Here is a 72,089-nt window from a genome sequence, read left to right as displayed (position 1 = left end):
TACTGAGGTCTCATTTCAATGAACCTAACCCTCTCACAAAATCATCCTCACCAACCTTCAGTCTAGATACTCTTACACACTGACCTTGAACCACATTTCTAAATACATTTGGGATGCATACTTGAACAAAGCAATAAAGAATGCTTATAGCATTCCTTTCTTTGCAAACTAGTGGTAATAGTGCAGTCAGACTTCTTAATGACTCTCACATCTAAATAATCCACTGCAGACACAGAATGAATGTGTGTCTTTTGGCTTTTCCCAGTTAGGGGCCGCCACAGTGGAACTCCGGTCTGCTAATGATTGACAGTTGATTTTTACGTGCTGAGTTGCCCTGATGCACAACCTTCAACGAAGGTACGCCCATTCACACATGTCTCCATGCAGAAGACATTCTAGCTGAAATCGAACAGGACAGCTTCTTACTGTGAGGCGACAACGCTATCACAGCACCACCACTGCAGACACAGAATAAGTAACAGAAAATTAAAAAAAAACTGGTAGTTCTTTGCAGGAAACCTGCAAAGTATTTTAACTGTGTTGATGCACCTGCCCACAACATAAATATGTCATCGAAAAAACGTTGCTAAAACTTAACATATTCAACAAAATCAAATGAAGGAAAAGCAATGGTTTGCTGCCATTGAGCCATAACCATACTGGCATAGCTATGGGTACAAGATGTGCCCATAGCTAAGCCAGATCTCTGCAGGTGGTAGGTCTCATCAAAAATAAAAGCATTGTTCTTGAGAACAATTTCAGTAAAAAAAGCTAATAAATCAATCACTCGACTATCATACCTTCCATCCTCCTGCAAATAGATCTTGATATATTCAACCCCATCATAACTGGGGATCACGGTAAACAACAATACCACATCCAAGGTAACCAATAACCAATTACCCAAGGGAGTTCCCTGTTTAACAAACGTATAAATATCCAGAAAAAATGTTCAGTATCCCTAAGGACAACTGGATTCTCATCCAGGATAGGCTCCTATGAATCTACGTAGTTATAAAGATATTGTTATATGACCAGCCAATAAAGGCGGCATGGTCATTGTTATGGATTTTAGATATTATTTCTCTGCCATGAAACAGATGTTGTTGGACACCACCACATATATTGTTATTGATATTCATGAGATAGGGTGCTTGATTGAGAGCATTTGTAATATTGTTAGTGAGTGTATGATGACTGGGCTCATCACTCTAGAATTATTCAAGTTTTTTTGACTGTTGATTACCCCCTCATGCCTTGTTTACAGGTTCTTCCAAAGATACATAAAGCTCCATTGAAACCACCTTTCAGACCTATTGTGTCTCAAGGTGGTTGGCTGACAGAGCTGTTCTCTATCTATGTCGAGATAATGTTGAGGCCTGTCCTTGATGAGAATCCAGCTATCCTTAGGGATACTAAACATTTTGTTGATCACATATTTATGTTGTGGGCAGGTATGTCAATACAGTTGGAACACTTTGTAGGTTTCCTGCAGAGTACTACCATTTTTTTTAAGTTTCTGTTACTTATCCTGTGTCTCCAGTAAATTATTTAGATGTGAGAGTCTTTAAGAAGGCTGACTCTACTATTACTGCTAGTTTGCATCGTTCATGTATGCACTCCAAACATGCATTTAGAAATGTGGTTTGACATCTGTGTATGAGAGTATCTAGGTTGAATGTTGGTGAGGATGATTTTGTGAGAGGCTTAGATTCATTCAAATGAGACCTCAGTAGAAGAGGTTATACTTCATCAGAGACTAAGGGTGGTGTTCAGTTTAGCATTGCCTCGAAAGGTGGTAGATCTAAATTTACATAATTTCTATAATTTTTCCTAAAGCATGTTCAGAACTCTTACAAGGCACTTCTGTTAATGGTTGAGGTGTCATGATACCCCTCTGTTATAGTAGTAATAGTCGAGCCATTTCCAACATATTTAGGAAACACTGGCCAATTCTACTTGTTGACGTGGGTATTAAGTGCTAGTTTTCATTATAGGAACAGACGTTCTTTGAAAAGACTTTTGTGTTATCACATTAGGAGTGTTAACAAGGGACCTTCTGATTAGTCTATGATACTAAATCCTGTGACCGCTGTGGTCTATGGAGGTACATTGATTCATCCAATGAATTTTTCCATCCAGATAATGTGTTTAGGTTTACATTTAAAGTGGATGCAAATTATTTGTCTAAGGACCCTAATAATGCCCTTGCAAAACATGTTAGTTATAAAGGGGCTTCATATGAATTTAGGTTTATGGCTATTCAACGCTTGTCCCACGGTGATCAAATGTGTGTTTTTAGTAATATAACAGAAACTCAAGAGTTGAAATGGATTATTACTCTTAAAGCAGATCAAGTCTCTGGTTTAAATGAGCGGGTACCACTAAAACCTGTTTTAACAGCACAAAGATTAGTTAGATGATTTTATTTTGTTTCATTTATGCTATAATCTAGTTTTTGTTTGTGTCTGCCTGATATAATTCACTGTGATGATTATGTGGGGTTCTTTCATTTTTTTTTTTTTGGCAAAAACTGGATACAATGCAATCATGGTTCTCTTTCTCCCATTGGTGGTTGCATTGTTCTTCATTTGTGATTGGCTAGGGACTTTTACATATTTTTTATGTTTTATGTGTGTGTGTGTGTGTGTGTATATATATATATATATATATATATATATATATATATATATATATATATATATATTATTTTTAACTTTGTATTCATGGTCTGAAGAAGTGTTTCAAAATGTAAAAGCACTTACCCTATAATAAGCAAGCATTTTATTTCATTTTGATTACTGTGGTGTTGTTCATTAGCCCTGTTTCAGTACCCATGAACTTCGCTTCGAGTTTACTTGTTTTTATCCCAGGTCCTGTTCATCCATGGTTGGTCCATTTTTTGTGTTTTTCTCATTTTTAAATTGATAATTGTTTATAAGATCTTAACAGCAGTTTTTCTCTAAAATTTGCAGTATGGTAATTACATTATGTGATTATTAAGCTAGAATGCATAATTACAATTCATCATAGTAAAATCAACACAGCTTTTTCTTATGTCTGAGCAATGATATTTGTTTTTTATTAACACAAAAATACCTTCCCATCATGTATGGATGTTGCTAAGGTATGAAATAGTAAATTATCATAATTGTTTATGTATTGCCAAACAAACATTTGTTTAAAGTATACAGTACTGTAACATGCCATGTATCTAATTAGCTCTTTTTTGTGTCTTCCCCCCACACCTTCTCTCTCTCTCTCTTTTTTTTATTTTTTGGTAGAGGGTTATAATTTATTGATAATCTGCTGTTTGCATAACTTGATGAGGAAAATTAATCATCAACAGCACAGGGAGGAACAACAACCACTGAGTCTTGGCCTGCCATACTGCCACAGATAGCAGCTCAGACACCCAGTACTTCAGGGTCACAGCCTCTCAGTATTGCCTCTACAACCCCTGACCTACCTTCACCAAGTGTGCCAAGTGCAGTGATAGCCTTTGGGAGTAGCGCTAGTGGAGGTGTGCAGTGATAGCCTTTGGGAGTAGCGCTAGTGGAGGTGTGCAGTGATAGCCTTTGGGAGTAGCGCTAGTGGAGGTGTGCAGTGATAGCCTTTGGGAGTAGCGCTAGTGGAGGTGTGCAGTGATAGCCTTTGGGAGTAGCGCTAGTGGAGGTGCCAATTCTGCCCCACAGCAGGAGCTGACGGGCCTGGTGAAGGATATGATGGAGAGGGGCTATGTTGTATATATTGGCAAGGTTAAAAAGGCCCTGCGCTGAATTGCAAAGACAATGCCACATTTGAAACTGATCTAGGGAACTGCTATTGCAGGAAACAGTGATGACAGTTCTGATGGTGAGGACTAGATTTTCACTGTTCTCATGCTGGACATAGGTGTACCTTCAATGTCCCTTACCTTTCACCAGTCATGGTGTCCCCCAACCATTTGTTTCCAACTCTATCCCTGACTGTTTTTTATGTCCTTTATGTCTGTGGATGCTTCCTTACCTACCCCACCTTTCCCAACATTCCACGCCCTCAAAAAGAAATGGGCAACAGTCCCACAAAAATATTACACTCCATTCATAGCTTTCCACTTTACCTATGTGTCATCCTTTCATATCTGATTAGGTCCATTTGGCCATACAACATTATTCCATTGTTGCCACCCCATCACTGGTGTGGTAACTCTGCAAAGTCATGAAATTGTGTACATTGAGATGAAAATGGGAATATCTGTGGTACTCTTCCATGACTATCTTGCAAATTCCTGTATTCTTTTCCCTGTGTGCTACCCTCTACTTGCCAACCCATTTTCACCTATAGTTCTACCCACCTCTTTTACACACATTTAATCAAGTCAAAATTCAGATTCACACACACCAAGCACATAGCTAGAAATGGCCCATGAAAAAGCCTTCACTTTATGTATTCAGCATTTGTATAGAGTTTGTCATAGCGCAGTTAACACAGTTTAACATCTTATTGCAAAAGCTGAAAATTTCAGTTTAATCTGCAGTGGTCTGGTTACTGTCATGCAAATGTACTTAAATCTGCTGTGCTATGGGGATACAGAGTAAAGCCATACTAAAGGTAGTACTGTGGAACAGTTAATGTAACATTTATTATGCTGCCTGATGCATTAAACCAGGAGTTCCTATGTTTCATGTTGAGATAATTACTCTGTTGCTTGCCTGCTGTTTTGGTATAGTGTCATAGGTTCAATTACAGCTGTATGTCAGTTTATTACTTCATGACATTTCATACACCTATCATATATTTACTTGCAAACATCTGTATTTCTCTACATATAACACATCTCCTTAACATAACATTAGAATAGTGCAGCACTACATCATTTTCAAAAACATTGCAGCCCCAACAGATAGACTTAGTAAGCCAACCTTATCCTGTTTAGGTATTCATAGGTATCGTATCTACAGTAATCAGTTTATTGTACAGAGCAGGGCAGATTAATGATGATTTAAGAAGTAAGACTAAAACAGCATACAGATATTCCAACATGTACTCCAAATATGCTGTATTTTGCTATTCCTCTCTGCATCTGTGTGTAACTCTTTCTGTTCACCCCTCTTTCTTGCATAATTATTCTTTGTGCTTCAATAGTGTTATTTTAATGCTGAGAAATAGTAATTCCTTTATGCAAAATGAACTATTGCTCAAATGTGTAGAAAGATTTTTTTTAATATTTTATGGTTTCTATTCCAGCCATTAGCTACAGTAAGTGTTAATGAATGTTTTTGCTTCAGTAATTTAGATGTATCTTTTGGCTACATATTGTTGTGAGCCACCATTATCCTTCGTCAGTGATATTTACTTTGCTCCTGCCTCCATGTCACCCTGACAATGTATCTTTTCCCTTCTATATCATTATTTTTCCACATCTGCATTTGCACAATGTATGACTCTGGGTAACAAATGCAGCTAACACTAAATGGAAGTATATGGCTTATGGCAACATTTTTGGATTTCATTGCTTTTGTCTGCATTACTCTGTTTCACTTTGTACTGCCATGCTAAGCTATCTTTATTTAGTTTACTGTAAGTTTAAACAAGACAAAGAATTGAATTTATGGGTTTTAGTGATCAACAGGGCAATAAAGATGATTACATACATTTATGTTTGCTGAAATCCGCTGTCAGCTATTAACTTTCACAAATATGAATTTCTGCATATTCTGCTATGAAAAAACTCAGGAGGTTTGATATCATTATATCATCTTGCAGGTGGTCAAATCCACCTGCATGATGTCCTACATCCCAAATAATGGAATGTTAACACCAACATTCCTAACTGTCCTACTTTGCCCCCCTTTTGGACTCATTGTAAAGCTTGTTCCTGGGTCCAGAGTGGTAGGGAGTTTCGATGTTTAGTATTTGTGTCAGGTATGCCTAAATTTTGCATTTTGACTTTCTCAGAGGTGTGTCGACCATATTCCTACTCGACTGCCTGTGATTTGACATAATGATAGTAAACCAACTCAGGGCTAAATTACTTATTGGCATGCTAAAATGTTCAGATACATATATATAGCAACATGTGTCATTATGTTATCTCTGACTAGTGTTTCTGTACATATTAGCTACCCCTTTACTTAACACATCATTATCCTGCTGCTACACTAATTTGCCTGCTATCTATTGTGAATGCTCTCTTTTAAAGATCTTTGTGCAGAAATCAGCAAAGAGAAACAAAGGGTACTGCTAAGTACTATCGTAAGTTCAACACTTCAAGATATGATTACACATAACATTACAATATAAATCAAGTGGAAAAAGATCGTAGAAACAAAACCACTAATCCAATAAAACGATCATGTCAGCACACAGGTTGCAAGTCCATAAAACATTTATTGTATAAATTCCACAAGCGCTTTCACCCTAACTCAATTGTAGGGCTTTTTCAAGTGTAAAAACAGTGTAACTGTTCAATCAGCCATCTTTAAATAACTTAATTTAAAAAAAGGCGCCAAAACCAGTCCGACCTAAATTTAAAGTAACCACGCACATTTTTACAACTGTCAAGTTTAAAAACACAAATAAATTCACTTTGTTTACCAAACATTAATAAACTTGATAAAACTTTGAATCAAAGTAGTATAAAATAACACAAAATAAAATAACACAAAACAACAGTTCTATCTAAAAAAGAAGAAGAAAAAAAGGATGTCAAAAATTTAAAATACTTATTATGTTAAACAATACAATCAAAATGTTACTTTAATAATTGTTTCAGTGGTTGTTTTAAGTAATTATTTTGACAATTAATTTTAAATTTAGGTCAGACTGGTTTTGGCGCCTTAAGTTATTTAAAGATGGCTGATTGAACAGTTACACTGTTTTTACACTTGAAAAAGCCCTACAATTGAGTTAGGGTGAAAGCGCTTGTGGAATTTATACAATAAATGTTTTATGGACTTGCAACCTGTGTGCTGACACGATTGTTTTATTGGATTAAACATAACATTATGCCATCAGCAGTGCAAATCAGCTTGGCAGTGCTCTGCTTAAAGATTATATGAAAATAAAGAGGTGATCTAAGAATTATAGTTTTCTATTGCACATTTCTATATCAGTATTACTGTTGCACAAAGATGATCATGACTTTTGAATGATGTTAACTCACTTAATTAACTTGTGTAAAGTAATATGTCTACTCCACAGTGTTTACACTTGCACCATGTTACCAGCATGGTTACCTATTCTCACCAAATTCATCACTGTCATATGTAAGACTTGCATGTTTGTTTTGGCAATGCACTTAGTGTAAGTATGACACAATTCAAGTGTGCAATCATCCAGACATGAAGTCACTGCAAAGTTTGATTGATAATCCACTGGTGTGAAAAAGTCTGTCATCTCATTATGTGGAACATGTTAATGTCCCTCACAATAACACAATGTAAAGTACAGACAGTATATACATCACATTATAGAAGTAGATCATTACATATGACAATGATAGTGATGTTACATTGTCCTGTGCACACATATGAAATTGTTGCATGTGGTAGTATGCACAGTACTATCTCTTCCACTCACTGATTTTACAAATATTCTAATATCCAGTTTCATACAGGTATTGTGTATCTTCTCCTGTGGCACTTGCAAGTAGCACGTTGTTCTCTAGACTGCATAACTTATATTGGTAGGAGGTTCAATATCCAACATGGAAGGTGTGTGTGTGTGTGTGTGTGTGTGTGTGTGTGTGTGTGTGTGTGTGTGTGTGTGTGTGTGTGTGTGTGTGTGTGTGTGTGTGAATGTGTGTATCACTTGGTAGTGTATCCACGTCCACTGAGCATAATACACTTAAATGCTCTCACAGCTTCCTTATCCATATTTTTACAGTAACATCCTCTCTGAAACACACTGATGAGGTCATACTGAAAAAAGTGCAGTCTGTCCCCTAAAAGTTGAACTTCTCCTTTGGCACTTGCTCTCTAGATTGCATAACCTGAATAGGTACGAGGTTCAGTACCCACCATAGAAGACTCGTATCTGAAACTGTGTGTACCATTTGATGGTGCATCAACTTCTATAAGAATAATACAATTAACTGTTCTCACAGCTCCCTTATCCCTGTTTTTTACATTAACAACCTCATTGTAACACTCTGATAAGGTCGTCCTGACAAAAGTGCAATCTCCCCACTAAGAATCTGATTTCTGCTGTGGTGCTTCTGACTAGTCAATGTATTTTTTTAGATTGTTTAAAATAGATAGGTAGTAGGTTTGATATCTGTCAGGGAAAACCTAAATATATGTGTGTGTGTGTGTGTGTGTGTGTGTGTGTGTGTGTGTGTGTGTGTGTGTGTGTGTGTGTGTGTGTGTGTGTGTGTAATGTCTGTTGCTCTCTTCATTTCCCCCTGCAGAGGATACATTTAAATGTGTATGCAGCTCCCTTATAACAATTTTAAGGACATATTCTGCATAAAACCCACTGATGAGGCCATCCTGACAAAATTACAATTAGAGTACAGTGTTCTCTATATTGTGCAACTAGACATGCAGGAGGTGCTCAATACCCAACATTGTAAAATTGTATGCATGTGTGCGTACGTTTGTTTGCTGTTAGGTGAGCATGCACTTATTCAACCTATAATCCGTATACATTTTCAAACCCAAAGATGACTACATCATTCACTAAGCCCACCTTTCTCATCTACAACTTCATTGCCACATAAACGTGTAGTTATGCATACTGTTTGTAATGTAATGACTACAATTTACCTTGCATTACATAAAGGAAACTTTGCTTCTTTTTGTAATAATGTCCACAAATTTGTGCATTAATGCTTAAAATAACAGTGTTATGGGTTGAATGTTAGTAATTTAATGTTTTTAGAGGAAATGTAATGAAAACATTTATTAAGTGTGGAGAGGGAGGACATTTCTATTCTTCAAATGGTAGATTTTATGTGTGCCATCAATAAGAGCACATCATTACAACATTATGTTGTCTTATTACACCCCTGGTTTAACACCTGATGAGGTCATTGCTTTGCAAGTGAACTAAAGTTATTTGAATGCTAGACATCTCCTGTAGTACCTGCATCTCTGATACTATTCTCTCTATAATGTGTAAATATATAGGCAGGATGTTCAACTACAGCAGTGCTTAACTTCTGCAAGTGTGACTGCCAATGGGGTCATGTTTGTTTTGCACACATATGTAGTGGCAACTTTTACAAGCTCTGATTCGCTGTTTGACTGCTGTTACCAGCTATATCTCCTTGACAACACACTGTTGATGTCATCCCTCCATAGATGTTATATATCTCCATTGTATTCATTATTCTCCTGTACTATTGGCTTTTGATAATGTGATGTATAGATGTTCAAGGCAGTTCAACAGTTGGAGGTTATTACTATCATATATCATTGGTCACCTCACAACCAACTGTATGTATTCTAATAATTATGGGATATAATTACAGTGGCACTCTGTGACACTAACACATACTAGTATAACTAGAGAAAATAAAATGTTTCCACATAATGATTACATACTGCTGACATACCTATGGCATGTCACATTTGGAGTGCACCTTCTCCTGTGTCATGTGATTTTGATACTGTGCTTTGTACATGGTGTAACTACTTATGTAGGATGAGGTGTGTCCTTCACCTTCATACTGTTTATACTCTTCTACAAAGACATATGTAATATGTAGCTGCACAGTATTATTTTGCACTTTGAACACTTTTTAGCACAAACATTCAGCTTATGAGCAGAGGTGATGTCATCCCTTTAAATGTGCAATATCTCAGTTGTATATCAACATGGTCATGTACTGCTTGCTATTCAGGTAATTATGTTTTGCTTGTGATGTTGTGCAGTTATTTGAAACCTTTCCACTACTGCCCTGACTATGTTGTGTTAGTGTTATTGTGGCTGCACATGTCACTAACACTGCTGTCAAGCACATTGGCTTTGTACATTTATAGATGTTTGCACCTCTTACTAAAAGATATGACAATTTTTCACATAGCAATGCTTTCATTTAGAGAAATTATGACATTTGCTTCCATGTTCCTTACATAACATATGTGGGAAGTAGTATCCTCTAGTATGGGGGAATGACACAACATGCTGTCTGTTGTTAATGTACTAAAGCAATCACAAGAACACATATCCTTTGCAGAAAGAGCATGAGGTAATGCCTGCACATAACAAGATATGTCACACTTGTAGTGCCATCTCTACTGTGGAGCATTCATCCTGTAAAATGTCATGTGTTTTCTGCTGTCAGATGGTCTTGTGTTCAACATCCACATTCATTGCCTGTCAACATTGTTGCAACCTTATGCTGCAATGCATGACTGTGATAATGTGTCCATTTGCATTCTGATAGAACTCCACAATTCATTTCATCTCAGGGATTGTTTACCACATATACAGATGATGTAATAATTTAGCATGGGTGTATTGTCATGATGGTTTTAAGACTTCCACTTGTGATGCATGTGGTTCATCCTGATGTCATGGGCCAGTACAGTTGCATCACTTGTTAAGTTCCTTACAGGAGCAACATTACCGATGTTACATAAACACCATTGTATCTAGTTATTGTTATCCATTTTTATGTTGGACAATGATATATCATCACAGGTTGTGACTGCATGACATTGAAATGTGTATTCAGGGCATGTTGTGCTGTGAGTGCTCCTGTGGCACATGTATTGAGTACTGCCATTTGTAGCATACCTACAGAGATAGACCAGTGTTCACTTCTTTGACTGTGTGTGTGTGTGTGTGTGTGTGTGTGTGTGTGTGTGTGTGTGTGTGTGTGTGTGTGTATGTCCTACATAATGGGACCAGCTTTCTTGTATTATAATGCTCACTATTGTGTGGACATTAACATGTGTAGCTGCTTTCCGGCATTCTGACTAAATCTGATTGTTCACATTATATCCATACCTCCTATGTTGACACACACATTCAATTCAGTTATTTGGGATAGCCTCCATTGCTATCTGATGTGGCACATGCAGTCAGTACAGTAGTCTGGATAGCATCTTCTATAAAAGCCAGGGGTTTGAATCTGGTAGTATCTGTCTTTTAGACAAATGTATCAGACTTCAATGGTTTACACACAGTCACAGGTCTGGGTTTTGCATGCAATTTCATACCAGGAATGTTGTTAGTACACCTTATATGGCATGATAGTGCTGTATATCCTTCAGGGGATGTTCTTCCCTACTTGACCAATATGCATATGTCTGTGGCACCGATGATCGTTATGCATCTCTCTAATATCTAATCATGTGTTCTTGAAGGACATAATGCAAATGTTTCTTATGTCATTCCTTGCTCATATGCATTAACTATTCACAAGATAAGTATAGTATGCATTGCATGTCATTTTTCAAACGTATTTAATACTGCAATTGTTTCTGTCACAATATACAGCTTAATGGCTGATTTGTGATTTTACAAATGCATCTTACTGCATGAAATGCCAGAAGACCAGCAAGAAATGTAAATGGTCATCTGTTACAACACTTTCTATTGTGTTTCTGCTGTTGAATTGCTGTTCTGTTACTGTTCCCTGTAATTGTATGTGAGCATGCCCAGTATTGGTATGTCAGACATGTTTGCAACTTGCCAAAGGCAAAACTGGACTTCTGACATGTCATCTGCCCAATATACACATTGGTCACTTATGTATTTTTTTTAATACATTGACATGTATCATTTACATAACCATACAATGCTTGCCTGTCTATTACATGGCCATAGGTGAAGAAACCCTTTCCTACTGGTGCCACTGTCATTTCTTTGCAGAAACAAGTTCATTTCTGAGTTGCTTAACATTACAGCTGCAAAACCCATTTTTGTATACATGGTGAGATGGATAATGCATTGGTCCTGTCAGCTTTCATACATCAATTCCCTGTACATACATTCTTATATGTTATGACTGCATTTTATGCATTCATACCAGTATGCATCTTTTGTTCTTGCAAACTCTTATCTCAAGTCAACAATGTAATTAATATGTAGATCACATCTTCACTACACTTTGTTTCATTGCACCTTTATGTCCCTATCCACATTCCTTTTCAGCATGTCCATTATTATTTATGTGTGTACCTTTAGGATTGACATTCACACTAATCATCATTACATCAGTCTTGCTGGTTTTATGTCTGAAATACTTGTTATGCACTTTCTTTACATTTGCCTGTAAGATATGAGTACACATTAAATAGTTCCCCTCTCCAACAGTCATACTTCATTATAACTCCTTACTGTGTCCCAAGTCCCCCATTTTACTTCCCCTTCTTCTGTATTCTGTCCTTGTACTTGCCCATAATTTATGTCTGGGCTAAGAGTGTGCTTGTATCTGAGCACTGCCCATATTGGATCCATTTTGTTTACATTTCTGTGGCCCTGGCACTACTGCTGACCATGGAAAGGTACTTGCATCTGTGAAGGCATGATGAGCAGCATACATATTCAGTTAGTGTTGCTGCTCATCATGCTAACCCTCTTACATCATGTAGGTGCCACACAGCACCTACATAAATACTAATGAATCTCAGGGTGTATCCTTTCATCTGACTCTTTCCCAACAAACCCATGCATGGAATAAAGCTGCCTACTTGCACACTGCCATGTGTGTTAACATTCCATCCTTAATAAATAATTCAGAGCTAAAGGTTTCTTACAGATTGCAAGTGGTGCTAATATCACAGCAGTGATTCATTGCAGTTCATCTTGTGTTACCTTGTGTAGAAAAAGACCCTGATGCAGTAGGAAGGATAGTTAGAAATCCTTCATCAGCACAACAGTGTCCTTTAATAGCATTAGTTATGATCAGCTGCTTCAGTGAATTTAATGGTACATGACTTCTTTGGAAAGAACATTTTAAATGACATCAGTCTACAGTTATAAAAAATATACTGTGACCTTAAGATTTGTTTCTTTGTTTAGTAATTTTGTCATTAAAATCAAATGTGACTTCTTCAGATCAAAGAGATTACCATAACCTGTAGTTAATTAAAGATGATCAGACCACATGCATATGAGTATCTGCTTACATATTCATTAAGTCATTCATTCAAAACATTTAAATTAGCAAACTATAAACATTCCCCCAGATTCTTGAATGCCCCGTGCAAGAAGAAGCTCTTCTTGAAGGCACACTGCTGAACTCTCTACATGGACATGATCTGTGTACGAGCGCAGGGAGCATGTCCGTGCAGTGCATGGACAGTAAACATGGCCCCTGCACTCAGAATGTGCCATACAGCACTTCCTAAGCCATACTGGCATAATATTAGAGCTTAGCTCTAATATTATGCCAGTATTTCAGTGTCTACGGACACGGAAATGTAAATTAGGGCATTTTTGTGTCCGCGGACACTGATATCAAGCACGGCACTAGGAAAGCAATACAAGGGGTGTGTCACAGCCTCTGTGACATACCCCCTGTATTGCTAAAGTGCCGTACAGCACTTCTGCATCCTGTAGAAGCAGGAAATGTGTGCAAATGCACACATAACAGGATACATCCCCCAAATGTACAGAAGCTGAACCACAGCCCCACAAAATAAATAAAGCCCATACAGAACATGTCATGCATCAACATGAAATGCACACAGAATCCTGAAAGACCAGTCATTGCCATTATGTCACAAACACAGTCCCAAGTAGTCACAACACCACAATACACACCCTTATAACCTACAAATATAATAATAATAATATACCCTTGTTTTTAATGCCCTATAGGATGTTTAAGTGTAGCTAAGTGGGTGTGTACATTACAGCTTAAAAATCCCATAGGAGCTAAATTAAAATAGACAGGTAACACATCCAAATCAAGATAGTATAGTTGTGAGAGTTGCAGCTTTACATGCAGGCATTTGTGGTTTGAGTCCCAAGATAGGTAACTTATTTTATCATGTGAAAGTAGTATTAAACTTATTTTACTAAACTTAAATTATGTAGCAATTATTTGTTTGTCACCCAGGGTAGTGTAGAAGTTCCAAAAGTGAGATGTCAGTGTAGAAAAGATGTGAAACCCCCATAGAAACACATGTGCCCCATACAGTATAGTCACACAAGAATATAATGTAATGAAAGCACATAGGGAGATGTCATGGAAGGTAAACATAAAATTATAAATGTGTATGTAAATATTTATTTTATATTATACAATGACTGGCCATTAACATACAAAAATGAGTACGCTAATTGGCCAGCCAAAATAGAGTGTCCATTGAAAATCCAAAAGTATGCAAATGGAAAAAGTCTTTATGCCTGGCCTATTTCCATTTGTATATATCCTGTTTTATATTTATAGTTTGCAGAGATAGCAATGGGGAAATGAAGATCTCTGTTGCTTTTTTTGAACATATCTCGCTGTGTGTTACGAGTTGAAGAGCTCATATAACATGGCAAGATATCATAAATAAATGCAATGGTGATCTTCCTTTCAACAGAGAAAGGAAGATCTCTGTTGCCTTATTAATATATCTCACTATGTTATACGAGTTCATCAACTCGTATAGCATACCGAGATATGTTAAAAAAAAATAGCAACCGAGATCCCCCTATCTCCGTTGCTACCTCTGCACAGCATTGATGTACTGTGTAAGTGTGGGAATACATTCCCTACACATGTGCCATTCAAAAGAAATGGCCCAGGATACCAGAAAACTGCGGAAGGGCAGCATGGTGGTATGATACAATGACATTATTTAAGAAAGGTAAGTATTGTTTTTCTTAAATAACATCATTGTGTAATAGCAATAACCCATGTCTAGGTGTGGGCAATGCTGGATTTACCCATGATTGGCATTGTTTGGTCATGAGGCCATTGCCCGCATGACCAAACCACACCAACTGTGGGTAAATCCAGCATTACCCACACCCAGCTGTGGGTTATTGCTTAAATATAACATTATATGTATGATATGCATAAATGTGCCTTAATCAGTTTGTATCCATCAAACTTTGTTCTGCCTAGCAACAAAATTGTCAGCCCTGACAAGTCTCAAACACAGGACACTGCCCTCAACAATTATAGCAACATACCACTATATCAGCTGAGTTGTGAAAACTTGCAGTGCTTTAACAAACATATCCCCCGGGATTCATGAAGCTTGTGCCAGTTACAGGCGTAGCATAGGTGGTATAATGCCAAATATGGCCACCGAGCGATTCAGGTATGATCCAATTCCATGTGCACTACCAGCATACGCCAGATCTGCGCAGCCCTCGGCTCAGGTATGCTAATCAACCCATGTGCAGTACTGCACTATGCAAATGAAGGTACATAGTGATTCATTAAGTGGTGCAGGCCTAGCGTAAGCCCACAGAAATGTAAACCAAAAAAAAAAAAAAACGGTTTACCTTTTTCCAAACAGAACATCGGAGCTATGAAAGCAGACTAGACTCATGTATTACAAAGTTAACATATGCCAATGGCTAAATATACAGCCAATGGCATAAGAAAAGATGCAGAACACCTAAAAAACAACATTTAATGTCATGTCCACAGTAATGCAAAGTAGAACTGCAGGGCATGTGTGTGCAAACGGGAACACAAGGATAATATATACAAATGTCATAAAATCGCAATATAATACAAATTATGATTTCACCATAATACTCAATGGTATGCATGGTACACCACAACCAAGCTGCAAGGGTTGCTAAGGGTCTGCGACAGTGTTCGGCGCAGTAACTATGAATTAGAAGTCAATGCTATGCAAATGAGGCAAGTAATAGTGAATCACAAATGTCCCGCCAGACTAAGGATGTACCATACGGCACAGCGCTACAACACCGAGGAGTGGTTTGGAGGTATACATGACATCAGCAGTGGGGTGTGCCACCGTAGCTGTAACCACATTGGAGCAATGCAAATCTGGGCTGCCCATTGCTAAGCAAAGCCACAGGATAGGGGTGGGGATGTAGGTATAGCATTGTTTAGCTGAGAGCACATATGGTGCTTGAAAGCGCATGTGTACGTGGATGAAAAATTAAAATGTGCCCGAAACCCGGTAAGCGGATGCAGCCGCCGCGCATCATAGCTCAAACAGGAAGGTTAGGGGAAGAAAATAAGGAAATGCTGCAGTAGGGTAATTGGAGTACAACTGAGCAATTAACACCTATTAACTCACAGTGGGCAATCAACGGCAGCTAACAAGTCTGCTCGCAGCAACCTGCAGAACAGGATAGGGGAGGTGTCGGATTGCAAAGAAAAGAGAACTGTCACAGCAGAGCAAAGAAAACCTGCAGTAGATTGGCCATAGAACACATTTCGCAAGATAAGCCAGGTTTTAGAAAGTACAAAAGAAAGCAGGCTGCTGGATGCATGCCAGAAAATGGGAGGGGAAACATTAAGAAATGTTAAGGGAAGGGCAAGAGGTAATACACAGCAGCTAAATGTAATTCAACACCAAAGGCACCACAATAGCAGTACCTGTGGTAAAACACATATGATACCCTGTAGCTCTGATTGTACATACACACCCTCTGACATCATCAGTGTTCAAAGCACAATAGTATAAAGTGTGAAGGCACCTCACACACACCTGTGTATTCCCAAACACTGCACCACTGGTGTAAACAGACGGGGAACTTTTACAATGTACATGTTGGGAGCTGTCATAGCTGTGATTCATCACCATGTGTTAGAGACTGAAGGTGTTGTGGAGGATGATGCTGACAACCACCGCAGGCCCCGGAGGAGGAGAAGAGTGTTCAGACCAAGGGTAACCTACATGATCTGGAGATAGTAGAGCATTACAGGCTGGACAGGGACACCTTACAGCAAATAGTTGAGCTGTGCCAGCCACGGCTTGAGATCCAGAAACAACAGAGGAGAACCCATCTCAGTGGACACAAAGGTATGTGTATGCTTGAGAATACTAGCCACAGGTACCTTTCAAAGGCCAACTGGAGATATAATGGGGATTTCACAGGTATCAGCATCCAGAGTACTACACCAGTTCCTGGATGCCATGTTACCACATGCCAATGAGCATATATACTTCCCCCGAACTCAGAAGGAGTTGGCCAGCAATATGCGTCTCTTCCACCATGTTGCACACTACCCGGAGGTACTGGGTGTGATAGACTGCACGCACATACATATCAAGTCACCACCCGGTGAGCATGGTAAGTGCTACATAAACCGCAAGGGATACCACTCCATCAACTGCCAGGTCATGTGCAATGCCCAGGTCATTATCATGGATGTATGTGCTGGCAGCCCTGGAAGCTACCATGACTCCCATATTGCCTCACAGCTGTATCAGGTATTTGTCAGGGGGGACATCCCACATGGCCACCTTGTGGGGGATGCTGGCTATGCACTGGAGCCATGGATGATGACTCCCATCAGAAATGCACACACACCCATGCAAGAACGCCATAATGAGACACACGCACAAACCAGAATCATCATAGAGCGTGTGTTTGGGATGCTGAAATCACGGTTCCGTTGCTTGGACATATCTGGTGGAGCCTTGCAGTACTCTCCAGGCACGTGTGCCCACATCATCATAGTATGTGCCATGCTACATAATATGATCCTGCGGAAACAGCTGCAGCAGGGACATAATGGTGAAGGCCCTCACAGCCCACCACAATTGCGAAGGCCATCACAGGCACAGAGGGATTCAGACCATGAACACCCTGTGCCAGCCCCAGTAGGCAGATGGAGGCGTGCCCAATATGCCCATGCCTTGGCAAAGAGGGAACGTATAACACATACACTGACAGTGTAGGCCCCTACAGACTGACACACCTCTCCACCTGCACACACAGTAAACAGGATAGCACACACGACCACCTGTAAATTGTAATGTATAGGTGGCCTACTGTGTGAATCTTACATAGGCAGCCCTCAACCATTGCACACACAACAGCTATTGGAACAAGGAATGTCAACACCTGAACAGTACACGCACCTAACAGCATATGTTGATACTGTATGTATAGGTTCCTAGGTACATCGGTAGGTACATGCCCGATTGTCAGAGGCCATTCATCAACCGGGGCAAACAGTGTCTGCTGTCGCCACCACATCAATTAACCAACTGCCCCTCAGTGGAGCAGAGCCAATTGCAGGATCGATGTGTGTAATCACCATTCCCCACACACTCTGCATGGATTTCCTGGTGTGTTAATGAGGGGCTCCATATAATGTAATCAGGGATGTAGTGGCAAAGCATGTGGAGTACCCATGACAGGTATCTGTCACCCTAGCATGCTCTACCTATGGTTGTGTGAAGGTGTAGCACATTATAGTGTGTGGCTCACTGTGACATACATTTCCAATGCTGGAGCACATCCATTAAACATCACTTGGACATACCATTAATAGGTCTCATCCATATGTAAACTAACTGAGTTATACATCTGATTGCAGTATGGAGTAACAGTCGTAGTACAGTCCACATACAAAACACCATAACACTTGTACAAATCCCAGATGCCCAAATGGTAAATGCACTGACTGTCGTGCATGTTCCCGTTTCCACGTCCTGCAAGGGCCATTACGTAATCCCGTAGGCACAAATAATGGATGTTGGATGCAAATCATCAGATCAGGTTTAGCACATGTTAGTGGGTTTATGCGATGGCAAGTGCTGGTAAGCATTGTTTAATCATGACTATACGGATATGCGTGAAACAGGGCTAAGCTTTGCTGGATATTGTGCAGATCACGGTCAACGATGTCCAGAACAGGTGAAACTAGCATTATTCACCCCTGTACTAATAGTGCCTGCTCAGAAGGGTAAAACGACCAGTGCCAGGAGTAGAACACGCAATCATGTACACAATCACCTAACATTAAGCTACCAGAGATGTACCAACAGCAGGTGTGTATTGTGACAGGTTAAAACACAAATGTGTGGAGTCCAGGAAACAGTATACACCGCCATGTACACAAAAAAAGGTGTGTTCTCCCTCTCACTCTCTCTCACTTTCTCTCTATTCACCTATATCTGCAAATATATAGATAGATGACATGTACACAACCATGGGGGTACAAATAAATAGGATACTGCCAACTACCAAATGTTTCACATACCAACACGCGTAATCACAAGGCTTAAAGACCGAAAGACCACAGTACCGGAACACCGTGTGTCTATTAGTGCTAACTCAGAGGTAGATCATTACGGTAGGTGTGGTCATAACTGGCCGTAGACATACAGTTACCACCTGTCCCACTTTAAGAGGGACAGCCCCTCCCTGGGCAGTTGTGTCCTGACAACAAATATTAAAAAGGGCAAATGTCCGAGATTGTAGGACATAATTATGTCCCATATATTATGTAATAGTTGCATTAAATAGTTATTCCTGTATCTAAAATACGTAAATGTTACATGAAACATGATAAGTAGCTAAAGTGCTACAAGAATAAGTATGTATTTAGAATAAAAGTACGTTCTATCCTGTGTACTGACCGTGGGTATGTGTCGGCCTGTAAACACCGATGTGTGTCCTGCAAATGTCCCACTATGGCCATTTGAAAAGGTGGCAACCCATGCCAAAGAGGTTCAGTCACCAACACAACTGCAATGAGTGCAAATATCTGTGAAAGAACTACACGAGACAGCTGTCATTTAGTAACATTCCCTTACATATTGATGTATTTCCGGAGGTATTGAAGTATCAACCTCACCTGCATGCTATATAGGAACCAATTAACAATGGCTCAGTGTATAATCCCGCAACAACCATAGTTTTAGTCTACTAAATGATAGGTCTTCAATTAGGGAAGGAGCCCACACACATATATGGAATATGTAGAAATGCAGTCCCCACAAACCTGTATATGCTATTTACACTCACCTACATCTCCCCCGCACCCAAAATAATTGCAATACAGACTGTAATAACATCACAAACATCCACTCACTCAATTACATCTGCAGAAGCGTTAACATACCTTGTGAGGGACACATTTGTAATGGCGCCATGTGAAATCGTAGCTGTTGTATAATGGAACAGACGGCGATGTTACAGGTTTTATTTGCAATAGTCCCTTATCAGACGGTTGAGATGACAGGTACACTCATATATACTCTAGCCATCACACACAATCCACGGGAGACATGAATTCAAAATATCCGTGTCTCTCCAAATAGCAGTTGCAATTCCTCACAACAAAACACGTACAGGCCGTCTCCCAGAAGGTAGAGCAAAAGGGCAACGCCCAAGTGGAGAATTCAATTATACCCCACTGTTGCCACGTAATTGGCGAATGGAGTAGCTGCACAGCTGATGTGCAAGTAATAATATACTCAGGAACAGCAATTGGCGGCAGGATATCACATGTTACAGGTATCTACGTATATAAGGATGCCTTGCCATACATTCAAACTGTATGCTCATACCATAGAACCGTTTAAACAGTAAAAGTGTAAGAGAGATATTTACGAAGACTCAGAATGCTAACAAGGTATGTAGTGTATGTAGAGCCTGTTTTGTATTAATTAAAGTGTACACAATGCATAAAGTGGGAAAAGGTATTATGTAGTGATGTCTTGCTGAGCATAATAACGCTTGTAGAAATTGTGAGTCCTGCTGTGGGCCACAAGGTAAACATCTCATACACCACAAGGGATGCTACATGAGGGCTTTAAACATAACAATTCCACACCACCCACCGTCAGTGGTAGGGTTTGTCCAACAAGTACGTGACATAGCAGGGGACAGTATATGTTGATATACTGTCACAGTAGGCATGTGTATGGGCATATAACGAGAATAACATGCCTAAGGTGGTCCTGCTGTGCAAGTATGCTTTGCATTATGGGATAATGTTTAAAATATGTGTAATGTACAGTATTGTAGGTAGATATGTCAGATATTTTACACAGCATAACTGTTATATCATGCAAACAAAAGGTATGTCTATTGGCATGTAAAATACACAATAACAGGATACGTATGGCTTGTAGTCATGGGACACTGTAACAGCATGATAGCTAATTGAAATGGAAGAGCTACTCAATTATCCATGCACAAAGGACATGTAATAGCTTCACAGGTTCATAGTTAGGTACTATGCTGTCTGGCCAAGTCCATTTGTAAGCCCAACTACAGTGTTTTCACTGGCGGCACCTCCCTAGGGTAGTGTCCTGTGTCTGTGAACAGTAGAGCCATTTGTTACCTGCAACTGTGTACAGTACAGCCACTGCAGTGATCCCTGGCGTATATGTGTGTCTCCCATCCACCCATCGAGGTATCTCATGAAGAGGACTAGTGAGTGTCCCTGCTTGATGTACATAGGAATCAAGTTCCAAAGCATGGTGAGTGTCTGGTTCAGGAATGTATCCCTCAAGCACGTCCCAATCATCGTTGCATTTGTGTACATATCCATGAGCATGTTGCTGTCAGTGGCTTTTGCTTATGTTGCTTATGTGGAGTATATCCATCAATATTGTTGTGGACATGGGCCCTGTATGTTCAGCAGAGGTCACCCCTGAGTATGCAGTATGCAAATGTGTACAGTTGTGGTGTCTGTAGTTGTGCTGCATACGTCATCCTTCGGAGGTCAATAACCCTCATGGTGTGTTAATGTTATGGTATGTAAAGCCATTGCTGTTCTGTAAGGTACACCCCAAAAGGGGCGTTGTACCCTTGAACGTGTGTCATACGTCAGGAGTATAGAGGTACAATGGGTGCCTTTGTTCCAGCTACAAACCCATTACAGATAAGGGTGGCCACATAGAAGGATATCCACTCCACTTTGGCAATATGGTTATCAAAGGAGTGGGTGCTATATACGTGTGTACTAAGATCCCATATAATGTCACATGTATGTAGGGGACTACCACCTATGTGATAGTCAGTGGGTGATTGGTGTAATCCAAAGGGGATGTCTATGCACCTTGTGTCAGGCAGCTTGAGGCCATGTTATCGACACCAGGTATCCGTCACAGTGACACCATTATGGAGGGTGTCTGTATCAGCTGGTGGATCAATCACGGCTCCTTGTTTGCAGTCGTATGGAAACCTATTCAGGGAACGTCCCTCTGTGCTAGCATGCACCTCAGTTAAGCATATACCGAACATGAGGGGCCCTATGACCGAGGACTGTGGTACGCCAAGTGTAACTGAATTACAGTAGGTACTACAGTATGCTACCCTCACTGTGTGGGCCTTGTCTGTGAGCCACTTTGCATAACATCTCAAGACATAGGGGTTGATGTGCAGGTGGATGTGTATGTTGTCAATATCAGAATGGAGAACAGTGCTGAAAGCCAATGAGAGACAATGTAGGCTGTGTGGACCCCCTTACCATCATCAACTACCCTGGTAAATGTATCAAAGGAGTCCACCAGGTGTAGCAGCCATGGTCTGGCCCTAACATATCCAACCTGGGTGGCATCAAAGGTCTGGAGCCCACCAATGTCTATGTGAATGACTTCTATGATGATGTGCCCCATAGCCTTGCAGAACAGTCCAGTCAGGCGTATAGGGCAATAGTCCCTCTGGTTCATTGTGGCACCACCTGTGTGGAGTGTGATAACTGTTGCTGTGTGACATTCAGGGGCCACAGTGTCTGATACAGGGCTATTAGTGAATCTGGTGGCCAAGTGGGGAGCCATGTCATTCAGAGGTTTGTGTAAATCGCAGCCTGGGATGTTGGACGGTCACATGTAGTCTGTGTTCCAGGCCTTAGAGAGTGCAGGTTGGAACTGCATAGTTGTGTCCAGAGGGACTCTGCATTGTTCCTGTATAGATTTTGGCCCTGTAGGGAGTGAGAGGGTGTAAAGTTAGCATTGAACCTATCTGCCAGGATGTTGACAATATCAGTCGGTTCTGTAATGTTCCTGCCTAACCGTCATATGTCAGAGCAGATGTGGGTATTGCCATCGAGTACTGACATACCTCCATAATGCTTTGTGGTAGTCCTTGGAATGTCGCAGTAATGTTTATGTAGCTAGCTTTGGAGGATGTGATAAGTGATCCCGGATTCCTACTGAGGCTGACCAGTGAGCTACCCCTCCCATGGGATTGTACTACACTTTGCAACAGCCTCCAGATTTTGTTGTAAATTATGTCCATGGAACTGGACCCCCAGAGTGGCGTCCGTTATCTGGTGGGTACCAACATTGCTCTGTTTGGGATGGCATGATCCATGCAGTTGTGTAAGTGCTAATGAAGTGCACTGGTGTATGTTTCAGCATTTGAAAGTACATTGTCCATCTGCCCAGGTGTCATGACATTTACTACCACTGTCATAAGATGTCTGAAGTAGGCCTTGTAGAAATCTTGTACTGTGTATTCCATGAAGGGTGTGGTGCTGGGATGTGGATAACAAGGGTGATTAGCATACATTCGGAAACTACCAACCAGGGGATAACCCCAGGTGTGGAACACCAGTCACATGTTGGTAATGTCCATGTCTAGGATATTGTTGGCCTTGGTGGTGGTGTGTATGGGTTGATCCAGCCGAGTGGAGGTTATGAATCCCAGAAAGCGATATCCCATTTAAGTGTGGGGTAGTGGCAGTCTCACATCAGTAGTTCCTGTCTGAACCCTACTGTCCAGTACACAAAGAAATGAGGGCAGGTAACCATGGGGTATGGTGTGGAATCCGTAGCAAGTTACAATGTGTATAGCAGTTCTGGCCACAGTTAGTTGCACATGGATTACCTCTGATGCATTGTGCTAAGTAACCAGCCTGGAGGTGTGTACATCCTTGTGAAATATGGACACACCTCCGCCATGGGTTCTCCGGTCCTGGTTACATGACTGAAAGGTGTGGTCTGCGTATAACCCATCAGTGCAGGTGTGCTCTCCAGAGCCTAGAGGCAAGTCCCAGTCACTGCAGGGATATCGAAGTGGTCCATCATAAGGAGTGCCTCGCCTGAGTGCATTAGAGATGAAGATGTCAAGCATTGAGTAACATTACCCCAGGTTTTGCTTGCCTGTTCCTGTTCTGGTGGTGAATATGTTATTGGAAACTGTCCAAGACAGGTAGTATAGGAGCAGCAAGAGACTTACATGTTATCTCTAATCCCAGGGCCGACAGGTGCAGATCATCTGTGCCAAAGCATCATGTTTTATCATACAGTCATGGATAATGTTCAAACTGCTGTATCACCCCTATACAGGTACCTCTGGCATGCCGCACAGACATCAGTCCGTTGTAGGTGAGACAGTTATCAGTATCAGGCATGTTAATATATCTATTTGCCATGTGGCCAGTTATCACATGTACACATAATGTATGGTCCAGTCACGATATACAGGTCGCATCTGTCATCAATCATACTGGCTACCCATGTGCAATATATACAAACTAAATGAAACACTAACATGAAACCACAGTATCTGTCATTGCTAGATGTGTGGACAGCTGTGCATACAACGGTGGAGGTGTTGTTCAATGTAGGAATATGTACTATACATTGGAACAACACATGTGTGGTATGCAAACAGTACCACACAGTGAGCTGGGATATGGGCAGCCCACAGGATTCATCATTGTGGAATATACCCCTGCAATGGGTGCACACATTGTGATGTGCCATCTGACATGTCCCAGACATGTAGAGTGCCGGCTGCAATATTGTCTCACTATCCCATAATACATACCCCACATACCAAACATACAACCCTTTGTCTGCATAACCCTGTGGACAGTGACGTATCTGACATCTATGGGTGTATGTCATATGGGACAACACAGACATGTGAGATAGATGGCCATCACAAACATTTGGCCAGCACATGTTCACACATGGCCATGGAGGATGGCCAGAGACATGTAGCAACACACAGTAGATGTGATGTGTATACACCCTGTTGCACATTGTCCACACACGGTCCACCTATAGCCTTTGTTGAATGGTTATATAGTTGATGTGGAACACTGGACATCCTAAAAGCCTGTGCACAGCTTGGGGAGGTGTCACTTAATTCAACCATATAAGATGTGTTGAACATCACGACTGTGTCACAGCATGACAGTAGTCACCTGTACAGCTTCAAGAGACATAGACACCACATCAGACCACAGTTACCATACATTTCCCTTGCTGATGTTGGACATCACTGTCAGCCATGCACCTCGTGTGTGTGGTACATAAATGTCATGTGGGACATGGTGTATTGGCAAGTCTGCCATGTGTGGACACGGTTGCCAGGCAGCTAAGACATGTTAGTAGTTGTGCAGAGGTGTCATCCATAGGTCTTCCAGTGACCTGTCACATGACACAGCATGGTTTAGTGTGTATACACTTCAGCAACGGGGGTCACAATCCACAGTAGTTATGTAATGTGTATGCATGCAGTCATGGCTATGCACTGTGTGTGTATTCCACACTGTATAGCAATATAGACTCCTCATGATGCCATGCAATGGCACAGTGTCTATACTTCACACTGTATAGCAATGTAGATGCCTCATACTACCCCTCAATGCTCATGCACATCTGCTAAAAGTGTATTCTATCTGTAGGGCATACAGAGAAAACTGCAATGTGATACCCATTACACCGCTGTACATGTGTCAGGACACCACTGTGTCAGACATGTATGCATGTTAATGCACACGTCAGATGATTACATGTCATACTACATGTTAATGTCAAGGTCACATCAGCCATGTGTACTGTTAACCTGAGCTGGTCCACATGGTGTATCACAGGGATGCATGCTTACTACCATGATTGTGTGAACTGCATGGCTTTTGATATGACACCTGCTTGCTGTTGTGTGCAACCCAGGGATGTATGCTAACTACAACTATTAATGTCTGAGTTGCATGCCATCTGCTGTATCACATGTATGCTGCATGCTGTCTGTCAAATCACATGCATGTTCTGTCTCTGTGTCTGTGTCTGTGTATCTGTGTGTCTGTCTCTGTCTCTGTGTGTGTCTGTCTCTATCTCTGTGTGTGTCTGTCTCTGTGTGTGTCTGTCTCTGTGTCCATGTCTGTGTCTCTGTCTGTGTCTCTGTCGGTCTGTGTGTGTGTGTCTGTGTGTGTCTGTCTGTATGTGTGTGTGCCTCTGTCTGTCTGTGTCTCTATTGTAATGTAGAGTCTTTCTTTGCATTCACAGGTGATGTAGGTGCATTACCCTCCTGTGGTCCATCTGATGTTAGTGTCCCTACAGACTCTAGCAGTGATGAACATATGCATGAGGTACAGGCAGGGTTGTCAGGGGCTGAATCTGTGCCAATGGTCACCATTCCAGCTATATCCCCCTCTTCCCTGCACACAGTTCTCATGCCAACACATACCCCATCACCAGTGGCTATAGAGGAAGGACAGTCAGCGTGTGTTAGCTTGGAACAGGAACATGTGGTGGCTACAGAAAGTGTGTCATCACACCATGATGTCAGTGTAATGACTGCAGATGTGCCACACAGGCATGTGGCCAGTGCTGCTTGTAGGAGGACCTCTGGCAGACATGCACCTGCAGGACAGAGCGCAGCAGCTGGTGTCACCAGACGCATGTTTCAAACTGTAATGGTGGCACAGGCATGTGCTGAATGGCTGAACAGAGGGCAGAGGCTTCAGAGGGCTGCTATCCGTTCTTTAAATGACAACATCCAGGCATTGGCAAATGCTCAACAGCAGATTGCTGACATTCTGGACAGGCGATTGGGTGACACGGTTGGAATCCTTGACCGTGGTATGGCAATCCGCGAGCATGAGCTGTCTGTGCTGGAACATCTGGTAGGAGTGAGGTGTAGGCCACATGGACATAGGCCAGCTACACCACCTGGTGCAGGTCAACGTGAACGAGCTACCTCACATGCCCGCTCCCACAGTGCCGGTAGCAGTAGCAGTGCAGCTGGTGCTGCACTATCTACACCAGGACACAGCAGGCCATGTGGACATGGCCCTGGATGTTCCCAGTGGGGACACAGTTCCAGTGAACATGTGTCATCAGACAGTAGCCAATCTGTACCTCTGCCTGGTAGTTCCCATGCAACCCTTGGCAGGCACAGGTCATGTGGCAGTGGCCGGACACAGTGAGCTGTACATCCTGATCTGTACAATCTAGAGCTGTCAATAATACCTCTGTGTAGGCTGGACACATGGCAGAACTGTGTGCACACATACACGCACACACAGCAGAAACATCTGTAGGGCACTGCAACACCCACATGCATAACAACAACACATGTCCAATCAGATCACCGGCCCTAACCCACACACATGATGTCATCCACTGGTGCAGCCTATGCCCCTGGGAACCATTATCACCCTGTGCATATGATGATGCCTTTGCCGCATCCCTGTCATCCACACCATCGGTGCAGGACATGCTCATATGGTCTGATGCACAGGGTGAACAGAATAGTGAGATAAGTGTATATTGCATTTGTTGTGTACTGTTGACATGCACCAGACATACCATGTAGTACAGGTTTAGAATGCATTGTTATATGTTCACAGTATGTGTCTTGGTAACAACAGTAACACCATGTTGGTAATTATGCCCTGCTTCCCTCCTTAAGGTCTAATTGCATGTGCCATTACGTTATAGTGTTTGCAGTTAGAGTGCATTGTTGTATGTTCACAGTATGTGTCTTGGTAACAACAGTAACAGCATGTTGGTAATGATGCCCTGCTTCCCTCCTTAAGGTCTAATCGCATGTGCCAATAAGTAGTAGTGTTTGCAGTTTCCCGTGTGTAAATGTGGAGTACTCACAAGCATGTATGGTAATACCAGCATGCTATACGTAGCCTCAACCTCACTGTTAGAAAGGCTACCATTCCATAGATGTCCACACATCTACTGATCCAGAAGCATGTGAGCTGTTTAATAGGCTACAGTGGCTAGAGACGTGACATCCATACCAGGTCACATCACAGGTATAGTGACATGGTGTGAGGGGTTTACACAGCGGTCTGGCTGATGTCAAGGGTAGAGGCCAGTTGATAGCATGAGGCCTCACTGTGTAGCAGTAATACTTTGTCACATTACAGGATGAGAACACGCACAGACATACACAGAAACACACAGTAACATGCCCACACTCACGGGGTCAATGACATTATAACTCACACTCAATAGTGTTGAGGTGAGGACCCCTGCCTATGTGGTAATCACCTTCACAGTACTGTGCACCCACATGACGCGACACAGAGAATGAACACGTACAGGTAGCCAGTAAGGCTGAGACTGACAGCATCAACAGGGTAGTAGATTGCATCACCATGGGGGGTTAGGGATCCTGTCTGTTCTGTATGGTAGCATACACCCTCACTCCATGCACCAGACAGCCATACATACATACATACATACACACACACACACACACACACACACACACACACACTGTGGAGTCCACAAATGTCATTCACATGCAGATAGCTGACGTATGTGATACACACACCACCCTTGCCTATGTCTTGCTTTCTACACTGCAGTATGTACAGATCTCTACAACAGTGTACATGGGTGTGTAACAATTGGGATGTATTCCCCACCATATGTGGCATATATGGTCACACAAGCAAACACACATGGCAGTACTGTGAATCATACACCTGCTATATGATGATACATCTGACAGACATGCAGCAGTATTGGCCACATTATGTGTACTGACACTATCTTCGGCAATTGTGCTGCTATATGCACATGGGAGGACATAAATGTTACAGGTGTCAAGTGATTTACAGTCAGTATCACCCTGACCGCTGTGAAGGTTGTATGTCTTCACCTTCAAGTAACAGTAACATAGCGTACTGTTTGCACATGTCATGGTAGGACTGCTTGTGACACACCTGTGAGCTGTCTTCAGCAAACATCCATCTGCAAAGGTGGACCTCCACTTTATGTACACACATCCATCCATACCTGATATACATCCTACCATACTGGCAGTATTTCACCATATACAGGTGTCAATGATGGGGCTGCATTGCAACTGCATGTTGTAGTTAGACACAGATGAACTGCATACATCAGCTACTGTACATGCATGGTAGCTGAATGCACACCACTACATGTACATGTGTGTTGGCCCTACATTCCTGTCATGTAGCCATGTTTGTATGCATTGCAATTGGTGGACATGTGTGATGACATACATGACATATGGACTGTTGTATGATATGATGGTTGTCATGGGTAACTAGTACAGAGGGAATGTTACCTCAGTCAACATTGCTACCTTATGTACTGTTAGCATTTAACAGCCATGGACCTACCTTCCATGTGCACGCGTGTGATTTCTGTTGCCACTTGTCTGCACGGAGGAGAGCAAAAGCTATGCTATGTACATATGTGTTTGTGTGTGTGTGTGTATGTGTGTGTGTGTGTGGGCCATGTACATATCCACGGCAATTACATGTATGTCATATCCAAACATGAGTGTTTTTTGGCATACAGCAACAGTCATCTGTTACAGCTGTATAAGACCCAGGGCCCCTGTTATGTGTAGAGCCGACCTGGTTATGAACAGTGGTATCATTGCATTGCATAATACATGATGGAACCCTGTCAGTACATGTGTAGTCTGCACAGTTTCTATAGACCTATGTACAGTCCACTGGTCATGAGTAACATGGTGTTGTAGTAATGTATGGATGTGTGTTGCTGGTCCAAAGACATAGTGATGTCTGAGGGCTACATAGTAGAATGCGGCATTTACCACTGTGATCTGCACCTGAGACATCTGTGATGGCTCTTGATTGTGTACTGGTCAGTACATGCAAGGGGCCTTCATGTACATGGGGACACTAACACCTGGAGCAGTCTGTCACGGTCCTATGGCCCACATGTCTGTATCTGAGGTATACGGTGGTAGTGCTATTGTGCACAACTGTGCCATATGCCAGGTGTTCCTCACTGCAGAGATGTCCGTATTCCCCATTGTTGGATCTGGATTTTCAGCTGTGATTACGAATGCTACACATATAGCACTGATGACCGGTGTCAGATATATGTAGTGCAGTATTCATGCTAACAATGCTCACTATCGACACACTGTGCCCTTCCGTGTTTAGAATCCGACACATCTAGCACTGATGACCAGTGTCAGATATATGTAGTGGAGCGTTCGTGCTAACAATGTTCACTATCGACACACTGCGCCCTTCTGTGTTTAGAATCCGTGTGCATACAAGACAACCCTTCGCTACTACTAAGTGTGTGAGCATGCCCAGTACACCGTTGTGTAGATGGACACACAGTACATTCCAATATATGTAGTGCAGCATTCATGCTAACAGTGTTCACTATCGACACACTGTGCCCTTCCGGGTTTAGAATCTGTGTGCATACAAGACAGCCCTTCGCTACTACTGTGTGTGAGCATGCCCAGTATGCTGTTGTGTAGATGGACACACAGTACCTTCCAAACGGACGTGTGCTACTAAGTGTGTGAGCATGCCCAGTGACACCTTGTGTCGGTTATGTGCCTCTGTGTATGGGCATGACCATTGAAATCCTGTATAGCGATAGTGGTCATCCAGGCAACAGATGTCCATACCCCATGTCAGGATGGATTCCTACATTGAACACACTGGTTGACTGTCTTGAAAGGTGTACTGTCTGTGGCGCATCTCGTATCTATGTAGTGTTGTAATAGTGCTCCATAGATAGGCAGTTGTCCCACTCACACCACTGCCGTGTGTTTGTCTCCGTCTACCTTGGGACAGTAATATGTTTTTAGACTGCTCACTCTTCATACATTCCCTATCGGCGTCTTTGCCTTTGCTGATGATGTCATCCACCTAGAAGTATGCCTCTGGGAGTGCTGTGCTCCAATAATCTCGGTAGCACGTTCTGTAACTGTGTAATGCTGTAGTGTGATAAGATAGTTAGGTGTATGTTCGACTCCCAGCCTTGCCAAGTGTGTGTGTGTGTTTCCAGCTTAGAGTAATGCTTTTAGACTGCTCACTCTCCATACATTCCCTATCGGCATCTTTGCCTTTGCTGATGATGCCATCCACCTAGAAGTATGCCTCTGGGAGTGCTGTGTTCTAGTAATCTCGGTAGCGTGTTCTGTAACTGCATAATCCTGTAGTGTGATAAGGTAGTTAGGTGTATGTTCCAATTCCAGCCCTGCCAAGGGTGTGTGTGTGTGGCCTGGGGATAGAATAATGTTTTTAGACAGCTCACTCTCCGTACACTCCCTATCAGCATCTTTGCCTTTGCTGATGATGTCACCCACCCAGAAGTATGCCTCTGGGAGTGCTGTGATGCTGAAACTTGGTAGCACATTCTGTTACTGCGTATTGCTGTAGTGTGGTAGAATAGACAGGTAGGTGTTCGATTCCAAGGCATGGCAAGTGTGTGTGCTTGGCAGTTATACCCTGTGTGTTGGTATCTGTGGGTGTCTAGCTGCAGGATGTGTTCAGTGTGTTTTGTTGCTGACCTATATAGTGTCCACAGCCCGAATATTCTGCCAAGACACTGGGTTGTCAACACATACATTCGCCAATAGGTCTGGTGAGTAAATGTCAGCAGCCCTACTCTTACCCTTAATACAGTCTGACCCATGTGACCCAACAAAACACACATGCCTTGATAGTAACAACACTACATGATGAAGGTGGCACATGTAGTTTCCTTTTCATTCCTGTCTAATGCTTTGCTGTCATGTGGTCCACTGTTGTGATATAAATGCAATATCTACATATGTGTGTATATGTATATGTGTGTATGTATGTATATATATCTATGTATAAATGTATACATATAAGATATATGATATATGTAGATATAGAGAAATAGACATAGATATAAACAAATATGTCTGGGGACAACAGCACTATTGAATGTTTGTGCTGGATGATCTGTACGCGATAACCTCGGATGCATGTATATCTGCTATGGTGTGGTGGTAATGCACATCATCTGTTGTGTGCAGGGTCCCGGGTTGTAGTCGTGTAGACACCGGTTATTTTGTTGCTGGGAAGACCATGGGACATCGAATACGGTGATTGTAAGGCACCTGTTACCAGTTGTGTATGGATCTGAGCGACACTAAGCAGTGGTTATTAATTTGGACGTTCGGTATGGGTCATATAAGTATTCATTAGAAGACTATACTATGCAGATGAGGTTGACAATAGTTTATCCCATTCATCTCCAGGGTGTGATGCAGATCCCTGGAGTGTATGTGTGTAGTTAGCCGGGTGCAGGGCTTGAATATAGTTGACAGCATAGGAGGGGGGTCAGGCATACTGTACGTACATTGCCGAACTGTGCCTTGGGAGTGCTCCTGCCTTAGCACGCCTAAGCTAGGGGTGTGTCTATACCTGCCTAGTGACATTGGGAGGGACAAAAGCAGTAGTGGGGTAGTCAGGGTGTACAGGCTGCACAAACAGGTGATGATCAGCACAATCAGCAGATGACATGGCCAGCCTGCACCTGAACAGTATGGTAATGTGAGCAAGCAGCATACACACAGGTTTCTTCTGCACTCTACACCACCGGTGTATACCTGCGGGGACATTTTACAACACAGTCCAACCAAATGAGAATGGCTGCAGCAGGAAACATAGACCAACATGTGCAGGAGGCTGAGGGCATTGAGGATGTGTATGCTGCCGAACAACCCTTACTGGGGTGACATAAGACTTTATAGACCCAGGGTTACTTACCAGGGGCTACATGAGCTGGGGATGGTGGAGCACTATGGGGTGGACAGAGACCTCCTACAGCAGCTTGTTGACCTGTGCCTGCCACACCTGACACATCAAACAGGCCGAGGGAAACCCATCACAGTGGAAACCACGGTATGTGTTGGCCTAGGTATACTAGCCACAGGTACCTCACACAGCACAACTGGGGATATCATGGGGATCTCACAGGCATCTGCATCCAGAGTATTGCGCCAGTTCACAGACGCCATGTCAACACATGCTAGTGAGCATGTACATGTCCTCAACACACGTGATTAGTAGACCAGCAATATGCATCTCTTCAACCACATGGCTGACTACCCTGGGGTACTGGGTGCTATAGCCTGCACACACGTACACATCAAAGCACCACCCGGTGAGCGGGGTAGGGCCTACATTCACTGCAGGGGCATACCCTCCAACAGCTAGGCCATATGCGATGGCCAGGGCATTAGATTGAATGTGTGTGCTGTCTGCCCTGGAAGCTATGATGATTCCAATATATGGCTTCTGACAGAGCTGTACCACACCTTTGCCAATATGGACATCCCCTACAGTCTCCTAGTGGGGGATGCTGGGTAACCACTGGTGTTGTGGCTGATGACATCCATCAGCAATGCACACACACCTGGCCACTCACACCATAATGAGGCAGATGCACAGGCAAGACATATAATTGAGCATGTGTTTGGGATGCTCAGGTCACAGTTCTGGTATCCAGACACATCTGGTGGAGCCCTGCAGTATTCACTAGCTACATGCACACAATTTGTTATGGTATTTTCTATGCTACACAAGCTGATCCTGCAGTAACAGTTGCAGCAGGAACAGCATGGGGCATGGCCCAACACCACTGCCGAGGCCTGTACAGGCATAGTGTGACTTGGCAAAGGAACTACCTGAGCAAAGCCCAGTCGGCGAAAGGCCTTGCACAGTATGACCTGCCCTTGGCAAAGAGGCAACACAAGGCATATGCACTGATACAGTAGGTACCCACGGATTTCCCCTCTCTGACCCACACACAGTACAATGGAAGGCAGACATGACACTACCTGTGCTCGGCCATGTATAGGAAGTGCACTATGTGCATCCAACATAGGCAGCCCTCCAGCACTGTCCTCAGGTCCAGAACACCCCCAGGTTACATCTATCGATCTAACAATTGACAGTTGTATTAGAATGTGTATTTGCCCGTTGCTATGGTATGTATGAGAGCATACAAGAGACTTTGGTGGCCAAATGTTAGGGCAGCAGACAGTACACATCCATAGTGGCACCATGACATCTGTAGCACATACGGTGGGGGTCACAATGGTAGCCAGTAGTACACAGGGTGTTCTAACCCACTGCAGATTATGGGCTGATCATCATGTGTGTCCATACAGCCCACACACGTTCCATGCAGCTGGACAGGTGTGGACCAATACAGACAAATGATATACAATGGCCTATGAATATGCCCAATGAATGACCCCAACTCCCAAAGACACACACAGACTACAGCAGGCCAGGTAGTTTGATGTAGGTTGTGAAAGCTAGGACGTCCAACACCACTATGCTGGTATTTAAAGCTGGGATCTGATGTACACTGGTATCCCGCCAACCAGCAATTTAGGTAGGTCCACACACTGACATGGAGTACCTGGCATACCAGTACAGTAGTGGCAGATGTGTACAACTGTCAGCTGTGCTCCCGTCCAACCTACACATGTGAGAGTCATGTGTGCCACCCACGATGCTGTGTAGGACTGTGGATGCAGTTGGATGTCCCCCCACGCTATGCAGACATGTAGCAACTGTCAATGCCACATGAACATTAGCTACCCTGCAGACACAGCATGACACCTGTCTGTGTAGAATGGAGGGGTCGGCAACACAGTACTGACTATCTGGACATGTGACACATGCGATACAGCTGACCATACTTGGCATGCTCACACACATGACGGTATGATGGTAATGCTGGTCGACAACATGCATAACAGTCATACTGGGCATGCTCACACACTGAAACACAGGATGGCCAGGCATGCATACACCAGTGGTCCTGACACATCTGCCAGTACATTGCTATACTGTTGGATGACTGTGTTGTATGGTGTGTGTGTCATCTGTTGTCTGTTCATATGCCATGGTCTATTGCTAATTCACATGAGCTATGTGTGCAGGGTATTGCTACCAACATGTGAATAGGATGGTTCTTTGTTTGCAGACAGACCGACACCTTTGGATACGGACTGGGTAAGGCACATTCCAGCAGGTGGATGCAGTTGTGTGTGGGTTTGCACAGTGTTAAGCACTGCTGACCTCTGGTTACAGCACCTTATACCCATTTAGACTCCACATTTCTTTGACAGTGCACTACTGGCATATTGGTAGACAAACACGCTTACAGCCGCTCGCTCACCGACAGTTGTGCTTACATTTGTCACTTACTCTGGGTGTGTGTGATCCCTTGTGATGCGTATTACATCGGACTACATGACTACAGTATCGGGTATGTCTAACCATTTGGCGACGGCAGGCATTCGACTGTACAGACTCGCTGGCCTGTCCAGTGACATAATCATATTATATGCGTGTTCCTCATACGATCTGCTCCCATCTGACTGATACATGGGAACCGATACTCTGCAATGCTGACATGTGAATGTTATTTTGTTAACACAGCTGTCCACCAAGTCATGCTACCACATACCTACTGTACGTTTTCCACCTTTCAGATTGCATGACGGGAGATTGTGGGAATAACACCTTTCCCACTTTGCATGGGACAGTCCCTCATTAGGCATATGTCATGTGACAATACTCTAGCCATTGCAACTGTCCTGATTAGGGGACATTCTCATATTCTACATGTCTGTAGTGGTTGCTTGTTACAGGTCTTGTATACCTGACACGTCGATATGCTATATGTAGTAGCATAAGCAACTTTACTGCAGCTAGACTACGCTTTGATTTGTGCTGATGTGTATATTACTGCACTATGCATGGCTGTAGGTATATTCTGCCCTGGTACGTCTGACATTTCTACAGAGCAGGTCCCACTTTGGCCATTCAGAATGGTGGCGGCCCTATAGATCCTAGATGTAGAGCTATCACATGTGTCAAGGCAACACTTACCCACAGCCAGTAGTAAAGTGACTACTTCAATGGTTTGCATACGTTAAGGTTATTCTTGTAGCATTATAATTGCTAATACTGTTTCCTATAACATGTAGCTGTTTCTGATACAACAAATTAATTTCTGACACCACTACACACAATATATGGCCTCCTTTCCTGAACTCACTAGCCATGTGCCATAACATTCATTTTGCAAGACACAATTGCCCAGACAGGTGTGTCCCTCAAAGGCATATGGGTGGTAAACCTCATCTATTATGCTATCATCTACCTAAGGTAGTCAGCAAATTATGCACTTTCCATCACTAGCAGACCTCACATACCAATGGAGGAGAATGAACACTGTATCAGGAACACTGCATAAAACCCTGTGGGACACATTTAGATGATTGTTTCTATTAACCAGGCACATTGACAGTCACAGTGCATATGTATTCATTCACGTTTGTCGAGGTACATGCTGTTTATGACTCATACATGTTGTCATCTGTCATTACCTGTAGTCCGCCACCTGTCCACCTAATATCACTAGTTCTGGAAGTGTTTAGTTGGACTTTGTTACATTCTGATTCATAACTATGGACATCTATGCTTATCGGGTGCATGGCACTGATTTGGTCCCTATGTATTCCCCGATGGTTTACAGACTATCCGGTAGATTTGATCTTCAGGTTTGGGAGATATAGGTATCTGCTATGCCCACATGGTAATATTAATGACTTCCACTGGGCAGGCCTCCTACATCTCTGCCAACCAGCACCTGCACACTTAAACCCATTATTGCATACCCATGGTTCACCTACCTGGCACCCCTCTACAGCACTCATGACAAATACTTACTGTGAACGCAGCTGGGGAATGAGCACACCCCTACACATTGCCCACTCTCCCCATCTCGGGACACATGTCGTACGTTTTGTCAACCCATGTATTATCACACTTGCACAACCTGCTGTTCTATGTACACCTACATCCTGCTCACATCGATAACCACGGGTTCACATGTACAGTGAATTTTTGGGGTCCTGCAAGGGACACCATTATCCATGTTTAAAGTTTAGACCTTGCAGATCTCTCCCACTGGTACTTTCCTGCCGGTGTTTTGGACAGCAGCAGTGTATTTATCTTTATTACCTGTCTGTATGTCTGACCGGCCTAACTGGGTGGTGTGGGGGGTACAACATTTATTTATTGGACCTCCCAGTCACATATGCCTGGTCTGTAAATATGTTACCCCTAATTGCTGTGAAGTAACCTAGTTATGTACATGTGTATATCTACAATGACATATATATTTGTTTTGTGTGTATGTGTATATATTAATACCTGTTGTATGTGTATATATATATATATATATATATATATATATATATATATATATATATATATATATATATGCATGATATCTTTGTGTGTATATATATATATATATATATATACACATATATATATATATATATGTGTGTGTATATAAATAAATAAATATATATATATATATATATATATACACGTTTTTATCTATATATACATCTGTGTGTCCGTTAACCTATACATTTCCCAGACATAGACACTTACACATGCGTATTGGGTTTTATCTCTGCTTCAACAGCATACTATTGCCTTAGTCATTATGATACCGACATTTCACTCCGGTGAACTTGTGATCAGTATACTGCACGTTATACAACGGACAGATGTTGCAAGTTTTTCATGTCTGGGGTGCCGCTGATAAGTGTGATGTGATACAGTGTAATTCGACCTATTACTCATATGTGCAGCCTATTATTCCTGCTACTGTGTTTGTTTCTGTGCACATGGATATTATTAATGTTAACAGAATGAGTGTTTGTGTTACTGAGATTGTACGTCAACATATTGATGTCTGCATGTAATTGTGTCTTTCTGCTTTTCCCGGTTTGGGGTTGTCACAGCAGAACTCCGTTCCGCTCATGGTTGGCAGATAGGTTTTACGTGCCGGGCTGCCAGCCCTGACGCACAACATCCGACGACGATAGGCCCATTCACGCATGTCTCCACGCAGACGATGCACTATCTGGGAATCGCACCTACGTACTAGCTGATCTCCACCGGCCGCTCCATTGCAACCGGCGCAACATACCCTAGCACTCCTGTGTCCATAATCGCATATCCATAGTTTCTCCAGCACACCCGTGTTGAGTTTCCACGCATGATAGCCATTATCCACCTGATATCGCAGCCATGACACACCTTTACACATTGCCCACTCCAGAGGGTTGGGGCCCTTCACACATTTTGTACTGCCTCGTGTATTCACAGGGTCCCCATCCATTCATATTTGCACATACGTGCCTTTCCTGGTGTTATGGATTACGAATGATTTGTGGGTTATGAGTGTAGGGGGTCGCAACATGTACTACATTCTGTCTGTGTAAAATGCTGATGTAGCACTTCAATGATATTATGGCCACTGGTATAATCCTGCCTCTGGTGTGAATAGCGGTGCTCTACTCACTCTTGTGCAGCTTTATCTGACATATGCTGCAAGCACTTTATAATACCTTACTTGCTCTAGATTCCCTTCACTACCCTTATGTTTGCTTTCATCTTTCAGCGTTCATTTTATATATAGATATATATCTATATATATCTATATATATCTATATATATATATATATATATATATATATATATATATATATATATATATATATATATATATATATATATATATATATATATATATATATATATATATATATACATATATATATATATATATATATATATATATATATATATATATATATATATATATATATATATATATATATATATATATATATATATATATATATATATATATAATTGCATATTTCTTTTATGTCTGTGGATATTTACCTATCTATCTATCTATCTATCTATCTATCTATCTATCTATCTATCTATCCATCTATCTATCTATATATCTATCTATATATATAAAAGTTACAGCTGTACAAGACAACATACATTTGCTATGCTACAAGCTGCTTACACCCGCGCAGGCACACTTGCATTTTCTTATTGTGAGTTACGTATGTTTACTGCCACTTCTTCGTGATTATATGTACCTTATTCCTTATGAAAGTACCACTTTGATTGACGGAATCCGGTTGACGGCCCCATGCGAGACACATGGTCACCTTTACATGTATAAATGTTGGCTTTACAGCACAGAGGCATTCATTACACAATAAATTAATATGTGCTATAGTCGTACTTGAACCGGGAATGCCTTTACATTAGGCGGATGCTCTATCCACTACACTATTGTTGTTCTGCCTCATTTATATGTATACCCATGGTTCATAGCTACTCTGACATACACCTCACCACTTCACTTACACAGCAGGCATCCATTCTCCTGCTGGGAAAACTGCAGTGCTACACTTCCGACATTCCCTATTTCCTACTGCGCTGGACCTGTGCTGCATGTCTACTCACTCCAAGGACATTCAGAACTCCTACGCTTATAGTCCTCGCACTTACGTGTGTTTAATTGTCAGGGTGTGAATGTGCTGGTATGGGTTTAGGCTTGTCCGACTGGTGACTATAACTGCCCTGTACTTGTTCAAATATCAGACGTAACACATGGACAGAGTTAAGTCCAGATTTTAACATTCTACCTGTGTTTACAGACGCAGGTGTTTGGGCACCTCTGACCACATTATTAGGTCGGCACTACGTTATATAGGGTGGGGAGTGGTTCCACATGTTTCCCTTCACATTTGACTATTTCATTCATTTGTATGTACGATGAATATTATTCTGGACATAAGTTATAAATTCACTACAGGTATGCAATAGTCCTATCAACAAATGTGACGGTTGGTGTACATATGTGAACGGACCTCTGTGATGCTCGGGGACTAGTTTCTACAGGGACAAGGCTATGACAAATCAGGGACAATCACGGACACTTCTACCATATTAGTACTAGTAACTTGGAACATGTTGACAGATTCGTATTACTACTTATTTTCTGCAGTTAAATGCATCTATTACTCTTAATTGTTGTAATTCGTCATTCTCATTCAACACCTTTCCTCCAAAGGTCACTGGCTTTGTGAGTGATTAAGAGGCTGGCTAGTTATTGTGTGAATGCTCTGACCATTGGTAGGATTAACACATTGTCATATGTACAGGTTGGGATATATTCTGGGGACACCAGATTGTTTAGGCCAACACATACCCACGGTCACTGCAGGTTTTGAACATTCATTATTTTCTTATCTGAGAGCCTATACCTTTAGCACTTTAGTTGTTAGTCTGTTTCTTGTACGAATTACGTATTTTTTATCCTGACATGATTGCTTTAGGCAACTGTTACATGCAGTATGGTACATAGTTATTTCCTACAATCACAGGACATTTGGCATTGTATCATTGTTCATCAGGACACACCTACCCACACAGTGACTGTCCCTCACACAGTGGATCAGAGGGTATCCTGTTTACGTCAGTGCCTTCATCACCCTATTTCCAAGTGCCACTATGCGAATGTGTACAATATATTCTCTCGATTATTCATGTGGGGACACGTGCGTCACTGGCAAGTGTTTGATCCTTGGTAGTAGGTTCTGCATGACTGTCTAGGGCTGGACAGTCTCGTGCACCACTACTGCACATTCAGACTTGTGTCCAGATGTCTACAGGACTGGACATTGTGTTGTGATACCCATTCTGATGTTTACACAAGTTACTTATCCCATGAGGGATATCCAAAAATTTAACAAGATCAATACCGACCACTCTTTTGGCTTTATGAAAATGTGTTGGGGGTTTTACATGCAAGGGATACATAGTTTGCAATCCTGAAACTGCCTAGGGTGACACTGCCTACTACATATGAGTAGTGATCACTATGTGTAGATGCGGCTGCGCCAAGCTAGTAGGCCAAGTATGGCTGGATTTCATGGATGTTCAGGTACGGGGGCGGGTTGTGTGCTGTGGAGGGGATGATGGGTATTCCATTATGCTTCCAGGTGTGTTGCATTTGAATGGGCCGGTTCCATCAGGATCAATCTGTGGGTATGTGCCGGTGACATTTCTGTACATTTGTATCACACGTGTTAATATTCATATGTTTGTGGGATTGTGTTCTACAGTATGGCCTGTCAGGTTGTATTGCAGATGTGTATACATGTTCTTTGTCTTTCTTTTTGATTCACCCGCTGCTCCCTCATACACCTCCAGTTCACCTATTCTGCATACGACACAGTCTCACCTTTGAGGATTATACCATTACCCATCCCTCCCACACACACATATTCCTGACACTCCATCCATCACTGCTTTGGTTGATGGCCCATGACACGGTCAAGGTAACACATTGCATACACTACATATGTTATGTACCTGTATGATTGTGGGGACTACCCTGGCATGTTTCACCTTCCACATGCTGTACATCACGCACATAGGTACACACCCATACTTAACCTTCATGACATGGTTGGCACACCCGGGTAATACCCGTTCAACTGTGACACATCCTGACAAGTACGGCTTGGACCGCATATGTGCGGATTTTGACCGACTGCTTTGATCATTGGTAGGGTGCCACCTTTTCCTATGTCCAGGGTGGGATATATTCTGGACACATATCCAATTGTACTGGACAACACATACCCACAGTCAACACTACGGATAATACTGTTCCTTTAAGCCTACATGTTGCCTTATTGTTGTAGCAGTTTATATGCTCCTTCTGTTTCGTTTTCTTGCTTATTCTATTTCTTGTCACATATGGTATGTTAAATACGGACATACCTATTGTATGTGACTATTACATGTGTTGTGGGATATAATTCTGTCATACGGTCGCTAGATATTTACATTTATTGTGGTTTTGTTATGGACACATCTGCCCAGCTGTGTACTCTCCCTCACAATGTGGGACAGCTGGTGACTCTGACCATTGGGCTGGACGTAGCTATTGGTGGCGTGCTAACATGATGCATTTCACTTCCACTTGGTATAACTATCTACACTGCGTTGGACTATGGGCACACGGTTTTCAATGTCATTTGTTCGAGGGATTGGGACCCGTTATTATATTGTGTTTGCTTATTCATTTTGTGTTCGCAGGAACTGTCTTGCATGCTTTGCATACATTTCAGTATCCACAGACACTGACAGATGTGATTACTATTGCATGCAAATTGCTATATGCAAGCATTTTAGGTTGCACGTCGACAGCTGACATTTTCACGCCTCCGTGCGGCACTTCTACACACCCTATTCACTCGCACTCGTTTCCTATGCACGTGGCTGTGGCGGCAGCGTGCCTTCATTAATATGCATTTGGAGCTACTGTGCCATCTTCACGCCACACGGTCGGTGCAAGCCTAACGCCGGCCTTGCACTGAGCTTCATGAATCCTGAGGATCATTTATTCAGGTCATTTAACATTAATAAAAAAAACAGCAGTCCCAAGTGATGGACCTATGACCATGAATATTACAGTCAGAGGAATGTACCACTACAACAGCTGAGCTGTAGGAATTACTGTTGCTTTTTCAAACATATCATGCAATAGAGGCATACAACATTAGTAAGAAAGCTTCATGGAACCTTTTGTGTGTTGTAAATAGACATACACACACACACACACACACACACACACACACACATATATATATATATATATATATATATATATATATATATATATATATGAGATGAAACATATATATGTAAATGTACCGGCATAGTATAGATATGCACATATTAAATATAAAGGAAGGAAAAAAAAAAAAATATATATATATATATATATATATATATATATATATATATATATACACATATATATATATATATATATATATATATATATATATATATATATATATATATATATATATATATATAACATGCAGTGCAGTTATATCTCAGAACCATCCCTCTCAACCTGTTAGAGCAAGGAACCTGTACAAAGATTGTAAAAGGGGGGGATGGGCCACATATACAGACATATTTCAAAAATCGCTGTTACAAATGAAGACATGATACAGCAACAGTGTGTGTTTCAGCAGACAATCACTGAAAGATATAATGATGGGAACTGAAATGTCATGTCATTTATTTACTGGCATAAATCATTGGATCATCACCGTGATTTACCAGGCAAACAGAAATAAATTGTGGAACTGAACAAAGTATGGTCCAAACATTTGGACATTCTGTGGAAAATCTGGCAGTGGTGAGGTATGCTCAGAACCCCTTAATGCAATGAATGTGGACCAAGCCTGACAAAGTGGGGGGACAAAGGCCTGAAAATAAGGACATGTCCAAAATTCATCAGTAGATAAGCTGAGAACATTCATGAAGTAACAGTGTATGTCCTAACATATATCAACTGAAACATCACAATTCCAGGACTCAGTTGCTTCTGATTAGTTACTAACCTCAGTCCCCACATCATCCCATTGATGTGACATGCATGCATAACAATTATGGGGACCAGACCAAAGATATTGCCCACACAACTGGACATCCTATGAATATGTGGACATAACACAACATTAGGGAAACTACACTGACTACAATCAGACTGACATAACACTACCCAAGTCCAGCTCTCGGGCTGTACACATGCATTAGCAAATATAACAGGCAGCACAGGGATGTAATACTTGTGGAAAGTGCATACCCCACAAACGAGTGCACCACAGTCACACTGTTGTCAGACAGTGTCACCTTGCATACATACACTTTGTCATAGACAGGTAGCCCTCAGAGATGTCAGCTGAATATTGTGTACTACCCCAGGCTCATACATAAAGAACAGGTCACTGCAGTACTTTCAGCAGATCCCTCACAAGTGTAGCCATTACATTAACTGCAAAAGATTCACCTGTCACCTGTCAACAATTGTTGGCCCAGCCATGTCTTTAACATACACTCAACTCTGGTGCAGTTGATGCAGGCATGCATGATACTGTGTATGACAGGTCTGTGGTATGTATCTCTGAGTCCACCAGGTGGAACAGTGAGATAAAATGGTATATCCTTGACATACACACAGTAAGGACTGACACATGGGATGTGCACACAGTAACATCAACACAGTTGACAATACACAGATTAGTAAACCTACATTTCCACCATTATATACTGTACAACTACATATGCATTACATGCCCCATATAGATTACAAGCATGGAACATAACACACTATCTCTTATAACATGTAATGTTCTGAATGTCTACATGGATAGTGAGATGACCAACCACACATAACATGTGGAGCCATGTTTGCTACTACAAGCCTGGGCAAGTGATAGTGTGTTATATCAGCATGATGTTTCAGGCAGGTATGATGCATGATGCTGACATGTGTGTCACTACCCTCACTGTGGACAATTAGACAACAAAATCACATACATGGGGATTGTTAAGGGATGCAGACCACATATACTTTGCCTAAATAATAGAATAAAGCAAAAGGTCTATGCTTGTTTCCTGCCTTTCCTTTAACTAGTCTAATCCACATACAGCTTTGCTGAACCGACCTGTCTGTAAGCCCCTGCCAAATGGTCTGCTCTTCAATTGTTCCCTTACATTTGCTAGTTCTCTCTTCTCCTGCACTTTTACTAGTTTATTACTCTATCACTTTACCAGACTTCTTTCAGCAATTATTGTAGCACACAAAATGCTACCAGCACTAAATGTTCTACAAGGAAACAGCTCATATACTTGTTATTAATGCCCACCCCTCCCCTCCAGGCATGTGTAAAGGTCATTTCCCTGTGCTTTCTCCTATTAACCTGGTGAACTTGGGTATCTTGTGTCCATGTAGTAACTGCCTCATGTACACTGACAAGAGATGCACTTATATATGCAAATTGAAAGACACACACTGTCCAGCCAACACCGGAATAGCTGGTCAAGAGGGGAAGGTCAACACTTGCACCACACCACATGGAACACATAGCCCTCCAAAACACACACCAGCAGTTCCTCGGCTTAACAACACAAACCACGCACCCATCTTTGTGGAGGTTCTCATTACAAATCTACCCAAACAGCAGTGGCCTCCAAGGGAGAAATGCAGTCGACCACCATGACACAGCACCATTCACAATGCACATTGCTCTCCTAAACAGTGTGCCACTCACACAAAGCCCCTAAGGCAAAACAGCATGCACAACACACTAGTCATAGGTGACTCGATAGTGAGGCACACTGATGTCCCTCTCACTAGGCTGCATAAGCTGAAATTAGCAGTCAGCTGCCTGTCAGGTGCCAGGATCTGCCACATAATGCATGCACTCAGGTCCCTCAACAACAGGTACAAATATGACTCTGTCATTATACATGTGGGTGTGAATGACCTGAGATTTCCCTTCCTGGACTACATGAAGAGAGACATGGAGGTGCTCTTGAATTATGTAACTCAGCCAGGTATGACCCTATCCCTGAGCAGCATCTTACCTTCAACCAGAACGATACCACAGTACAAGCAGAAAATGATTGATTTCAACAATTGGCTATGTTTCTGGTGTCATTCCAAGGGGGTCCAGTGTCTGCCTGGGATGACATGATTGACAGACCTTGATACTTTGCCAGAGATGGCCTTTATTTGTCACCCTAGCCTTCTGGATACTGGCCAAGGTTCTTTCCAACTCTATACTGCCTTGTTTAGGCGGTGTACCAAAGACCAAATTACCACCATAACAGCTGCAAACAACTGCAATCTGAGGGTCATGCTGCTCAATGCTAGAGGTCTAACTCTCAAAACGCATTCACTCGATGCACTCCTTAAAATGGCAAACATCGACATTAGTGCTGTAACAGAGACCTGGTTCAAAGCAGATTAAAGCACCCCTACACTACCAGGCTATACCCCATTCCACACCTTTCAGCCCAAGAATTTGGACCAAAGCTCCCAATGCAGTAGTTTTCCATCACATAAAGGATGCACACACATCCACACTGGTAGCCCAACATAATGCATTAGAGATACTGAAGGTGCAGCTAACATTGTGCAATACAGCGATTCAGGTCATAGCCTGCTATAGGTCCCCAACCATGTACCAAGACTCACACTCCACATTCCTAAGCACCCAGGAGAATATTAGGGTCCAACCTAACACTCCATACTGGGTGACTACAACTACCCCTCCATTAACTGGGAAAACTACTCATGCACCAATACACTTGCCCAGCGTTTCCTGAAATTCATTAATTTCAATGCACTGGACCAGCTCATTTGTACCCCAACTACAGGTAGCAACATCCTTGACCTAGTCATTACTGACATGGGCAAGTTTTGCTCTACACCAATAGTCAAATCTTCCTTGGTTAGATCCAAATACAAACTAATCACCTTGGGAATCCACATCCCTCCAACCCCAAAAGGTAACTACCATGACAAACTTCTACAAAGCTAACCTTGGGCTCCTTAAAACAGAGGTGGCTAAGTTCATGGCACCCATGCAAATGGTGAAAAGTTGCATGACCACCAAATCATACACCAATGCACTCTATGAGCACATACACATTTGCATGGATCTCACCATACCCAATAGAACCAAGACACTATCCTCCAAAACAGGAAGCCAATCTGGTGGTCCCCTGCCATACACAAACTCAACAACAGAGCAAATAAACTGATGTGGAATAAGATGAAGTCCCATGACTGGAACAACTCCCTTATCGGCCTCAACAAATGGTTGAGATCACTCATCAAATCCTCTAAAGCTAGCTATGAAAACAGAATTGCAGCATATAGTAAAGACAAACCCAAGGCCTTCTATAGTTATGTAAATAATCTCCACTCCAATACCCAGACATGCTCTGAGCTACTGCATATGCTCCAGAGACCTCAACCTCTACCACAATCAACAGAACGTGCCAGAGGGATGGGTTCATAACCCAGAGACTGCCCATGCTATGAACTAGACATCCCTTACATGTCAAACAGAGCACCTCACTAGCCCTATTCAATAGAAATTTTGATGAATGGATGGGAAATAGAGAATTCACCCTGGGGATCACTCCAGTGGCTCTAAACCACAGATGCACTGGGAAATAATGTCACATGGCACAATGCCAGGGTAATCCTCTGGCTAGGCTTGTAAAGGCTCTAGGGCCATTAGCCTAGTACACACCTATGAACCTATGAACTTAAACATCTGGATTTTTGATAGACATCTGTACAGAGGACTGGAATGGCCTGCACAATGGTTTAACATGCTGCATGTGAGGCAGATGCCATTACCACGCTATATAAAGTAATGCCCTCAGAATGTGGTAAACAGGCATGGATGGTACACCTATCAAAATGCTATTAGCCAAAGAAGATATGATCTTTGCACAAAGACACACACAAACACACACACACACACACACACACACACACACACACACACACACACACACACACACACACACACACACACACACACACACACACACACGCACACACACACACACACACACACACACACACACACACACACACACACACACACACACACACACACACACACACACACCTGCCAGTATTGACATTAGAACTCCTACCTATCTAGTTATGTTGACTATAGTGTTATGCACTTATCAGATGTGCCACAGAGCTTACATGATTTCCCCTACTTTCAAGGTACTTCTAAGTTGAATGACATAAGCAGGCCTAGTAAAGTAGGGTGAATGGACATTTACAGGGTGGTACACAAATCAAAATGGTATAACCCATACAGTATATGATTTTCACACTCATATTCAGACACACACTCACACACACACACACACACACAGACACACACACACACACACACACACACACACACACACACACACACACACACACACACACACACACACACACACACACACACACACACACACACACACACACAGTTGGCTGTACTGAGATTAGCACCCATACCTATCTAGTTATTTCTACAACAGTGTTATGCACTTATCAGGCGTGAAACAGAGTATACATGATGTCTTCCAGTCCCAAGGTACTTCTAAGGTGAATGACATCAGCAGGCCTAGTAAAGTAGGGTTCATAAGTTCATAGGTTTGTACTAGGCTAATGGCCCTGGAGCCTTTACAAGCCTAGCCCTTAGGAGTACCCAGGCATCATGCCACCTGACCTTATTTCCCAGTGCCTCTGTTGAGTAGAGCCACTGGAATGATCCCTGGGGTGAATTCTCTATTTCCCATTCACTCATCAAAATTTCTCTTGAGGGCTAGTGAGGTGCTCTGCTTGACATGTATGGGAAGTCTTTTCCATAGCACAGGCAGTCTCTGGGTAATAAACCTGTCCCTCCAGCATGATCTGTTGATTGTGGTAATGAGGTTGAGGTCTCTGGAGCGTGTGGTGTGGAGGGATTGGGATTTCTTTAGATGTAGCATTTCTAACAGAGCTGGGTCAGACATGGCTTTGTAAGTCAGGCAGAGATCACCTCTAAGTAGGTGATATGAGACAGAGAATAGCTGGAGTTTTTTGAGTCTGTCCATATAGAACAAGTGTTTAAGGCCTAGGATCCTCTTTATGAGGTACTTTTGCAAGCTCTTCAGTTGTTGCAGGTGTCTAGTGAGGTACATGGCAAATGGGGCATTGTACTCAATGACTGGCCTAATGAGGGAAGAATAGAGGGAGACAATGACTTATTTCTTCCTGTATGCAAAACCCTTAGTAATGAGATGTGGCACATAGAAGGATTTTCTGACCTTGGTGACAATGTGGTGGTCAAAACAGAGGTGCTGTAAACCTGTGTTCCCAGATTTGTTATAACATCTTCTGTATTTAGTGGACTACCATCAATTTGGTAATTCATGGGAACTGAGTTTTTCCCAAAGGGAATGACAACACAATTTTTGGTATTGAGCTTAAGGCCATGGTTCTGACACCAGTCGTTGGTCTCCATGAGGCCTTTCTGTAGGATTTCAACATCCCTTGTGGAGTTAATAGCTCCCAACTTGCAATTGGCTGCGAACTTTGTCAGCCAGAGTCCCTCTGTGTTGGCCTGGACTTCAGAGAAGTAGATACCAAACAGGAGAAGATACAGGACCAAACCCTGTGGGACTCCACTCTTGACTGGTCAGCAGTCTGAGTTGGAGTCAGACACTTGCACACTGTGGGTTCTATCCGTGAGCTAGTTTTCAACCCACCTAGTGATATAGGGGTTGATGCCTAGCTTATTGAGTTTGTCTATGATTCCTGAGTGGGGAATGGTATCATAGGCCTTGGCCAGATCAAGGTAGGCTGTATGAACCAACTTGCCTTCATTCACAGCTCTGGTGATTGACTCAAAGAAGTCAACCACATTGAGCAGGCATGATCTACCCTTCACGAAACCAAACTGTGTGGGATCCAGAGTTTGAAGATTCCCTATACCCTTGTTTTTTAAGTCCATGAAGATGCATTCCATAGCTTTGCATATCAGACTCATCAAGCTAATAGTTCCCATGCATATCAGACTCATCAGGCTAATAATTCCCAGGGTCTGTAGTCACTGCTCCTTTGTAGAGAGGGATGACAGTAGCAGTGTGCCATTTGGTAGGGACAAAGCCTGAGTTGAGGCTGTGATTGAACAGGCCACAGAGGTAAGGTGCCGGTTCACTCTGTAGTTGATGTAGAGCACAGCCAGGGATATTGTCAGGTCCCATAGAAGCTGTATTCTTGGCCTTGGACAGTGCTGTTTTAACCTGTGCAACAGTAATACTGGGTGCCTGCAATCTACTGGTATTGTTATTGGTCCTTTTGGGGGGGACTAAAGTTGGCACTGAATCTGTCGGCCAGTATATCTGTTGGCTCAGTATAGGAGGTACCATTGTGCAGTAGCTCAGAGCACATCTGGATATTGCCATGGAGATTCTTTACATAAGTATAGAAGGCCTTGTGATTGTCTTTACTATCTGCTGCAATTCTGTTTTCATACCTAGCTTTAGAGGATTTGATGAGGGATCTCAAATTTCTGTTGAGGCTCATAAGGGATTTTTTTTACAGTCTTGGGGCTACACCTTATTCTGCATCAATTTCCTGTTGTACAGTTTGTTTATGGCAGGGGACCACCAGATTGGCTTCCTTTTTTTGGAGGACAGTGTCTTGGTTCTATTAGGTATGGCGAGATCAAAGCATTTGTGCATGTGTTCATACAGTGAATTGGTGTATGATTCAGTGGTCATGCAACTATTCTCCATTTGCATGGGTGCCATGAAGTTAGCCAACTCTGTTTTTAGGAGCTAAAAGTTAGCTTTGGAGTAGTTTTTCATGGTGGTTTCATTTGCAGGGGGGTGGGAGGGATGTGGACTTCCAAGGTGATTATTTGGTGGTCAGATCTAACCAGGGAGGAGTTGACTATTGGTGTAGACCAATGGTCACCCATGTTAGTAATGACCAGGTCAAGGATATTGCTGCCTCTACTGGGGGTAATAATGAGCTGGTCCAGGGCATTTGAATTAATGAATCCCAAGTAACGTTGGACAAATGTATCGGTACATTAGTAGCTTTCCCAGTTAATGGTGCGGTAGTTGAAGTTGCCCAGTATGAGAGTGTTAGTTTGGACCTAACATTCTCCAGGGTACTTAGGAATGTAGAGTCTGAGTCTTGGGACATGGTTGGGGACCTATAGCAGGCTACAACCTGAATTGCTGTCTTACCCAATGTTAGCTGCTCCTGAAGTATCTCAGATGCATTACGTTGGGCTACCAGTCTGCAGGTGTGCACATCGTTTATGAATTTTGAAACATCACTGCCTTTGAAGCTTTTGCCCAAAGGGTGAGGGAACATTTACAGGGTGGTACACAAATCAAAATGGTATAACCCACACAGTATATGATTTTCACACTCACACACAGGTGCCAGTATGGAGATTAGAACCCCTGCCTATCTAGTTATTTCTACTACAGTGTTATGCACTTATCAGATGTGCCACGGTGCTTATGTGATTTCTCTTAGTCTCAAGGTACTTCTAAGGTGATTGACATCAGCAGGTTTAGTAAAGTCTGGTGATGGGACAATTACAGGGTGGTACACAAATCAAAATGGTGTAATCTATACAGTATATCACACACATACACACACACACACACACACACACACACACACACACACACACACACACACACACACACACACACACACACACACACTCACACTTTCTGGCATTGAGATTAGAACCCCTGCCTATCTAGTTATGTATACTATAGTGTTATGCAAGTTATTGCAAGCGCTACTGAGCTTACTGGGTTGACAACTGGCCGTGCTGATAACTGCACAGCTGAGGTGAACTATTACAGGTGTCAGAAAGTCTGCCTTCAGTCTTTCCCTTAGATCTTGCTAGTTGTTTCTTCAAATAGCCCAATAGCTTTGTACTTCAACAGGTTTATTTATCAGGTATTCTAGCACACCTGAGAGCCATCACCGGTCACCATTCCTTACAGAATTAGCTTCAGTGCTTAGTAGTTATCTTCACCCCTTTGATTAAAGTGCAGTTCTCTGTACTTTTGCCCATTAACCTTGTACACTTGGGCATTCTGAGGCACTGTTGAAACTACCTCTTGTACACAGATAACACTCTCCTCTATACTCACAACACTCAGACTTGCGAGAGATACCCGTATATCACCATATTGGAAGATGAGCAATCTCCTGCGAATACTGCACTAGCTGGTAAAGAGAAGGGTCAACACCTGCAACACACAACATGGAACACACACACCCTTCCAGAACACACAGTATCACAGCTCTGACATACAAACAATAAGCACACACCCACCTTCATAATGGCACTCAATAGACATTTACCCAAACAGTGGAGACCACCATGACAGACACATACTCGACCATCACAACACAGCACAAACCACAGGACACAGATCTCACCTACACAATGTGCCCCTCAACCCTAAGCCCCAAAGGTTAAACACATTGCCTGATACAGTCATCATAGGTGACTCAATTGTGAGGCAGCCGGATGTGCCACTCACTGGTTTGAACATGGAGGATGTAATAGTCAGCTTTCTATCAGATGCCAGACTCCAGTACATAACACACCGAGTCATCTCACTCCACAACAACTACAAGTATCATTCTGTCATTGTCCATGTGTGTTTGGATAACCTGAGATGCACATCCATGGTCTATATGAAATGAGACATGGTGGAGCTATCAGATTTTGTGTGCCAGGCAGGTATGGCAGTAGTCATGAGCAGTATACTACTGTCACCCTGAATGATACCACAGTACAAACAACAGATGATTGACTTCAACAATTGGTTTATGTGTCTGGTGTCACTGTCATGGGAACCAGTATCTGTCTGCTTGGGATGACAAGACTGACAGACTGACAAGGCTTGAAACAGATGGCCTCCATCTATCACCCCTGGGTTTCCAGGTACTGGCTAAGTGTCTTGTCACCCCTATAATGGGTTTTTCAGTGGTGGCCCAGATCACATCGCCACCATAACAGCTACACATATATGCAAACAGAGGGTCATGCTGCTCAACACTAGACATCTACATCTTGAGATGCAGCCACTCACAGTACTCCTCAAAATGGTGAACATTGCCTTTTGTGCAGTAACAGAGACCTGTTTTACAGCAGCAGATAGCACCCCCTGCACAACCAGCCTACAACTCATTCCACACTTGTCCAGCCCCAAAACATGGGCCACAGCTCCAAAGGCAGTAGTGTGTCCATATTGATAATGGATATGCACACATCAGAGTACTATCCCAGTATAATGAATCTGACATATGTCAGGTACAGCTGACATTGAGTGGTAAGTGCAATCCAGATCTTAGTCTGCTATAGGTCCACATCCATGTCCCTAGACTCTCAAGCCACATTCCTCAACACCCAGAATCTATCAGGTCCAACCCAACAATCACATACTAGGGGAGTTCAACTGCCCCTCCATCACATGGAAAGATACTCATGCACCAATACACTGGCCCAACACTGCCTGAAATACATCAGTTCCAATGCCCTAGACCAGCTCATACTGACACTCAGTAGAGAAAGCAGCATCCTTGACCTGTGTTGATTACCAACATATGGGGTCATTGTGTGACAACAGTAGTCAATTGCTACCTGGTTGGATCAAACAGAGTAATCACATTGGAAATCCATGTTTCAACTACTACCCCTGCAAAGGTTACAACCTTGGACAGCATCTCCACAGCTGAGTTTGGACTCATAAAAATAGAGGTGGCTAACTTCACAGCACCCATGTCAATAGAGAATACCTGCATGACTGCCAAATCATACACAACTGCACTGTACAAACAAGTACATCAATGCATGGAACTAGCCATACCCAACAGAACCCTGACATGCACCTCCGAACACTGGAGGCCAATCAGGTGGTCCCCTGCCATTAATAACCTGTACAACAGAGGGAAGACACTGTTGCAGAAAAAGGTGGAGTCCCCAAGAGCGATAGAACACCCTTATTATCCTCACCAACAACTTGAGATCCCTCATGGAATCATCTAAAGCTGCATATGATGGCAGAATTGCAGCAGACGCTGACAATGATCACAGATACTTTGACAGTTGTATGAAGAATGTCCACACCGAGGTACCTACATGTGTTTTGAGTTATTGCATAATGCTACCTCTTATACTGTGCCAACAGATATTGGCAACATTCTTGCCAACAGATTCAGTGCCAACTTTACCCCTGTAATGGCTTCCCCTATGGAAACACTCAGAATGGCAGAGGAATGCCATCCACCCAGGGGTAGTCCTCCCAGGTTACACATGCATTGTCCACAGGCAAGAATACAGCTTTCATGGGACCCCAAATAATCCCAGCCTGTCTTCTACACTTGAACTACAGAGAAACCTGGCAACACCTCTGTGTGCTCAGTTCACTCACAGCCTCGCCTCAGGATTTGTCTTTCTCAGATGACACACTGCTACAGTCAGCCCTCTCCATAAAGGTGTGGGAACTACAGACCTTGGAAATTATCAGTCCATTATCCTTAGGTGTGTGATATGTGCAGCTATGGAGCACATCATCAAGGACCTGATAGACAAACATATAGGTAATCTCCTAACTCTGGACTCCACACAATTCAGCTTTGTGAAAGTGAGGTCATGCCTACTCAACCTGTTTGGCTTCTTTGAGTTAGTCACCATGGCTGTGTATTTGCAGTAAGGCACTGCATGCAGCCTACATCAAGGAAATCTGGTCAAGCCTCTTGATACCATTCCTTAGTCAGGAATTATGGTTGAACCTACCAAAGTAGGCATCAATGCCTATATCTCTAGGGGGGGTTGCAAATTGGCTCACAGATAGAACACACCGTGTGAAAGTAGCAAGCTCCAAGTCAGACTGCCAGTCAGTCACGGGTGGAGTCCCACAAAGATCAGTCCTGGGTGCTCTCCTGTTCAGCATCTAATTTTCAGGACTCAGGCCAACACAAAGGAACTCTGGCTGACCAAGTTCACAGACAAGTCCAATCTGGGAGTCATCATTAACTCCATAAGTAATGCAGACATCCTACAGAAAGGCCTCTTTGAGACCACTGACTGGTGTGGAAACCATGGCCTGTAGCTTAACACCACAGAATGCATCATCCAGCCCCTTTGGTAAAATCTCAGTTTCCACTAAATACCACATCAATGGGTGCCCACTGAACACTGTAGGCATTATTAGAGAACTGGGGACACAGGTTGAGCGACCTGTCCTTTAACCACCACATTGCCACTGTAGTCAGGAAATCCCTCCATGTGGCACATGTCATTACCAAGGGGTTTGCTTCCAGGAAGAAAGAGGTCATCACACACCACATCTCTGTGTACTCTTCCCTCATTAGACCACTCATCACATATAATGGCCTATTTGGCATGTACATCAGTAGACACCTGCAACAGCAGGATAGAGCACAGAAGTACCTCACAATGAGGATCCTATGCATTCAACACCTGTCCTATGCAGACAGATGCAAAAGACTCCAGCTATTCTCTGTCTCTTGTCATCTACTTGGAGGCGATCTCTGCTTGACTTGAAAAGCCATGTCTGACCCAGCTACATCTAAACACATCCCAATCTCTCTGCACCACACACTGCAGGGACATCGACCTCATTACCACAATCAAGAAAAATATGCTGGGGGTCAGGTTCATCACCCAGAGACTGGAAAATGCCCTGGAATAAACTTCCCATACATGTCAAACAAAGCACCTAGATGACCCTGTTGCAGAGAGATCTTGATGAGTGGGTGGATAATACAAACTTTGCCCCAGGGATCAGTACAGTGGTTCTACCTGCTGGAGGCACTGATAACTAGCGTTGGTTGGCACAATGGCAGGGCATGTCTATGGCCTAGGCTTGTAATGATTCCATGGCAATTAGCCTAGTACACAGCTATGCACATGCCTCTCAATCTCTTAGTGCAAGACATCTAGCGAAGCCATAAATAAAAGTGGGAAAAGGGCCCAAAAATAGGGATGCTTTTTAAATATTGCTCCTACAAACTTAGAAAGTGTATAGAATAACAGGTGTGGCATCAGAAAGACTTGTCTGAATGTTATAAAGTCTGAAACTCAAATGTCTGTCATTATTTTCTAACTTCAGTCTTTACTGACTTGCCACTACTTTGCCAGAAAAGCATACGTTTGTCAGAAATAGACCAAACATATGCGGCAGACATCTGGACATTGTGCAAAAATCTGTACAGTTGAGAGGCATGCCTATGTACCTATAAGGGGGTGACATCAGCATGACTGATACAGTAGGCAAGTGGGTGGGTAACTTATAAAAATGCATCTTCACACAAACATACACCCACACTTATATCCCACACACACACATTTGCCGGATCTGAGAATAGAACCCCTGCCTATCTAGTTCTTTGCACTACAGTGTTGCACAATTATCCCACATGTTACAGAGCTTGCTGACCTTACAACTGGCCAAAGGTGCTGATAAGGGGAAGGACATAAGCATGCTTGATAAAGTAGGCTTGTGGGTGTGAGACTTATCATAATACTTCTTCTTACAAACGTACGCACGCACTCATTTGCCAGATCTGAGATGAGAACTCCTGTCTTACTAGTGATTTTTACTATAATGTTACACACTTATCACACATGCTGTGGAGCTTACTGAGCTGACAGCTGGCCAAAGGTAACAATAAGGGGAATGACATCACTGGGGCACTGGGAAGTGTCATGGGTGTGAATGGCCTAAAACTGTTTCACCTACAAAAAAACAAAGACACAGCCCTTCATTCTCACATACCACAACTGTCTCACACACACACACACACACACACACACACACACAGGAACACTGCATAAAACCTATTAGGACACATTTTAGATAGTTGCTTTATTAACCAGGCACATTGAGTCACAGTGCATATGTATTCATTCACGTTTGTAGAAAGTACATGCTGTTTATGACTCATACATGTTGTCATCTGTCATTTACCTGTAGTCATACCTGTCCACCTAATATCACTAGTTCTGGAAGTGTTTAGTTGGACTTTGTTTACATTCTAGTTCTTAACTATGGACATCTATGTATCGGTGCATGGCACTGATTTGGTCCCTATGTATTCCCCGATGGTTTGGGTATCCGGTGGGTTGATCTTCCAGGTTTGGAATTATCTGCTATGCCTATGGTAATAGTAATGGCTTCCACTGGGTGGGCCTCCTGCATCTCTGTAACCAGCACCTGCACATAAACCCATTATTGCATACCCATGGTTCCTACCTGGCCCCTCTGCAGCACTCATGACCAAATACTTACTGTGAGCAGCAGCTGGGGAATGGGCACCCCTACACATTGCCCACTCTCTCCCCATCTCGGGACACATGTAGTCGTTTTGTAAGCCATGTATTGTATCACACTTGCACAATACTGCTGTTCTGTATTTTCACATCCCTGCTCATCAGTATGCAGGTTTGCACATGTGCAGTGAATTTTGGGGTCCTGCAAAGGGACACCATTATCCATGTTTAAAGTTTAGACCTTGCAGGTCTCTCCCACTGGTACTTTCCTGCGGTGTTTTGGACAGCAGCAGTGTATTTATCTTTATTACCTGTCTGTATGTCTGACTGACCCTAACTTCAGGAAGTAATTGTGGAAATTTTGCTTGACTGTTTATTGGACCTCCAGTCACATATGCCTGGTCTGTAAAATATACCCTAATTGCTGTGAAGTAACCTAATTTTGCACATGTATATCTACATTGACATATATATTTGTTTGTGTGTATGTGTATATATTAATACCTGTTGTATGTGGCATATATATATATATATATATATATATATATATATATATATATATATATATATATATATAAATGATATCTTTGTGTGTATATATATATATATATATATATACATATATATATATATATATATATGTATTATTAATATATAGATAAATAAATATATATATATATATATATATATACAAATTTTATCTATATATACATCTATTGTGTCCGTTAATATACATTTTAAGACATAGACGCACATAATAGTAGGTTTTATCTCTGCTTCAACGTACATTTATATGATCATTATGATGCAGACATTTCACTCCGATTGAACTTGTGATCAGTATATATTACGTTCTTCATGGACAGATGTTGCAAGTTTTCATGTCTGGGGTCTTGGCTGATAAATTAATGATGTGATGCAATTGATTGACCTATTCTCATGTGTGCGGCCTATTCACTGCTACTGTGTTTGTTTCTGTGCATGGATGTATTAATGTTAACCAGGATGGTGTTTGTGTTACTGAAGTTATGCGTCCAACATATTGATGTCTGCGTATAGTTGTCTTTCTGCTTTCGGTTTGGGGTTGTCTGTGGAGACTCCGTTCCGGCTCATGGTTGGCGGATGGGTTTCGTTGCGGTGCCCTGGCCTTTAACATCGATGACGATGGGCCCATTCACGCGTATCTCCACGAATGATGCACTATCTTGTTTCATTGCGCTGGCTGAGGTCTCCACCGGTAGGCTCCATTTGCATGACGGTGACATACCCTGGCACTCCTGTGATCATAATCGCGTATCCATGGTTTCTCCAGCGCACCCGGTGTTGGGTTCCACGCATGATGGTAATTGTATCCGCGATCGCGGTAAGACGCACCTTTGCATTTACCCCTCGGAGGGTTGGGACCTTCACACATTTTATTGCTGCTTTCGTTATTGTTCACGGGGTCCCCATCCATTCGTATTTGCGTCGTTTTCTGGTGTTATGGATTCACGGATGATTTGTGGGTTGTATGGTGTGAAATTAGCAACATGTACTACATTCTGTCTGTGTAAGATGCTGATGTAGCACTTCAAATGATATTATGGCCACTGGTATAATCCTGCTCTCTGGTGTGAATCAATAGCGGTGTCTCTACTCACTCTTGTGCAGCACATCTGACATATGCTACACAAGCACTTTATAATACCTTACTTGCTCTAGATTCCTCTTCACTACCCATTATGTTTGCTTTCATCTTTCAGCGTTCATTTTATATATAGATATATATCTATATATATCTATATATATCTATATATATATACATATATATCTATAAATATATATATATATAGATATATATATATATATCTCATATACATATATCTATATATATATATATATATATATATATATATATATACATCTGCTATATATATATATACATATATATATATATATATATATATATATATACAAACACACATATATATATATATATATATATATATATATATATATATATATATATATATATATATAATTGCATATTTATTTCTTTTATGTCTGTGGATATTTATCTATCTATCTATCTATCTATCTATCTATCTATCTATCTGTCCATGTATCCATCTATCTATATATATATCTATCCTATATATATAAAAGTTACAGCTGTACAAGACAACATACATTTGCTATGCTACAAGCTGCTTTACACACACCCAACGCATGAGCACACCTTGCATTTTCTTGTGAGTTACGTATGTTTCATCTGCCACTTCTTAAATGATTATATGTACCTTATTCCTTATGAAAGTACCACTTTGATTGATCGGAATCAGGTTAATGGCCCCATCACGAGGACACATGGTCACCTTTACATGTATATAAATGTTGGCTTTACAGCACAGAGGCATTCATTACAATAAATTAATATAATACTATAGTCGCATTTACTTGGACAGGACAATGCTAGCACATTAGAGCGGATGCTCTATCCACTACACTATTGTTGTTCTGCACTCATTTATATGTATACCCATGGTTCATAGCTACTCTGGACATACACCCTCACCACTTCACTTACACAGCAGGCATCCATTCTCCTGCTGGGAGAAAACTGCAGTGCTACACTTCCGACATTCCCTATTTCCTACTGCGCTGGACCTGTGCTGCATGTCTACTCACTCAAGGACATTCAGAACTCCTCGCTTAGTAGTCCTCGCACTACGATGTGTTTAATTGTATTGTCAAGTGTGAATGCTGGTATGGGTTTAGGCTTGTCCGACTGGTGACTATAACTGCCCTGTACTTGTTCAAATATCAGACGTAACACATGGACAGAGTTAAGTCCAGATTTTAACATTCTACCTGTGTTTACAGACGCAGGTGTTTGGGCACCTCTGACCACATTATTAGGTCGGCACTATTTTCACGTTATATAGGGTGGGGAGTGGTTCCACATGTTTCCCTTCACATTTGACTATTTCATTCATTTTGTATGTACGATGAATATTATTCTGGACATAAGTTATAAATTCACTACAGGTATGCAATAGTCCTATCAACAAATGTGACGGTTGGTGTACATATGTGAACGGACCTCTGTGATGCTCGGGGACTAGTTTCTACAGGGACAAGGCTACTTGACAAATCAGGGACAATCACGGACACTTCTACCATATTAGTACTAGTAACTTGGAACATGTTGACAGATTCGTATTACTACTTATTTTCTGCAGTTAAATGCATCTATTACTCTTAATTGTTGTAATTCGTCATTCTCATTCAACACCTTTCCTCCAAAGGTCACTGGCTTTGTGAGTGATTAAGAGGCTGGCTAGTTATTGTGTGAATGCTCTGACCATTGGTAGGATTAACACATTGTCATATGTACAGGTTGGGATATATTCTGGGGACACCAGATTGTTTAGGCCAACACATACCCACGGTCACTGCAGGTTTTGAACATTCATTATTTTCTTATCTGAGAGCCTATACCTTTAGCACTTTAGTTGTTAGTCTGTTTCTTGTACGAATTACGTATTTTTTATCCTGACATGATTGCTTTAGGCAACTGTTACATGCAGTATGGTACATAGTTATTTCCTACAATCACAGGACATTTGGCATTGTATCATTGTTCATCAGGACACACCTACCCACACAGTGACTGTCCCTCACACAGTGGATCAGAGGGTATCCTGTTTACGTCAGTGCCTTCATCACCCTATTTCCAAGTGCCACTATGCGAATGTGTACAATATATTCTCTCGGTGATTATTCATGTGGGACACGTGCGTCACTGGCAAGTGTTTGATCCTTGGTAGTAGGTTCTGCATGACTGTCTAGGGCTGGACAGTCTCGTGCACCACTACTGCACATTCAGACTTGTGTCCAGATGTCTACAGGACTGGACATTGTGTTGTGATACCCATTCTGATGTTTACACAAGTTACTTATCCCATGAGGGATATCCAAAAATTTAACAAGATCAATACCGACCACTCTTTTGGCTTTATGAAAATGTGTTGGGGGTTTTACATGCAAGGGATACATAGTTTGCAATCCTGAAACTGCCTAGGGTGACACTGCCTACTACATATGAGTAGTGATCACTATGTGTAGATGCGGCTGCGCCAAGCTAGTAGGCCAAGTATGGCTGGATTTCATGGATGTTCAGGTACGGGGGCGGGTTGTGTGCTGTGGAGGGGATGATGGGTATTCCATTATGCTTCCAGGTGTGTTGCATTTGAATGGGCCGGTTCCATCAGGATCAATCTGTGGGTATGTGCCGGTGACATTTCTGTACATTTGTATCACACGTGTTAATATTCATATGTTTGTGGGATTGTGTTCTACAGTATGGCCTGTCAGGTTGTATTGCAGATGTGTATACATGTTCTTTGTCTTTCTTTTTGATTCACCCGCTGCTCCCTCATACACCTCCAGTTCACCTATTCTGCATACGACACAGTCTCACCTTTGAGGATTATACCATTACCCATCCCTCCCACACACACATATTCCTGACACTCCATCCATCACTGCTTTGGTTGATGGCCCATGACACGGTCAAGGTAACACATTGCATACACTACATATGTTATGTACCTGTATGATTGTGGGGACTACCCTGGCATGTTTCACCTTCCACATGCTGTACATCACGCACATAGGTACACACCCATACTTAACCTTCATGACATGGTTGGCACACCCGGGTAATACCCGTTCAACTGTGACACATCCTGACAAGTACGGCTTGGACCGCATATGTGTGGATTTTGACCGACTGCTTTGATCATTGGTAGGGTGCCACCTTTTCCTATGTCCAGGGTGGGATATATTCTGGACACATATCCAATTGTACTGGACAACACATACCCACAGTCAACACTACGGATAATACTGTTCCTTTAAGCCTACATGTTGCCTTATTGTTGTAGCAGTTTATATGCTCCTTCTGTTTCGTTTTCTTGCTTATTCTATTTCTTGTCACATATGGTATGTTAAATACGGACATACCTATTGTATGTGACTATTACATGTGTTGTGGGATATAATTCTGTCATACGGTCGCTAGATATTTACATTTATTGTGGTTTTGTTATGGACACATCTGCCCAGCTGTGTACTCTCCCTCACAATGTGGGACAGCTGGTGACTCTGACCATTGGGCTGGACGTAGCTATTGGTGGCGTGCTAACATGATGCATTTCACTTCCACTTGGTATAACTATCTACACTGCGTTGGACTATGGGCACACGGTTTTCAATGTCATTTGTTCGAGGGATTGGGACCCGTTATTATATTGTGTTTGCTTATTCATTTTGTGTTCGCAGGAACTGTCTTGCATGCTTTGCATACATTTCAGTATCCACAGACACTGACAGATGTGATTACTATTGCATGCAAATTGCTATATGCAAGCATTTTAGGTTGCACGTCGACAGCTGACATTTTCACGCCTCCGCGCGGCACTTCTACACACCCTATTCACTGCAGACTCGCTTCCTATGCACGTGGCTGTGGCGGCAGCGTGCCTTCATTAATATGCATTTGGAGCTACTGTGCCATCTTCACGCCACACGGTCGGTGCAAGCCTAACGCCGGCCTTGCACTGAGCTTCATGAATCCTGAGGATCATTTATTCAGGTCATTTAACATTAATAAAAAAAACAGCAGTCCCAAGTGATGGACCTATGACCATGAATATTACAGTCAGAGGAATGTACCACTACAACAGCTGAGCTGTAGGAATTACTGTTGCTTTTTCAAACATATCATGCAATAGAGGCATACAACATTAGTAAGAAAGCTTCATGGAACCTTTTGTGTGTTGTAAATAGACATACACACACACACACACACACACACACACACACACATATATATATATATATATATATATATATATATATATATATATATATATATGAGATGAAACATATATATGTAAATGTACCGCATAGTATAGATATGCACATATTAAATATAAAGGAAGGAAAAAAAAAAATATATATATATATATATATATATATATATATATATATAAATATATATACATATATATATATATATATATATATATATATATATATATATATATATATATATATATAACATGCAGTGCAGTTATATCTCAGAACCATCCCTCTCAACCTGTTAGAGCAAGGAACCTGTACAAAGATTGTAAAAGGGGGGGATGGGCCACATATACAGACATATTTCAAAAATCGCTGTTACAAATGAAGACATGATACAGCAACAGTGTGTGTTTCAGCAGACAATCACTGAAAGATATAATGATGGGAACTGAAATGTCATGTCATTTATTTACTGGCATAAATCATTGGATCATCACCGTGATTTACCAGGCAAACAGAAATAAATTGTGGAACTGAACAAAAGTATGGTCCAAACATTTGGACATTCTGTGGAAAATCTGGCAGTGGTGAGGTATGCTCAGAACCCCTTAATGCAATGAATGTGGACCAAGCCTGACAAAGTGGGGGGACAAAGGCCTGAAAATAAGGACATGTCCAAAATTCATCAGTAGATAAGCTGAGAACATTCATGAAGTAACAGTGTATGTCCTAACATATATCAACTGAAACATCACAATTCCAGGACTCAGTTGCTTCTGATTAGTTACTAACCTCAGTCCCCACATCATCCCATTGATGTGACATGCATGCATAACAATTATGGGGACCAGACCAAAGATATTGCCCACACAACTGGACATCCTATGAATATGTGGACATAACACAACATTAGGGAAACTACACTGACTACAATCAGACTGACATAACACTACCCAAGTCCAGCTCTCGGGCTGTACACATGCATTAGCAAATATAACAGGCAGCACAGGGATGTAATACTTGTGGAAAGTGCATACCCCACAAACGAGTGCACCACAGTCACACTGTTGTCAGACAGTGTCACCTTGCATACATACACTTTGTCATAGACAGGTAGCCCTCAGAGATGTCAGCTGAATATTGTGTACTACCCCAGGCTCATACATAAAGAACAGGTCACTGCAGTACTTTCAGCAGATCCCTCACAAGTGTAGCCATTACATTAACTGCAAAAGATTCACCTGTCACCTGTCAACAATTGTTGGCCCAGCCATGTCTTTAACATACACTCAACTCTGGTGCAGTTGATGCAGGCATGCATGATACTGTGTATGACAGGTCTGTGGTATGTATCTCTGAGTCCACCAGGTGGAACAGTGAGATAAAATGGTATATCCTTGACATACACACAGTAAGGACTGACACATGGGATGTGCACACAGTAACATCAACACAGTTGACAATACACAGATTAGTAAACCTACATTTCCACCATTATATACTGTACAACTACATATGCATTACATGCCCCATATAGATTACAAGCATGGAACATAACACACTATCTCTTATAACATGTAATGTTCTGAATGTCTACATGGATAGTGAGATGACCAACCACACATAACATGTGGAGCCATGTTTTGCTACTACAAGCCTGGGCAAGTGATAGTGTGTTATATCAGCATGATGTTTCAGGCAGGTATGATGCATGATGCTGACATGTGTGTCACTACCCTCACTGTGGACAATTAGACAACAAAATCACATACATGGGGATTGTTAAGGGATGCAGACCACATATACTTTGCCTAAATAATAGAATAAAGCAAAAGGTCTATGCTTGTTTCCTGCCTTTCCTTTAACTAGTCTAATCCACATACAGCTTTGCTGAACCGGACCTGTCTGTAAGCCCCTGCCAAATGGTCTGCTCTTCAATTGTTCCCTTACATTTGCTAGTTCTCTCTTCTCCTGCACTTTTACTAGTTTATTACTCTATCACTTTACCAGACTTCTTTCAGCAATTATTGTAGCACACAAAATGCTACCAGCACTAAATGTTCTACAAGGAAACAGCTCATATACTTGTTATTAATGCCCACCCCTCCCCTCCAGGCATGTGTAAAGGTCATTTCCCTGTGCTTTCTCCTATTAACCTGGTGAACTTGGGTATCTTGTGTCCATGTAGTAACTGCCTCATGTACACTGACAAGAGATGCACTTATATATGCAAATTGAAAGACACACACTGTCCAGCCAACACCGGAATAGCTGGTCAAGAGGGGAAGGTCAACACTTGCACCACACCACATGGAACACATAGCCCTCCAAAACACACACCAGCAGTTCCTCGGCTTAACAACACAAACCACGCACCCATCTTTGTGGAGGTTCTCATTACAAATCTACCCAAACAGCAGTGGCCTCCAAGGGAGAAATGCAGTCGACCACCATGACACAGCACCATTCACAATGCACATTGCTCTCCTAAACAGTGTGCCACTCACACAAAGCCCCTAAGGCAAAACAGCATGCACAACACACTAGTCATAGGTGACTCGATAGTGAGGCACACTGATGTCCCTCTCACTAGGCTGCATAAGCTGAAATTAGCAGTCAGCTGCCTGTCAGGTGCCAGGATCTGCCACATAATGCATGCACTCAGGTCCCTCAACAACAGGTACAAATATGACTCTGTCATTATACATGTGGGTGTGAATGACCTGAGATTTCCCTTCCTGGACTACATGAAGAGAGACATGGAGGTGCTCTTGAATTATGTAACTCAGCCAGGTATGACCCTATCCCTGAGCAGCATCTTACCTTCAACCAGAACGATACCACAGTACAAGCAGAAAATGATTGATTTCAACAATTGGCTATGTTTCTGGTGTCATTCCAAGGGGGTCCAGTGTCTGCCTGGGATGACATGATTGACAGACCTTGATACTTTGCCAGAGATGGCCTTTATTTGTCACCCCTAGCCTTCTGGATACTGGCCAAGGTTCTTTCCAACTCTATACTGCCTTGTTTAGGCGGTGTACCAAAGACCAAATTACCACCATAACAGCTGCAAACAACTGCAATCTGAGGGTCATGCTGCTCAATGCTAGAGGTCTAACTCTCAAAACGCATTCACTCGATGCACTCCTTAAAATGGCAAACATCGACATTAGTGCTGTAACAGAGACCTGGTTCAAAGCAGATTAAAGCACCCCTACACTACCAGGCTATACCCCATTCCACACCTTTCAGCCCAAGAATTTGGACCAAAGCTCCCAATGCAGTAGTTTTTCCATCACATAAAGGATGCACACACATCCACACTGGTAGCCCAACATAATGCATTAGAGATACTGAAGGTGCAGCTAACATTGTGCAATACAGCGATTCAGGTCATAGCCTGCTATAGGTCCCCAACCATGTACCAAGACTCACACTCCACATTCCTAAGCACCCAGGAGAATATTAGGGTCCAACCTAACACTCCATACTGGGTGACTACAACTACCCCTCCATTAACTGGGAAAACTACTCATGCACCAATACACTTGCCCAGCGTTTCCTGAAATTCATTAATTTCAATGCACTGGACCAGCTCATTTGTACCCCAACTACAGGTAGCAACATCCTTGACCTAGTCATTACTGACATGGGCAAGTTTTGCTCTACACCAATAGTCAAATCTTCCTTGGTTAGATCCAAATACAAACTAATCACCTTGGGAATCCACATCCCTCCAACCCCCCCCAAAAGGTAACTACCATGACAAACTTCTACAAAGCTAACCTTGGGCTCCTTAAAACAGAGGTGGCTAAGTTCATGGCACCCATGCAAATGGTGAAAAGTTGCATGACCACCAAATCATACACCAATGCACTCTATGAGCACATACACATTTGCATGGATCTCACCATACCCAATAGAACCAAGACACTATCCTCCAAAACAGGAAGCCAATCTGGTGGTCCCCTGCCATACACAAACTCAACAACAGAGCAAATAAACTGATGTGGAATAAGATGAAGTCCCATGACTGGAACAACTCCCTTATCGGCCTCAACAAATGGTTGAGATCACTCATCAAATCCTCTAAAGCTAGCTATGAAAACAGAATTGCAGCATATAGTAAAGACAAACCCAAGGCCTTCTATAGTTATGTAAATAATCTCCACTCCAATACCCAGACATGCTCTGAGCTACTGCATATGCTCCAGAGACCTCAACCTCTACCACAATCAACAGAACGTGCCAGAGGGATGGGTTCATAACCCAGAGACTGCCCATGCTATGAACTAGACATCCCTTACATGTCAAACAGAGCACCTCACTAGCCCTATTCAAGAGAAATTTTGATGAATGGATGGGAAATAGAGAATTCACCCTGGGGATCACTCCAGTGGCTCTAAACCACAGATGCACTGGGAAATAATGTCACATGGCACAATGCCAGGGTAATCCTCTGGCTAGGCTTGTAAAGGCTCTAGGGCCATTAGCCTAGTACACACCTATGAACCTATGAACTTAAACATCTGGATTTTTGATAGACATCTGTACAGAGGACTGGAATGGCCTGCACAATGGTTTAACATGCTGCATGTGAGGCAGATGCCATTACCACGCTATATAAAGTAATGCCCTCAGAATGTGGTAAACAGGCATGGATGGTACACCTATCAAAATGCTATTAGCCAAAGAAGATATGATCTTTGCACAAAGACACACACAAACACACACACACACACACACACACACACACGCACACACACACACACACACACACACACACACACACACACACACACACACACACACACACACACACACACACACACACACACACACACACACACACACACACACACACACACACACACACACACACACACACACACACACCTGCCAGTATTGGGATTAGAACTCCTACCTATCTAGTTATGTTGACTATGGTGTTATGCACTTATCAGATGTGCCACAGAGCTTACATTATGTCCCCTACTCTCAAGGTACTTCTAAGGTGAATGACATCAGCAGGCCTAGTAAAGTAGGGTGATGGGACATTTACAGGGTGGTACACAAATTAAAATGGTATAACCCATACAGTATATGGTTCTCACACTCATATTCAGACACACACTCACATACACACACACACACACACAGACACACACACACACACACACACACACACGCACACACACACACACACACACACACACACACACACACACACACACACACACACACACACACACACACACAGTTGGCTGTACTGAGATTAGCACCCATACCTATCTAGTTATTTCTACAACAGTGTTATGCACTTATCAGGCGTGAAACAGAGTATACATGATGTCTTCCAGTCCCAAGGTACTTCTAAGGTGAATGACATCAGCAGGCCTAGTAAAGTAGGGTTCATAAGTTCATAGGTTTGTACTAGGCTAATGGCCCTGGAGCCTTTACAAGCCTAGCCCTTAGGAGTACCCAGGCATCATGCCACCTGACCTTATTTCCCAGTGCCTCTGTTGAGTAGAGCCACTGGAATGGTCCCTGGGTGAATTCTCTATTTCCCATTCACTCATCAAAATTTCTCTTGAGGGCTAGTGAGGTGCTCTGCTTGACATGTATGGGAAGTCTTTTCCATAGCACAGGCAGTCTCTGGGTAATAAACCTGTCCCTCCAGCATGATCTGTTGATTGTGGTAATGAGGTTGAGGTCTCTGGAGCGTGTGGTGTGGAGGGATTGGGATTTCTTTAGATGTAGCATTTCTAACAGAGCTGGGTCAGACATGGCTTTGTAAGTCAGGCAGAGATCACCTCTAAGTAGGTGATATGAGACAGAGAATAGCTGGAGTTTTTTGAGTCTGTCCATATAGAACAAGTGTTTAAGGCCTAGGATCCTCTTTATGAGGTACTTTTGCAAGCTCTTCAGTTGTTGCAGGTGTCTAGTGAGGTACATGGCAAATGGGGCATTGTACTCAATGACTGGCCTAATGAGGGAAGAATAGAGGGAGACAATGACTTATTTCTTCCTGTATGCAAAACCCTTAGTAATGAGATGTGGCACATAGAAGGATTTTCTGACCGCAGTGACAATGTGGTGGTCAAAACAGAGGTGCTGTAAACCTGTGTTCCCAGATTTGTTATAACATCTTCTGTATTTAGTGGACTACCATCAATTTGGTAATTCATGGGAACTGAGTTTTTCCCAAAGGGAATGACAACACAATTTTTGGTATTGAGCTTAAGGCCATGGTTCTGACACCAGTCGTTGGTCTCCATGAGGCCTTTCTGTAGGATTTCAACATCCCTTGTGGAGTTAATAGCTCCCAACTTGCAATTGGCTGCGAACTTTGTCAGCCAGAGTCCCTCTGTGTTGGCCTGGACTTCAGAGAAGTAGATACCAAACAGGAGAAGATACAGGACCAAACCCTGTGGGACTCCACTCTTGACTGGTCAGCAGTCTGAGTTGGAGTCAGACACTTGCACACTGTGGGTTCTATCCGTGAGCTAGTTTTCAACCCACCTAGTGATATAGGGGTTGATGCCTAGCTTATTGAGTTTGTCTATGATTCCTGAGTGGGGAATGGTATCATAGGCCTTGGCCAGATCAAGGTAGGCTGTATGAACCAACTTGCCTTCATTCACAGCTCTGGTGATTGACTCAAAGAAGTCAACCACATTGAGCAGGCATGATCTACCCTTCACGAAACCAAACTGTGTGGGATCCAGAGTTTGAAGATTCCCTATACCCTTGTTTTTTAAGTCCATGAAGATGCATTCCATAGCTTTGCATATCAGACTCATCAAGCTAATAGTTCCCATGCATATCAGACTCATCAGGCTAATAATTCCCAGGGTCTGTAGTCACTGCTCCTTTGTAGAGAGGGATGACAGTAGCAGTGTGCCATTTGGTAGGGACAAAGCCTGAGTTGAGGCTGTGATTGAACAGGCCACAGAGGTAAGGTGCCGGTTCACTCTGTAGTTGATGTAGAGCACAGCCAGGGATATTGTCAGGTCCCATAGAAGCTGTATTCTTGGCCTTGGACAGTGCTGTTTTAACCTGTGCAACAGTAATACTGGGTGCCTGCAATCTACTGGTATTGTTATTGGTCCTTTTGGGGGGGACTAAAGTTGGCACTGAATCTGTCGGCCAGTATATCTGTTGGCTCAGTATAGGAGGTACCATTGTGCAGTAGCTCAGAGCACATCTGGATATTGCCATGGAGATTCTTTACATAAGTATAGAAGGCCTTGTGATTGTCTTTACTATCTGCTGCAATTCTGTTTTCATACCTAGCTTTAGAGGATTTGATGAGGGATCTCAAATTTCTGTTGAGGCTCATATGATTTTTTACAGTCTTGGGGCTACACCTTATTCTGCATCAATTTCCTGTTGTACAGTTTGTTTATGGCAGGGGACCACCAGATTGGCTTCCTTTTTTTGGAGGACAGTGTCTTGGTTCTATTAGGTATGGCGAGATCAAAGCATTTGTGCATGTGTTCATACAGTGAATTGGTGTATGATTCAGTGGTCATGCAACTATTCTCCATTTGCATGGGTGCCATGAAGTTAGCCAACTCTGTTTTTAGGAGCTAAAAGTTAGCTTTGGAGTAGTTTTTCATGGTGGTTTCATTTGCAGGGGGGTGGGAGGGATGTGGACTTCCAAGGTGATTATTTGGTGGTCAGATCTAACCAGGGAGGAGTTGACTATTGGTGTAGACCAATGGTCACCCATGTTAGTAATGACCAGGTCAAGGATATTGCTGCCTCTACTGGGGGTAATAATGAGCTGGTCCAGGGCATTTGAATTAATGAATCCCAAGTAACGTTGGACAAATGTATCGGTACATTAGTAGCTTTCCCAGTTAATGGTGCGGTAGTTGAAGTTGCCCAGTATGAGAGTGTTAGTTTGGACCCTAACATTCTCCAGGGTACTTAGGAATGTAGAGTCTGAGTCTTGGGACATGGTTGGGGACCTATAGCAGGCTACAACCTGAATTGCTGTCTTACCCAATGTTAGCTGCTCCTGAAGTATCTCAGATGCATTACGTTGGGCTACCAGTCTGCAGGTGTGCACATCGTTTATGAATTTTGAAACATCACTGCCTTTGAAGCTTTTGCCCAAAAGGGTGAGGGAACATTTACAGGGTGGTACACAAATCAAAATGGTATAACCCACACAGTATATGATTTTCACACTCACACACAGGTGCCAGTATGGAGATTAGAACCCCTGCCTATCTAGTTATTTCTACTACAGTGTTATGCACTTATCAGATGTGCCACGGTGCTTATGTGATTTCTCTTAGTCTCAAGGTACTTCTAAGGTGATTGACATCAGCAGGTTTAGTAAAGTCTGGTGATGGGACAATTACAGGGTGGTACACAAATCAAAATGGTGTAATCTATACAGTATATCACACACACATACACACACACACACACACACACACACACACACACACACACACACACACACACACACACACACTCACACTTTCTGGCATTGAGATTAGAACCCCTGCCTATCTAGTTATGTATACTATAGTGTTATGCAAGTTATTGCAAGCGCTACTGAGCTTACTGGGTTGACAACTGGCAGTGCTGATAACTGCACAGCTGAGGTGAACTATTACAGGTGTCAGAAAGTCTGCCTTCAGTCTTTCCCTTAGATCTTGCTAGTTGTTTCTTCAAATAGCCCAATAGCTTTGTACTTCAACAGGTTTATTTATCAGGTATTCTAGCACACCTGAGAGCCATCACCGGTCACCATTCCTTACAGAATTAGCTTCAGTGCTTAGTAGTTATCTTCACCCCTTTGATTAAAGTGCAGTTCTCTGTACTTTTGCCCATTAACCTTGTACACTTGGGCATTCTGAGGCACTGTTGAAACTACCTCTTGTACACAGATAACACTCTCCTCTATACTCACAACACTCAGACTTGCGAGAGATACCCGTATATCACCATATTGGAAGATGAGCAATCTCCTGCGAATACTGCACTAGCTGGTAAAGAGAAGGGTCAACACCTGCAACACACAACATGGAACACACACACCCTTCCAGAACACACAGTATCACAGCTCTGACATACAAACAATAAGCACACACCCACCTTCATAATGGCACTCAATAGACATTTACCCAAACAGTGGAGACCACCATGACAGACACATACTCGACCATCACAACACAGCACAAACCACAGGACACAGATCTCACCTACACAATGTGCCCCTCAACCTAAGCCCCAAAGGTTAAACACATTGCCTGATACAGTCATCATAGGTGACTCAATTGTGAGGCAGCCGGATGTGCCACTCACTGGTTTGAACATGGAGGATGTAATAGTCAGCTTTCTATCAGATGCCAGACTCCAGTACATAACACACCGAGTCATCTCACTCCACAACAACTACAAGTATCATTCTGTCATTGTCCATGTGTGTTTGGATAACCTGAGATGCACATCCATGGTCTATATGAAATGAGACATGGTGGAGCTATCAGATTTTGTGTGCCAGGCAGGTATGGCAGTAGTCATGAGCAGTATACTACTGTCACCCTGAATGATACCACAGTACAAACAACAGATGATTGACTTCAACAATTGGTTTATGTGTCTGGTGTCACTGTCATGGGAACCAGTATCTGTCTGCTTGGGATGACAAGACTGACAGACTGACAAGGCTTGAAACAGATGGCCTCCATCTATCACCCCTGGGTTTCCAGGTACTGGCTAAGTGTCTTGTCACCCCTATAATG

Source organism: Protopterus annectens, chromosome 1.part0 (assembly GCF_019279795.1).
Source record: "Protopterus annectens isolate FY-2018-M chromosome 1.part0, PAN1.0, whole genome shotgun sequence".
NCBI lineage: Eukaryota > Metazoa > Chordata > Ceratodontiformes > Protopteridae > Protopterus > Protopterus annectens.
This window is presented reverse-complemented; position numbering follows the sequence as displayed.